The sequence below is a fragment of the Centropristis striata genome, chromosome 13 (genome assembly GCF_030273125.1).
Source record: "Centropristis striata isolate RG_2023a ecotype Rhode Island chromosome 13, C.striata_1.0, whole genome shotgun sequence".
Lineage (NCBI taxonomy): Eukaryota > Metazoa > Chordata > Actinopteri > Perciformes > Serranidae > Centropristis > Centropristis striata.
In genome coordinates, this window is record NC_081529.1 from 33,123,417 (window position 1) to 33,195,505 (window position 72,089).

The window sequence follows — 72,089 nt, forward strand, 5'->3', positions numbered from 1 at the left end:
AGGTTTGCCTCGCCTGCACACCAAAGACTTTGATATCAAAGTGCTGTCCCCCGCACTGCGATGAGTCAATTATCCCGAGATTGCGCCATTTTTCCCCCACGCTTAGGTGCATACTGTACATCCACACTACCGGCTCCCCCGAGGCTCCATCACTTTCAATGCTCACAGAGTTTCAGTGCTGCAGAAGAACAAGTTGTCCTCATTAAGCACATTTTCTGTTTTATCAGGCTTCGTTTTGCAACAAATGGGAACGTCATTATGTCTGAAGAACGGTCCGACAGTGCTTTAAAGCATTTGTCATCGTTCCTATCAGATTTTTCAACTTTTGTCAGGAGTTTTGTGAATTGATCCATATGTTTTGTACACACCTCAGTGGGACTGTGACCATAATTTACAAGACGACAAGACTTTATGAGGACTTGACTCCAGAGATTAAGACCATTAACTCATTAGGAACGTGTTTACTAAGGTAATAAATCAAATCGACAAGCAAATTATCAAAATGATTTGGTAACACTTTACAATAACCATCATTTATAAATGTTAAACGATAGTTTATTAATGTTTAATCATCATTTATAACCCATAAATAGGCCATTTATAATGGTAAATACATCATTTAACTAACTAAATCATTTATAAAGGACAAATGGATGGTATATTAATGTAAGTTTATAGTTACTTTACCATTAACAAACAATTACATTATAATTTATAGTTTATTAATAGCTTTAGTTGCACTCATAATAACATTTTACACCATATTCAGTATGTTAATGATTTTGAAATGATTCATATTCCTTTATAGCCTGGCTAACACCAGACTATTCTCAAATGAGGTCTAGTCTGGCAACGAACAATGGATTTCTCCATAGAGGAGGTGTGGTTTACGATCCTCCGGAGCCGTTTATTGGACGCTTAGAATGTCTATCAAAGCGTCTGTAGGTAGCTCTAAGCCAATCAGATCAGTTATACCAGATGACGTAGTAGAGCAACAGAGATGGATGTTTGTTGTGTGTGTGTCTGTGAGAGTGTTGCTGCTGCTGCTTTGCTTCTCCAGTTCTCGCTTTCTGCAAGATTATTTATTTTCACGCTTTATTCCCCCTCATGTCATTCAGCCACACACATCCACTGATTTTATGGGCAATAATCAAGCTGCTGCAGGCCTCTGGGGGCTCCGCTGTCCGCGGTAACGGGGCTATTAGCCCTTAGCGGCTATTAGCCGCTAACGGCGCTAATAGCCGCTAGTGACGCTAATAGCCCCGCTACCATAACGCCGGTGATCTCAGCGGAGCCGCCGAGAGACCTTTCGCCTTTCAACTTTCGCTCTAAACTATTTAAAACACCATCTACAGCTAAAGAGAGTTTCGCGTCTGCAGCAGCCATGTTGGATCCGGAAAACTACAAGCTTCCAAGTGCCGAGTAGTACGCGTCATCGTCTTGCCGTCCCTCCCCGCTCTGTGATTGGATCCCTAAAACAGGACTAAGATCTCCCTCTAGTTTCCAGACTGCCTGGAGGTTCGAAATTAAATTCGAGCGCGCAAGGCAGTCTGGGTATACCCAGGCTAATTCCTTTAAGAAATTGGTTGAAAACATTTAAAGATTTAAATATGTATAGCACTTTGTAAATGTTAATAATTGGTTTATAAACCATCTATAAACATAATTTAGTTGGTTATTTTAAGTGTTACCAATGATTTTAATAGCTTAAACATTTAGTATATATGACATTCCTCTGGGATTATTATAATTTTTCTTGTACTTTTTGGTTACTTTACATAGTTGCTATATTATAAAAAAAATATATAAAATAAAAAATAAGACCTATAAGAAGTTTTCATGTGATTTGACTTATTCATAGTAGTGTGAAATTAATTAATGCAAAAAAAATCGTCCATCCATCCATTCATTCTCGTCCGCATATCTAGGGCCGGGTCGCGGGGGCAGCAGGATAAGCAGGGCTGATAATCGTAATATTGTGATTATTTCTCAACGGCAATAATCATACCAAGAAAATCTGTAATCGTGACATCCCTAGTCAGAAGTAGGGTAATTTTCTCATAGACTTCTATACAATTCCTTTTGCAACTAGTGGAGTCGCCCCCTGCTGGCCATCAGAATTTTTTTTTTTTTTTTGTGATATGATATGATATTATAGTATGAATAAGAAGAAGAAAAAGAAGAAAAAGTAGACTTTCACACAAGGGAAATCAAGGATAGTTTTATCATCAAATATTTCAATATGAGCATTATACTCTATTTAATCAGCTCTGTGCCAGAGACAATGACAGTGACTACACCAACGTGCCACTGTATTTATTTTTCTGATACGTAAAAATGAAAAGAATGAAAAAAAATCCCTCTGGCCTCTCGCTCAATCAAATATCTGATATTCAATACTTTCATTTCATATCTCCCTGAAGCCCACACATCCACATAATACCTTCATCTCACACAGCACACTCTCGTTATTTATACAGTACCTGTCTGGGAAAGAATATTGGAGATCGGAGTAAATAAGGCACGCAGTGTGTGTGTGTCTGGAGGCAGGTAGCATATGAGCATTTACTTTAAAATGCCACTGTGGAGGACAGCTGCCAGGAAGTGAACTGAATCAGTAATGGCTTCCATAACAGGAAAGCCATCCGTGATACCTGCCATTTACACTGTGGAGGACAGGTGATCCTGATAGCCTCTCTGTCATTCTCCCCTTTTCCCCAGCACAGATGTGTTTTTAAATTGTCCTTTAACATCAAGGACCTGGTGGCTTGCCTGGAAATATTCAGTCCAGTGTTTGTCAGTTTAACCTCCTAACATTTACACCAACAAAAATCCATTCAGAGGGTTTTTTCTTTAAATAAATCATGAATGAGTCCATCAAACTTGGAAGAGCATTTTGAAGGGAAACACATCCTCCTTCAACCCAACTGTCAATACATTCTTTGAAATTTTAATGAAAAAAAAAACACATCCATGTTCTCCAGATGTTTTATTTACACCCTGTTATTTCCATCTCATTAGACCACTTTGGAGCGTGCGTCATTGCTACGTCACTGGCGGTTGTGCGCACATACTGGTGGATATGACAAACAAGCAATAAGAAAATAAAGGGAACAGAAGAGTTTCAGGTTGCTGTGCCGTTGAATGTCAAAACAGAAATAGTAAAAATAAAAAAAATGTCCTTCATTCTTACTTATTGATTGTCTTCGTCGTAGACTCCTTTTTAAGCTAGATGGCGACGTTTATGGTTGCAATCCATTAAACGGGCAGACTGGATCAATGAAATTCTCCGATTAGGGCTGGGCGATGTCCTTAAAAGATTATCACGATATTTTCGGGAATTTTTGCAATAACGATATTCTTGACAATATTACATCATTTTGAAAAATATATCGAAAATATGATTTTTTCCCCAGGTGCAGCAATATGCAGCCCACTGCTCCTTGCATGGTGTGTTCCCTTGTGTGTAAAAAGAATGAGTTAAATGCAGAGATTGAATTGTGGGATTAATGAAAGTAATTCAATCTTAAATCTCAACAGTTGCCAAATACAAAAAAATTACTCTTGACTCCCCCCGGGAGCAAATTTTGTAGATTTTTAAGTACAATGTGATCAATCTTGTCCACTTTGAGTGCAAAGCCAGGTTTGCAGGAGAGATAGAGCTGGGTGTCGTCTGCATAACAATGAAAATTGAGTCCGTGATTCCTGAAGATATTACCGAGCGGGCCAAGGACAGAGCCCTGAGGTACACCACACATGTTTTTTTTTCTACAGTAATGTTTTAACCACTGTGATTTTATTAATTAATATTAATTATTCCCAGCCCCAGTAGTAGCAGTAGTTTGAACGTAGTTTGAGTCCGTGATTCCTGAAGATATTACCGAGCGGGAGTAAGTAGATAATAAAAAGAAGGGGACCAAGGACAGAGCCCTGTGGTACACCACACATGTTTTTTTTTCTACAGTAATGTTTTAACTACTGTGATTTTATCAATTAATATTAATCCTTAGTAGCAGTAGTTTGAATGTAGTGCAAAATATTGTAAATTCTTCTCTTACTCAGCCCACCACAGAGCCGGCTGACTGCAATTTGGTTGTAACATTTTCAGAGGACAGACTCGTCTGTGTTCTGGCGCTGAGCTGCTGTTAAAGCCTCTCTGGGCTTCCGTGCAGAGAAAAGCTCTTCATTGTGTGTCGTCTCTGTCGCCTGTTGGAAAGCTTTGATTTCAATTGTTCCTCATTAGTGCTTCTATTCGGCAGCAAATTGTCGTCTCTATGAAATATTCAACAGTTCCAATGCGAGTTGAAACGGCCTCTTCTGGATCAACAGCGAGCAAGTTTTTTCTTTGGATCTAAACAAGTTTCGGGGCCATATTTCACTGTTTACTTTCAGAGTCTGCATTCAGAGTCTGTGTGTTGTTGTTTTGTTTGGGTGGTGATCTCATAAACCAAGCTGCTGTCTGAAGGATGCCAAAGTGAATGCAAACTTCAATTTGTAGTGGCTTCAGCGCAACAAGCCAGCATCCCATGGTGCTGTACGAGCTGATTGAGTCACAGATTTTCACCAAAATGACAAACGCCTCATGTCTGATCACAAATGATTTCAGATGCAGAAACTGTAGTGACTAATTAAGACAATAGGCTCTGTATAGTCTGAGGAAATAATGACGCACACTGCAAAAAAGGTTTGTCTAAAAACAAGATGAAAACATTAAATCTGAGGGAAATTATCTTGCTGCATGGACAGATAATTTTTTTTAATTTTTTTGTGTTTTTATCTTGTTTTTAGACGCCCCTTTTTTTGCAAATCATTTTCTTGTTTTAAAGCAACACAAACTCACTTTTTAATTCAAAGAAACAGCCAACATACAGCCAAGATATGCCAAATCTGATACAGACACAAAAAAAAGAAGATAAGTGTATTACACTGTATTTCATTATTAAAATAGGGCAATACATGGCCGAGAGAATTAATCCAAATGACATTTCCTTGATTTGAATTCCAAAAGCGGCTCTGTGTAAGCAGAATAATCTTGTATTGGCTAATATTAATGTTTTATTGGCTGCCGAGGCTTTGTTCTGACTATGAATGGACATTATCATGCCATATGAAAAGAATCACTGCAAAGCCCAGAATGAAGTTAGTACCATTGGTATTCAGCTTGTAAAGCTCATATTCTCTTTTAAATCTGCCTTTACATTCCCAGTCTCCTTCTTCCAGAAAGCCATTTTCATATTAATGAAAGGAAGCTGTACCGAATGGCTGGAGATTGTATATGCGCCATGTATCTGGGGGGGTGTACATGCAAATGGGCTTTTAAAATGAATCAGATTATAGTATGGAGTTATCATATTCCAGCCCAGGCGGTTATAGTAATTAAAGGTAGCATATGCACATGCACTCTTGGTAAGAAATTAGGCAGGAGAGAGGCTGCACTTCTGTAGGAGCATTTCAGTCTTCAAGCACACACTTATAGGAATATAGAAAGATAAATAGATAGATAGATAGATGGATTACTTTTTTCATCCCCGAAGGGAAATTTGGTTGTCATAGCAGTCCAGTATTTAAGTACAATAAAATACAATATAATAAAATACTGAGGTAGAATAAATAAAAACAACAATAGAAAAAAAACACAGAATAGAACAAGGACACTTAAGAAGTTAAAAAGAAGATAAGTTGGTAGGTAAGGTACAGTGGAAAGATGATGGTATGATGGTAATAAGGTTATTTTGACTAGACAGTATGAAACAATAGTAAAGTGTATATATATTATTATTATGATTATTATATGTTATATATATATATATATATATATATATATATATATATATAACATATAATAATAAGGCCAGTATAATAATAGTAGTATATCACAGTATAGAGTAATAATAGTAATTATTATATATATTAGTAATACGTAATAATAAAAATAATAACAAAACAATGTGTCATATATTTAGCCTGTGCATACATACATAGCATAATATGTAATATGTAAACATATGATATGATATAATATGATATATTGTACCGGCATTATTTATGCATATAAATACTTGACTATACAAGATATACATACAATAGATAATACTTCTAATAACAGTAATGGAAGCAACAGTATATGTATATAATAATAATAATATATAATAATAATATTATTATAATATATATATATATATACACACACACACACACACCCACACACAAGATATGATATAATATGATATATTGCACCGGCATTATATAAGCATATAAGTACTTGACTATACATGATATACATACAATAGATAATATACTAAGAGTAAAACAATATGTAAATAAGTAGAATGTGCAAAAGGACAAGAATATTGTATAAATATGATTCATAATATCAATACGATTAATACACATCTCACATATGACGTTAAATATATGTTCCAGTATATATATATATATATATATATACAGGTGCTCAGTGCAGAAAGTGACAGTAGATTTAGTGCAGTTCAGTAATAGAGGCTCTGATAGAGCTAGATCAGTTATAAAGTCTTATTGCAGTTAGAAGGAACAATTTTCTGTATCATTCCTTGGAGCAGCGGGGTTGAAAGAGTGATTGAGAGTGGTTGATAAGTGGAGAGGAAATAACCTGACCACCAGCCACTTTAACATAACCTTTACATCTGTATGATTCAAGATATTTGCTATTCAGCCACTTATTTTTACATCACCCTGCAAACCTCCGTCCTCAGCAGCGCATACTTTTGTCCTCGCTGTCTCGATATTACATGTTACATGCGTGTTATGCTGAATTTCTAAGAGGGAGGTGCTGAGTGCGAAATTATCACAATGCATAGAGTCACAACAGCCACATTTATGGGAAGTAAACTGTAAAATGTAAAATGAGTTTTCACTCATTGTGGAAAAAAGTTCTATATGGACGATAAGACGTTTTTCCTTAAAATGAATTTGCTGTTACAAATTAGTAGTATATAAAATGTGAGACATTGCAAAAATATCTTCTGCTGATATCAAGTCAAAAGCAAAAAAAAATAGAATATCATGAAAAATATTTTTGTCAATTATTTCAGAAAGTGAAACTCTTTGATGATTCTGGCTTACAATACAAATCATACACAAATATAGTATAAATAAAAACAATGAAAACATAACATACTAAAAACAATAAAACAATAAAATAGTAAAATAATAATAATAAAATAACAAGAAAATAATCAAAATAACAAGAAAAAAGTTGAAGTCAAGAGAAAAAAGTCAAAATGAAAAAAAAAGTTGAAATCATGAAAAAAAGGCAAAATAACATAATAATAATAATAAAATAACAAGAAAATAGTCGAAATAATGAGAAAATAGTTGAAGTCACCAGAAAATATTCAAAATGAGAGAAAAAAGTCGAAATCACGATAAAAAAGTTGAAATCATCAATAAAAGTAAAAAAGCCAAGGATTCTTGCCTAGCTGGTACTGAACGCCAAGGAGAATAAATAGATTAATGTAAATATTAGTCACTAGATTAAGATTAAGAGGCTTTATTGTCATAGTACGAAAATACAACAAAATTTGCATGGTAGCTTCCCAACGTTTCAGCAGCAATGACAGAAAATACATATAGAACACCTGTTGACTGTCTGCTGCTGTCTGGAGGCCTTGGAAGGTTGTCTCCATAGCAACTGCTATGTTTTCGCTTATGTCATACCAGCGAGCTGATTAGACACAGGACAAAGGCGGCTCTCAGGCTTACTTAGCAGATATGATGTACCTGATTTTCTCCAAGTGTAATACATTTCCGAGCTCTCTCAACCACATTTCAAATGTAGAAGCCCTTTCAGATTTCCAAGACTGTAGAATTATAAATAGATTTTTAATGTAAACATTAGCATGCATGGTAGCTTCCCAACGTTTCAGGAGCGATGACAGAAAAAACATACAGAAAGAAAATACATGTAGAATGTGTTTGTGATTTAGAGGGATACTGGTCCACTATTTGTTCCTCACTCATTTTTCCTTTTTTTGTTACCAAACACTAGAATACATTCTGCATGTATGCACTAGAGTCACAATTGTCTATTGTGTACTCGTCCACGGTCGAGTGCATCTCCTTTAGGCGTTGTAAATATAATAAGCACACAAAGAGACACTTTTCCAGCCCAATTCCCACAGCAGCTACAGAGAGCGCACTGACTCGGTCACATCACCGATCACATCCTACATTTGAAATGCAGCAAAAATACAAAAGCTGCACAGCTCACCAGTCTGTCCTCAGCACCTCCTGGCAATTAGGACTACAGGCCCGAGGGAACACATGACAAACGTGTGACTCCGAGCTGCTAATAGGGTTCTGCTGTCCACCAGCCCTTTACATAAAACACACTTTGAGTATCATCTGTCCTCTTTCTTTCTTTCTCTCTTTCTCTCTCACACAGACTGAGCCAATAAGTTGTTGATAAAATCAGTGACGACAATCTTTGAATTATCTTCTTTGGTACCAAGGTTATTATAGTAAACGAAATAACGAAAACTAGAATTGAAAGTTGAAAGTAGAGTATTTAAAAAAACAATAACTAACTGAAACTGTATTTTGTGGTTACAAAACTAACTAAAATTATAGTGAAAATGTCCTCAGTTTTCGTTTTTGTCAATTTTTTTCATTCATAATTCAGTGTATTTATTTGAACATGCAACACATGGTAAATATGTTTACTGAGACTGGGATGTCTACATTAGAACCAAAATTCAAAACACCCTGAACTGTAAGAGTTAATAACCTTATTGGGGCTGAGATGGATAAACCAAAGGAAATAAAGGCAAAATTGATTATGACCTCTTTGAATCACGCACCCAACACATAGCCCATTACAAAAAAAACCTAAAACTAACACTAAAACTAATAAAAAACAAAACTAAAACTAAGCATTTTCAAAAAATAAAAACTAAACTAAAACTAGAAAACCCACTCTAAAAACCAACTAAAACTAACTGAATTTGAAAACAAAAATTCACAACAAAATGAAAACTAAAACTAATGAAAAATCCAAAACTATTATATCCTTGCTTTGGTGCAGATTGCAGCAGAGGCTAACAATGTCTGACCTTTCAGTTGGAACTAATCATATGGGTGATATGTGAGAATGAGTCAATCAAAATGTGAGAAAGCTTTAAAATAGACGATGACTTGAATCCTGTACCGGGTCAATATCATCTTCTCGTTTTACTCTCCGATGTATTAGCTTCTTATTATCTCCATTTTCATTTGAGTACATCGAGGTCACAACAAGCATGTGGTCCAATAAAAGCCCTGTAAAAGACACAGGTTATATAAATGTGATCTCATTTGTCTGGAACAAAATGAATGCTAAAACAGCTCAAAGTACACTCATCTCCCTGAGCCGTGAATAATTTACAGTACATGCAACACTTCAGAATCTGTCAGGGTGATAGAGTCCCTAGCACAGCTGGATCCAAACCTCCACGGGCCCCTGGGTGTTTAATCTTAAATGGCCCCCAGCCCTCCCCACACCCTCCTCTATTGTAAATATAAAAACCAGAAAACAGAGTCTGTGGATATAATTTCATACAGATGTTCATAGTTTCAGGAAAATGTGTTCAAGAAGCAAGTTGGACAGTTTCTGTCCACATTCTGGAGGGCAGTTCAGGAGAAAATCATCAGTACATTTTATTCAAAGAAGCCATTAAAACCAGTTAATATTCTTTTAGGTATTATTCCATCAGAAATTGAGAAGGAAGGAGATAAATATCTGTATACAGTGATATGTATAGCTGCATTAAAACAGATCACACGAAATTGGTTGGACGTTAATTCACCATGCATCAACAGATGGAAAATAACAGTAGATGAGATTAAGGAAATGGAAAGAATCTACAAGTTAAGAAACAGAGAAGAAGAATTTAAAAGAAACTGGAGTAAATGGGTAATGGAAATAAATGGAGTGGAAAACTAGAACTGTGCGCGGAGAAACAATTAATTGAATAAGCAAACAATTAAACATGAATATCTTATTTTTCTTATTTATTTATTTATTTATTCTAAAATGCATCAATGTGGCAGGATGAATTGAATATGTGATGAAGCTGTTAATATTTGTTATTTCATAACCTGCAATAAAGTAATTAAAAATAACAAAAGAAGCAAGTTTGTTACGTTCCACAAGCTCTGTTGTGGTAAAAAAAAAAAAAAAAAAAAAAAAGAGACCTTGAGGAGCACCTTGAGGAACACCATAGAAAAATAGGTATCAACAACTTTTGGCATTTTGTAGATTTCTGCAAGAGCTGCAAGATATAAAAAATCTTTCCTGCCACATGCCATCACACTGGACAATAAAAAATAATAGTCTGGTTCATTACATACAGTTGCTGTATGCACTTCTTGTGTTTTTTATGCATCTTATTTGTTTCACGGCACCAACATTTTTATACTGCATATTCATATTTATTCTGCACTGGAATTCTACTCCTTAATACATACTCCTTCTTTAGACACTTTATTTTTTATTGTATTTTTTTAATTGTATTTTATTGCTTGAAGTATGCCTAGGTTGTTCTTTTTATTTAATTGTGTTGTTATTGTCTCTGTATAATGCTGCTGCTACACTGTAATTTCCCAGCTTGGGATAAATAAAGTCTATCTATCTATCTATCTATCTATCTATCTATCTATCTATCTATCTATCTATCTATCTATCTATCTATCTATCTATCTATCTATCTATCTATCTATCTATCTATCTATCTATCTATCTATCTATCTATCTATCTATCTATCTATGACTAAATGGCAAGCACTTGTTTTCCTTGAACTGCTATCACCATACCTAGGATAATTATACGTACTTCTGCCAAATACTCTAGTTTAGTCTCTAGTTTGTGGTTATAAAGTTTCATGAGGCTGTGATTATCCTCGAGGTCACAACCGGTAATTTTATACAGTGAGGTCAAGTTTCGAGAAATGCTCTCCCTGCTATAAAATGCTACTGTGAGGACTAAAATCATCACACTTGACACACAATTGGGCTCATTGAATCGACAATAGTCTCAGCTTTCCAGTGATTCACAATACATGCAATTCCAATACTGTCTAAGGACCTGAAGTATGCAAAAATATTCAATACAATAGGCCAAAATAACACATTTGCACCGCATGAGAAAAACTGATTAGCATAAAGCAGGTAGTCAATGAAAGAGGAGACTCATGGGTTACCAAAGGACCCATTTTCATTCAGATCTTGATGTCAGAGGTCAAGGGTCCTTTAGAAAATAGCCATGTCTGTTTTTCCTTGACATGACATGGTTACCAATGGATTCTGAGGTCTTCCAGTCTTATATTTGCCCAATATCTTCTCAGTAGCCTTGAGACTGAGACCACTACAGCCTCTGAAAGAATGGAGAAAGTGGTGGAACACAATGGGCTGAGGCTTGTGTTGACCACAGAACCTATTTCACACATCTTAATAAAAAACCCATTCAAATAATCCATTGACTTTGAGGCAAGGGAACTGAAAGTGCAAACATGCTAACTACTCTATACCTGCAAAACTAATGCCAATGTAGGTACCGGATGGGCTCCTTCGTCTGTTGATTACGTCACACAGTATGATTGGCTGTACACTTGAATGGGAGTACAATGTGATTGGCTGTACAACAGACAGCTGTGATTGGCTGTATGTCGGACAGCTGTGATTGGCTGTACGTCGGACAGTTGTGATTGGCTGTACGTCGGACAGCTGTGATTGGCTGTACGTCGGACAGCTGTGATTGGCTGTACGTCGGACAGCTGTGATTGGCTGTACGTCGGACAGCTGTGATTGGCTGTACGTCGGACAGCTGTGATTGGCTGTATGTCGTGGCAATCGTCTGTAGTCATAGCAACGCTTGCCTGTGGCGAAACCAATGTTCAAGTTTTGTGTATTCGTGTGCTAAGCAGCAATAAACTGCTTTTTATTTTGACTATATATATATATTTTATTTTGACTATATGTATATATATATATTATCTAAAAGTCTAATGGTCAAATGTTAGCATGCTAACATGATACACCCAGATGGTAACCATTATAGAAACTTAGCAACAAAATGCCCCATTGTGAGCATGATAGCATTAGCCTTTAGCTAAAACATCACTGTGCCCAAGTACTAAGCTAGCCTAAAATAAAGCCTAAAATGAAGCCAAAAATAAAAGGGATACCTAGCCTTGCAGTCTACAGCTAACATTTTTAGCTTGACTTTAGACAGTTAGTAGACATTATTGGTTAAAAGTTTTCAGGACTATAATACAAGGTCATACTCAAAGCTATTAACTCCCGATGAAGCGAGACACATTTGTTGGTAGTTGGGGGTCAGACTTGAAGTTGGTTTTTTTTCACAAACCATCAGTTTCTGTGTATCACAACATATAACTGCATTTGCCCTTTGAGCAGTACTTATTGCAAATGTCAGTAATGACAGCCATCAGAATGCAATGCAGAGCAGAGGCAGCAGGTTATTTATATACAGTAAGTCCCTAAGTGGTGTACTTGCGAGTTGATCTGGCGGAAACTGACTCGTTCTGACAGCCTCTTAATACGGCAGCACTCAGACATCAGGGAATGGACTGACCACCAAACAACAGGACCACGCTGCCAGCTACCAGAGCGCCCACTCCTTTTATCCTTTCCCCTCTTTCACTCTAATGTCATTCCTCCCAGGCTCTTATTTTCATTCCCGACATTGTGTTGTTGTTGTTCTACGTCTCCATCTTGTTCATAATTGTGTTTATTACTTATTGTAAGTCAAACATGTTCACAAAACATGTAATAAAGTGTACACTACAGGCCAAAAGTTTGGAAGCAAGATCAAATTTGTACAAAAAAAAAATCATTTCTATATTTTCCAACAAAATAAACATGATTATTATATAAAGAGTTTCTTATTAGAACACATTTTTACTATAATTATCAGCTCTTTGGTTTGTGTATCCTTCTTTCCTTAATGTATAAATCTGTACTCTTGTTTCTTTACACAGAGCTTCATTCTCACTTTTATCGATTGGCTTTCTCTTAATTTTCTTTTATTATTGTTGTATGATTACCTTGTTGTGATTGGTGATTTTAAATTTTTAAGTTTTTTTTTAAATGTAATTTCTTCTTTTTTGTTGTTGTCAGTAAATTGTATTTGATATGTTTTATTTCTGTTGTACAGCACCTTGTAACTTGTTTTTGAAAGGTGCTATATCAATAAAGTTATTATTATTATTATTCCTGTCATTTCTGTGGTAGTTTATCAGAGATATGAACACAGTTGAGATTTATTGGGATTTTTGTGTCCAATCTCCCAAAAGCCAAAGAGTAAAAAAAGTGAATAATGCATGCTCTGATTTGTTTTTTACTTTTACTTTTTGAAGTTGTGACTCTTCCAAATCTTCTCAACCCTAAAACTAAGCCATTCTTTTCTTTTCTTAACATTTATTCAGCAATGGTCTGCTAACATCAATGTATACCTAAAGGTAAATTGACGAAAATGTTTCAATTCAATAAAGTGTGTAATAAAGTATGATCATGCAGTAAACACATCAAAAAATCCAAATAATCCAGAAAATTTAAGTTGCTTCCAAACGTTTGGCCTGTAGTGTATTTTCCAGAGGTTGTACAATAATACTTAACCAAGACATAAAAAGGGTAAAGCAACACTTTTACATTGTCTCTCTCCTTCCCACTCAAAAAAATGATTCAAGCCCTTCTTCGATGTGACACATTAATGTATTGTTTGTCTAATGAAAATATATCAATTAAAATCAAATCAGAAGTAGTTTAAGAAGTGTAACCTAAAATGTATTAATTTACTCCCCAGTCCTTGACAGACTGGACAGATAAGAAATTGTCCAGCAGTATGTTCAGGGTAATGAAAGGAGGAGAGATGTTTTTGGGTCCTTCATTGAGTCAGCTTCAAGTCAGTAAATTTCTTTGGCTGCACTGGGAATTTCATGAACAAACTTCTTTTTGTTTATATAAATATGTTGGTTGTTCAAATGAATATGTTGGTTGACAAAAAATGACCACAAAAAGACACAAATGGCCCAAAAAAGAAACAAAATGACCAAAAAAAGACACAAAATGACCCAAAAAGAAACAAAATGACCAAAGAAATACACAAAATTATCAAAAAAAGACACAAAATGACCAAAATATGACATAAAATTAAGCAAAAAAGGACTCAAATTGACCACAAAATGACAAAAAATGACCACAAAAAGACACAAATTGACCAAAAAAGACAAAATGACCAAAAAAAGACATTAAATGACCAAAAAGACTAAAACACATTAACACATGAACAGTTTAAGAAGTGTAACCTAAAATGTATTAATTTACTCCCCTGTTCCCTTCAACCCAAAAAGAATGAGTTTCAGTTTTCGATTTCTATGTTTTTAGGTTGAACGAACACACTTCCTTTATTTTAGCTCTCCTTGACATAAATGAGTTGAGGTAACTCAATTTAAATACAATACATACATGTTTTTAATTTGAGTTCGACCAAATGTAAAAAAAAAAAAAAAGTGAGCTACATTAACTCAAATACATTATATTGCATCGATGCACTTGTTTTGAGTTTGGGCTACATATATTTGTTGGATGGAAATTCCTTTTTTTGAGTGTACTCACAGTTTCTGCAGATCACTCTTTCATTCAGACTCAGTGTAACGCAATGAAACCACACATCAATCCTAAAACTATGTGTCCCTGGAGGGAATGCCTCACCTTGTCTTTCAAGGCTACACCCGCTATGATTGACATGCCAACACCATTCTCCCTCCCCGCAGACAGTGAATGACACATTGAGTGCAGACAGACATCCATAAATAAAACCTGCCGATCATCACAACAAACTTTTATTGTGCGCTGTTTTTTTATATAGTAATTTTCAAATTTACGGTACAGATTTTATCACATTTCAGATCAGTTATCAACTTTTATTGGGCTTTATTGGTGGTTTGTATGCATGCCTTGTGTTAACATTTGATCAGGCCGGTGAGACAGAAGAGGCAGACAAACATAATGCAGACATTCATGAGGTACTTATCCACAGTGTATTACCCTCAGTATATGGCATTATGCACTTCCCCGGGTTGGACATGCAGGCAGGAGTATTGTAGTGTACTTCTGTGGGCGGGGCTTAACATATTTTAGCCACCATCAAAAAAAACAATTCGTGACAAGTGTATGTGACATTTAAAATATTTTACCTTGCTTTATCTTGTTGTCGGACAATCATGTCTCTGTTTATGTGTGGAAACAAAAAATATTCTATCTAATCCAAACATGGGGAATTAATACCACGAAGGTTGCGGGGGCGGGACCAAAACTCTGAACTAAATTCTGCTCAATATTAATTTAATCGCTTTATAAAATACAGTAAATGATCTGGTTTTGAGCTGCTACTGATAATAATACATGTTATGATAAGACTGTTAATGTGGAGTAAATCAAACATAGCAGTAAAAAGTAGTAAATCACTATATCACTTTTCCATTTATTTTAAACACAACTGTAAATGACTTTTAGCAAGGTTCCTATTGGTGTTTTTTATTATATAGCTTGTTTTTCATGTTTGTACATTTTCTATGTGTTTTACAATGTTGTGATGCTTTTATTTTGAAATGGTGCCATCCAGTGTGAAACGGGTGCTTTTATTTTGAAAGGTAGTGACAGGAAATAACAGGTGGAACGGTAAAATGAAAAACGAACGGTAAATAATAATGAATGCTTCGTAATTCATATAAAGTTGATATAAAGTATCTAAAAGGCTTCTATAGTGGCTGACTGACAGGACACAAGGTTTGTTAACGTTTATTTTCTTCTGTCATATATATTAGTGGCTATATTTGTTGTCTTAATTACAGTAAAAAGGCTTGTTAGCTCAAGTGCTAATCCTAGAGTAGCTAATGCTAATGCTAGATTGCTAAAAAAAAATCCTGTGGGAAACACTGGTTCTAAAGGCTTGACAGGCTGGACAGATAAGAAATTTCCCAGCAGTATGTTCAGGGTGATAAAGGAGGAGAGATGTTTTTGGGTCCTTCATTGAGTCAGCTTCAAGTCTTGAAGACTTTTTTGTTTTTGTAAATATGTTGGTTGTTGTTTACACCAGGAGTTCTCAACCTTTTTGAGTCGCGACCCCCAAAATGACACAAAATAATCAAAAAAAGACACAAAATGACCAAAAATGACATAAAATTAAGCAAAAAAGGACTCAAATTGACCACAAAATGACAAAAATGACCACAAAAAGACACACATCCCGGTGGCTCACACTGGTAGAGCGCGTACTGTTAAGGCTGAGTCCTTCCTGCGGCGGACCCGGTTTCGAATCCGGCCTGAGGTCCTTTTGCCGCATGTCCTCCCCTCTGTCTCCCCCTTTCTATCTATCACTTTCAATAAAGATTAAAAAATGCCCAAAAATCTTTAAAAAAAAAAAGACATATTGACCAAAAAAGAAACAAAATGACCAAAACAATACACAAAATGACCAAAAAAAGGAAACAAAATGACCAAAAAAGACACAAATTGACCACAAAATGATTAAAAAAAATACACAAAATGACCAGAAAAGACACAAAATGACCAAAAAAAGGACACAAAATGACCAAAAAAGACACAAAATGATAAAAAAAAATACACAAATTGACCAAAAAATACACAAAATTACCAAAAGACACAAAATGGCCAAAAAAAGACATTAAATGACCAAAAAATACACAAAATGGCCAAAAAAAGACATTAAATGACCAAAAAATACACAAAATTACCACAAAAAAAAGGACATTAAATGACCAAAAAGACTAAAACACATGAACACTTTAACACAGTGGAGACAGAGCTGACTTCCAAAATGATTTGGCGACCCCCAGAAATCATCTCGCGACCCTACAGTTAATTTAAAAATGTTTAAATAAACCATATTTGTGGTTAAGGCATGGAGTGGAAAAATAAGTCATTTAGTTAAAATCATTAGCTAACAGCTTCGTCGGCCCCAGTTCAAAAATCCCATTCACACCCCTGCATACAACCCCACTCCAATAAGCGCGGACTGTCCCTTTAATAGTGAACCTGTCTGCTGCTGCTCCTACCTCAGTGTATCTGTGGTAGGCCATGCGTGGAGCACCCCATTTCTTTTCTGCTGCAGCAGCCTCCAGATGAGCTGTCGCCTCCAATACTATCAGAAATAAATGTCAGAATCGATGGGATTGGTTCGCCGGGCAAACACCCACTCAAATTCAATTCCAAAGTACAGAGGGACCATAATTTCTAGGCCACTATCTCAGTCTGAAATGAGATGAGCAGGGAATCAATTTTGACTATTTCAACTGGCAAACATATCGGAGCATACATACGGACCCTTATTTCATGCACAATGTTGACGCTTCATGCGAGTGTAATTATACTGTCTCTGTATTTTTAATACATTCTACAGATGTTTACAAAAATTGCCTGGAGATTTTCAAATCGATGTTCATGCCACTCAGAATGTTGACAGGCGTCAAAGGGAACATTAACATACAATTGAATGGAATTTAACAATGTGGTACTGGAGAAAAAAATAATGTTTTCATTGTGTTCGATTTAACATCTGAATGGAAATGAATTGGCACTCTTTGGTGAAAGAGAATTACCCAGTGACAACTGAAGTAGATGTTAAGTGTTTGTGAAGGAGGAGGACAGAAAAAACGGGAGAGAGGTGAGACTCTCGACCTTTCTATCTCTTCACGTTGAAGCTGGAAACAACAACATGGGTGAATCTTAACCCTCTGGAGTCCATCTATTTATTGAAAATACACGTTTTATTTACAGTAATAACTTTTTTTTATATATGATATGTAGACAAGCTGAGAAAGCCAGTTGAAAGTTCAATCGTAGGAGCTTTCGCAGTGTGTCATTTGTTTTTTCTAGACCATTTTTAAATTGTGAATTTTCCTTCTACAATGAAAACTATTGCTATTTTTAATTTACATGCAAATAGACTGTTATGTAGTTTTATTTAATTTTTTTCTGCTGTTTTTGTGTGTATAAATGGTAAAAAAAGAAGAAAACAAAATGACAAAAAAAGACACAAAATGATCAAAAAAAGACACAACATGACCAAAAAAGAAAACAAAGTGACCAAAAAAGACACAAATTGACCACAAAATGATCGAAAAAGACACAAAATGACCACAAAACGACATAAAATGACCAAAAAATGACATTATTATTATTTTTTCCAGCTGTTTTTTTTTGTATAAATGGTATAAAAATAAAATGGTACATTTCATTTCCATAGACACCTGTGTCTTTTGTTTGTATTTTGGGTTCCTGGCAGCTTTATATTTTCTTAATTTAAATAAAATGAAAAATCTGACTGATAGCCAAGTTTGTGTGATAATGGCACTTTACCACGTTGTGTGTGGAAGTCCCTTTAATGACTTTTTTTGGTAATTTTGTGTCTTTTTTAAATAATTGTGTGTCTTTTCTTAATAATTTTGTGTATTTTTTAATAGTTTTTTGTCTTTTTTAATAATTTTGTGTCGTGGAAAAAGGAGCCATGCATGTGATGTAAGGACAGACTGAAAGATGCTAAACAGAGACCGAAATGAATGCATAGAAAGTTGACAAATTTGAACTAAAATCTCCTGGACTTGAGAGGTTTAAGCACCGCTCATTATGAATGATTAATATTGTCATCAACACAAGGTCATGAGGGGACTAATAAATAGCCTCCATTATACCTGCCTTCATGTATTTCCTTCCGTTGGAAAATAACCACATTTCTGAACGCTGTGAGTCAACTGTTGGTCATCATCAATGACTTCCTGTAAGTGGTTGGCTGCTCATTGGGTTTAGTTAACAGTGTAGGTTGAGAGTCAAAGGTTATGTTGGATTGCATTGAATCAAATACAATTACAGGTGATTATGTCTGCAGGCAGTTTACTGGTGACCCATGAAATGAGATTTAGCATTTGAACTGGTTAATGAGCTAAGCTAATGTGTTTGACCATTTAGCCTAACATGGTGGTGATGGAGATTTATCACTTACCCTTTCAGGGTTATCCATGCAGTGTTTCCACTATTATATTGAGGGTCCGCCCTGCATGACCCATGAGAAATCATTGATTTCATTCATACGTTTTGTTTTTTTATAAGAAACAAATATATGTTTTGTGAGAAATAAACTTGTAATTTAAGGTTGAAATAATGTCCCGTAATCATGCATAGTTTATGTATTGTGTTTCTGAATATTTTTTTATCAGAAAGTTTGTTTATCCTTTGAAAATGGCACATTATTTGCTTCAACCAGGCGGCAACCTCCGGGTCTGAGCAGGGAGGCAAACCAGGAAGTACTTTAAGCTGTCTTCCTTCTCTCCAGTATACAAGTGAATCTAGTCCAATTATATTCAAGAGAAGGCAGCTATTTCTAAGGGTGTATGTTTGATTTGGGTGGTAGTACATACCAGGCGGCAACCTCCTGGTCTGAGCAGGGAGGCAAACCAGGAAGTACCTTAAGCTGCATTCTACAGAAGATTCCAGCAGGCGGTGCTAAGTGTGGCTGCAAAAACATTTCTGTCCATTCATTTCAATGCAAAATGAGACCTCAGAATTTTTTTTAGGACAACGCTATGGTCTCAATCCAACATGGTCTCACAGGAATCCGTGGAATAGCCACGGAATCACTCAAATTTCTGTGAAACTGACACGGATTTCGCTACAATGTAAGTTAATGACAGTCATATCCCGTGGCTATTCCAACATACAAAGTGATTATGTATATTCACTGAGTGAATATTTAGAAAATAAAACATAGATTTCTTGCTAGAAATGTGATCAAAATCCATTTTTATGCAGAAACTAAGTCAAAATATAGATTTTTTTCACTAAAAATGAGAGAACTGTCCGCCATGTTTTTTGTTCTGACCACCGGAGCCTTGAAAGCCACGGGATATGACTGTCATTAACTTGCATTGTAGCGAAATCCGTGTCAGTTTCACAGAAATTTGAGTGATTCCGTGGCTATTCCACGGATTTTGAGTTAAGCTAATCTGTGTCTATTTCACGGATTCCTGTGAGACCAGGTTCTCTCAATTACTAGTAAAAAATCTTCTTCAAGACAATTTGATGTTAATAGTGTAAATAATGGCCCCATTTAGAAGAAAACGGAAGATAAAGAATCATATGATTTGGGGCATGGTTACCTTTGATTGACAGGTCACTAACAAGTGCACGGTCCTATATGTGGCCCCTGTCGAAATGTTGATGGAAAATTGTGGCCCCGTCCAGCATTTAAGTGGAAACACTGCTCTGTGTTGGTTAATATCTGAAATGGATGTTTTTCTTTAGCTGCCTTTAGCCACCAATCAGTGTTCATTGCCTCTTTTGAGGAAACATTTTGATGCTCTCAAAGTTCTCAATTAGTATACATTTAAAGTAAACCTGGTTAGAATTTCAAGGTAAAGGTTCAGTTTGCTTCTACATTGCTATATGTTTTTTAACTTGCCATAAATAGATAGAAAGGTTGTTTTTTTCACTTCCAGCAGCCTTGTATTTATGCAGCATTTACACATCTTCTGCACGTCTCCAAAAACGCCTCATCTAATGTTTCTTTAATTCCACTCCAAACCCTTCATAACTTATTCAGTATTTTTTGCTCTATTACTTTAAAAATATATATATGTAGCCTACTGTAGCTTTTTGGGTGTTTTGTATGTAGTCCCATGAAAACAAACACTCAGAGCTGCTGCACTCTCATCCTCTACACGTGTCACAAAGGAGCTTTTGTCAAAGGAAATTAGCCAGATGCAGAGATGGGACCAGATACCAAAATTAGGCTTTTAACCAAATGTCAATGGCTCCAGTTCTGTGGAGGGAGGTAGTTATCCTAAAATAGATGGTATTTATTGTGTGTTGATCAATACTTGGCGAACCAGCAGCCCATTAAGTGTTGTAAAAATAGCACAATGATGAACTAAAACCTATACGCAGCTTAAGATACGGCTCTGTATGAAGAATGTTTTTTTTTTTTAATATATGGAAACCTTTGAAACAGCTCCACAGATTTTCCCCAGATTTAAAGGAACACTTCAACCCAAAATCAAAAAGTTCAGATTTTTCCTCTTACCTGTAATGCCGTTTATCAATCTAGATTGTTTTTGTATTGTATTAGTCCAATTATATTGAAGAGGAAGTAGCTATTTCCAACGGTGTATGTTTGATTTGGATGCAGGCGGCAACCTCCTGGTCTGAGCAGGGAGGCAAACCAGGAAGTGCCTTAAGCTGCATTCTACCGAAAATTCCAGCAGGGGGCGCTAAGTGTAGCTGCAAAAACATGTCTGTCCATTCATTTCAATGCAAAATGAGAAAACTTCCCACTTGATTTATTACCTCAGAATTTTTTTTTGGTCTTTTTTGGTCTCAGTCGCTAGTAAAAAATCTTCTTCAAGACAATTTGATGTTAATAGTGTAAATAATGGCCCCATTTAGAAGAATATAGAAGATAAAGAATCGTATGATTTGGGGCGTGGCTACCTTTGATTGACAGGTCACTAACAAGGCGAGCCATCATCAGGAGAGAAGCAGAACAATGCGTATCCACGGCAACATGTCAATGAAGTTATATGTAACGTTATATAACGTCCTCCCCTAGAATATTTATGAATGATTTTTTTTGTGAATGTTACTGTGACTGTAGTACTTTGTTGATGACAAAAAGAGGAAAAGATCACATAATGCACATGATTTAGTTTGATAAATGTTGTGAACATTTTCTTTTTTTTTTCCTACCAGATGGAAAAGCACAATGAATTAAGTTTTACCCTATAAAGAAGATGTGAAATTCCTGCAGCGTGAACACATCTCCAAAAAGCACCACAGGTATGACACAACATGACTAAAAAAAGACACAAAATGACCAAAAGAAGACACAACATGACTAAAAACAGACACAAAAAGACACTAAATGAGAATACATGTGGGAGTGTCACAATGCAACATGGGACTTTTCCAGAACTTTGAAATCAGAGGCTTGAAAAATCAATTATTTAGTAGAAACTGTTGAAACTTCTGTTGAATTTACAGAAAATCTTCAGGTTTTAGGGGGTTATACAATGAAGCAGTGTGTGCCACTGAAAGTCGTGAAGGGTATAGCGCCGTGCATTTCATCTAGTGGTCATTAGACTTGCAAACAGTGTGCTTGTTTATCATAATAGCCAAGGATGCCCCGGTCAGACAAGCTTGTTTATTTCTCCTTGTCTTTGGCTGAGTGTCCTCACTTGATAAATATCCCATTAACTCTTCTGTTCCACTTAGCAGTCTGGCCGTGTGGGACTCCGGTTTGGCCACACACACACACACACACACACACAGTTTAACTTGCTCATGTTCATCTAAATGTTCATGTCAGCCCATACACACACAGGGCAGTCGCACACACAGATATCTGTCTGAGACTCTCTCTCTCTCTCACACACACACACACACACACATTCTTGTACTTCTATCTTTGTGAGGACCCTCATTAGAACAGTGAATTCCCTTGCAAGGTTGTAAGAGTTTTCGATTTTTCATTACTTTTAGTTTTAATTTTGTTGTGAATTTTTGTTTTCAAATTCAGTTAATTTTAATGAGTTTTTAGAGTGAGTTTGCTAGTTTTAGTTTAGTATTTATTTTTTTGAAATGCTTTAGTTTTAGTTTAGTTTTTATTAGTTTTAGTTTTTGTAATGGGGTATTTGTTGGGTGGGAGATTAAAAGAGGTCACAGTTAATTTTTCCTTTATTTCCTTTGCCTTATCCCTCTTCATTATGTAAAAAAGTGAAAAAAGCTGACCAAGACGAAAACGAAGGACATTTTCACGATGAGTTTAGTTAGTTTTGTAACCACACAACACAGTTTCAGTTAATTATCATTATCATGTGACCTTTAACCCTTAAAACAAAGTCTGAAATCTAAAAAAAGCCTTTAAAGAAGTGAGGACCGGCCGAAATGTCCTCACTTTGCAAAAATGTCCTCACTCTGTTGGTTAAAAACATGTTCCGGTCCCCACTATGTATGAAGTACAAGAACACACACCACACACACACACAGTTTAACTTGCTCATGTTCATCGAAATGTTCATGTCAGCCCATGCACACGCAGATATCTGTCTGAGTCTCTCTCTCTCACACACACACACACACAGCTGATATACTGTATATTTTGGCGTTCCTCAGGGCCTGCTTCGGCACCTACTTTGCAGGCTTATATATCAGCTCCCTGCAGGCAGATCTCCTCACACGTTGCCAAATCTTTCACTCCCCTTCACCACCACCAGCCACCCCCACCCCCCCTCTGAGGCTCTTTTGTTTGCTAAATAAGTATAGAGAATATAAAAGAAAGCACACAGTGTGCATTCCACCCAGTGTCTCAGTGGCCATTTATCTTTCATGCTGCCAGCGGTTTAGGAATAAGAGGAGAAATTAATTTAGTCTCCCTGTCACAAGAGTGCATCAAATTGGGCAGCAGCAGGCACAATCAGCTTATTTATTGTGTCTTTCTTGGCTCCATTGTGTTTTCAAGAAGATAGGGCGATCCCTGGAAGGAAAACAGGAGGATTAGAAACTTAATTCTCTCAGAGAACGTAGGTTGAACAAAATGAGATGCTTCATAAAGAATGATAATGAGGGAAAGAGCAACATATGTCACAGCTGGCTAATCATGTGGTAACTTAGTCATAGATTTACTTTTTGCAAATAAATGTCAGTTTTTGCATAAACTTACTGGATGCTTGGTTCGACTTGGGTGTTGGTGGAGATGAGTGATCGTCCCTGGCTCCCGAACTGTAAACTCTGCGGGCTAACAAACACAAACAAAGCTTCTGAGCACACAAACAGAAAATCAGCAGGAGCAGACTTGAGCATATTGTACTGCATATGTACACAATAACAGAAACGTATACTAAATATGTGCAGTGTGTCTGTGTGAGAGAAAACAACAGCTGCTCATCTATCAACCTGTGAGCAGCAGACATTACATGGGAGCAAGATTACCACTGTGCTGCAGAATTAAAGCACCTGGTGGGTTTTTCTTAGAAATGGCACTGAAAGGTGCAAAAATAGAGATGGTGACGGGCAAACATAGAGTCACTTAGCTGTTCAAATGTGCACCCTGAAAATGCCCAGGATGAAATTTTATGCTGTTGAGAGGTTGACTCACACACGAACAATATTCCATAAGAATGATTAGGCCCTATTGTAATTGGTCTGTCTATTATTAGGGACCGAGCACTGAAAGTGCGAAGACCCTATTGTAATTGGTTCGTTTATTATCATAACGGCAAATGAATTGCCTTTTTGAGGCCTTTGTCGTATTGAAAAACTCACCAAACTGGCACCAAAATTCAATCGTGTCGAAAATGTACGTATTTCATTGCTTTCGGAAATGGGCGTGGCAAAATCACCTACTAGCGCACCCTAGAATTCAGCTCCTCGCACAGGTTTGTCGTAGAGACGCAAACTTTGGTACATATATGTATCATGGGAAGACGCACCAAAAAGTCTCAAGAAGCCATACCCTAAAATGTACAGGAAGTCGGCCATCTTGGATCGAATATGGAATTTTCGCCATTTCCACTTCGCATATTTTAACGAACTCCTCCTACAGATTTAACCCAATTGACTTCAAACTTGGTCAGTGCCATCACAAGGCCTTTTTATTATTCTTTTTCTTCTCCCAAATGAATCGCCTTTTCGGGGGCTTTATCATATTGAAAAACTCATCATATTTGGAATATACATAAATCTCCGGTGAAATTTATGTATTCTAGTGGTCCTGGGAATGGGCGTGGCAAAATGACTCAACAACAGCGCCCCCTCGAAAGTCAAGAAAATGAAGCCCCTATTAGTTAAGGCTAGAGAACCCTTAACTTCTCTCCCTATAGCCGTGTTTCCTTTAGGGGGAGTTGCCACCGGGAATATCTCAGGTCATACCCTCTCAAAAGTTCGCTCACTCTACGTGTCTCCACTATAAAAAGGCCCCCAGAGGGATTTACCAGACTCCGGAAGTGACGGCTCCCGCAGCTCGTTAAGAAGATCCGAAAAGTTGCTAATTATAGCAACAAAGTTGCTAAGTTGGCAACACTGCTTCGCTGGCTTTTACAAATGGCGCGTGTTGTTGTGGCGTCGAGTACTACGTCACATCTTGCTTAGCGATCTATCCAATCAGTAACCAGGCTTTTTTCAGGGGAGAAAAAAGGCCTTGCTCTTCTACAGGGAAGAAAAAAGTCCTGACAAGACGACTCAAAACCCCGATACGTCTCCACACAGGTGCCACTGAGAGCTACTAATGAGTTGACCACCACAAAAATACAGCGCAGTTAATAAATGTTTTAATCATGTCAGGAAAATGGAACCTGCATAGTAAGCAATATCATAGTAATTATTCAATAAATCATACTTATATACTGTTTGTCCCATTAGTTCAATTGTTAAAATCCACTCTATGAAGCTATATAAGCACCTTACATTGAAACACTAGACACAGTTTGAATGTGAGCCAGAACTTAAATTTGATCGCCAGTTAATTATTTAGCTCACTGTGTGGTTAAATATGACCCTCAGATGATTCTGTCTCATTCAGAAGCTTTACACGTTTCTTTAAATCTCCCTGAACTGCGTCACACGCTTGTTCCAGATAACTGCTATCAGTGTGTTGCCATCAGGAAAATGACTATTTTACAGGCTTGGGGTTGAGCCCCGCTTGCTAAAAGGGTGCCACTTTAGAGGATCAGACTGGGTGTCACATATTTTCCCTTTCACCCTTCGTCAGTCTCTCTCGTTTTCTCATTGTAACACACAGGCAGACACCAATGTGCACAGTATGAAAAGCAGTTTTACAGCCATTTATGTCGTGAATATGGCTATTCCACGAAACATTTGCAGTTTGTGGCCTGCAGCGCTGCCTGCTGTTTCATAAACAGTAAATGGTCTGTCCTATTTAATCAGTAGTATGGTACTTTATTTCTCTCGAGGCGTTTTTCGGTGTGATATAAAAGCATGTAATGAAGTCTGATTGTACTGACTGTAGAGGCAAAAGGCGAGAGGTTGGCTGAGAATGCACGTGTGCTGAGAAAAATATCACTCTCAGGAAACATAATAGAGAAGTTTGAACTCTCGTTGCACAGCACATGATCATGACTTCTGACTTCAGAGCCCCTTTTGAACCGAGTCCAGAGAGTACGGCAGACAAACTCTTCAAGTCATATAAGGGACGAAATATTCAGTATTCTGAAGGCGTGCCATCGCAGTAGAGGTGTCGTGCCCTGCGTAGATGCACAATTCACACAGACACACACTGAGAACACCAGTGAAATAGAAATAGAAATGCACTGAATATCATACAGATCTCCCACTATGTTCATGCCTGCACTGCAGATAAGACCGATGAGAGGAAACACATACAGTATATGTAACGTTTAGGGGTTGTGGGTTATGAAAAGACGAACGTGACAGCAAGAAGGATGTGTTTCGGTGTTGTTTCCTCCCTTTTGCTCATCACGGAGACCGCTGTTGTGTGAAGCCCCTTGTGTGGCAATTCAGTCTGACAGATGCGGTCAGAATGCTTAATAATAGCATTGATCCTCTGTGGTCTGATTGCGTTTCCATCAGGCTGTCATTTGTGGGGCTACCAATCAGTAATGTGTCTTTTTGGGCGGAAATGCAGCAGATCATTAGAGTTCTCTGTGGGGGAGCCTGCTCTCAGGGTCTCTCTGCCACATTTTACGCCAATTAAAGCACATTTTATAAGATTTCTCTCCATGTAACTAAGGAAAGTCCAGCCCAGCTGTCTTTCTCTGCACCCACTCCCCAGGCTGCATGGGATATGTAGTCTTATTATTAGATTAGATTAGATTAGATTCAACTTTATTGTCATTGAACCTTCATCATCACCATCAACCTTGTGCTCAAAATGCTTCAATGGGTTGGTGGTCCCCCAACACTTGGTTGTTTGATCCTATCCTCTAATATGACCCACTGAAGCATTTCCTAAATCATCGCCCCTCTACCGGTGAACTAATATGTAAATATGATGCTTGTGGTTTGTAACCATAGACTGTATATAAATAATGGACGTAGTCACCGTGACGTCACCTGTTGGTTTGTGGCCCGTTGGAAGCATCAAGTTCAGCGTTACACTCGTCGCCATCTTGTTTCCGATACGGAAACAAGATACGGAGCAGACTGGAGCATTTACTGGGATGTTAGTTCGTTAGTTAGTTTGTTAGTTAGTAAAAAGACATTTTTACTGAACAAAACATTCAAATAAACTGTCATTAAGTGAAAATACAGTGAAAGGGTCAAAGTTATGAGACCAAACCGCTAAACGTCCTTTTTTATATCTATATAACATTATATATAACTTTATTGACACGTTGCCGTGGATACGCATTGTTCTGCTTCTCTCCTGGTGACGGCTCGCCTTGTTAGTGACCTGTCAATCAAAGGTAGCCCCGCCCCAAATCATACAATTCTTTATCTTCTATTTTCTTCTAAATGGGGTCAACTATTAACATCAAATTGTTTTGGAGAAGATTTTTTACTAGCGATTGAGACCATAGTGTGTAACATGTGGTTAACTTTGTATAACACTTTGCATTTTTTTCTACCTATTTTCTTATTGTCTCTTGTCCAATGAAATGCATCAGAATACATGTGGGAGTGTCGCATTGCAACATGGGACTTTTCCAAAATGACCAAAAAAGACACAAAATGACGAAAAAAAGACACAAAATGACTAAAAAAATGACCAAAAAAGACACAAAATGACTAAAAACATGTGGGAGTGTTGCAATGCAACATGGGACTTTTCCAGAACTGAAATCATGGCGAAAGACGACCATAGCAAGGGAGCTCAGATATAACAGCTATAAGCTCTCAAATACTTTTTGAATTTCATTTCTATCTGCTACAGAGGCTGAAAAATCTATTATTTAGTAGGCAGCGTTGACATTTCTGTTGAATTTATAGAAAAACTTCAGGTTTTAGGGGGTTATTTTAAAATCGCCCAAAGGTTTTACAGGCATTTTTTCCAGCCGTTTTAGGCCTAAATGGGTTAATACAGCCAATGCAGCACTGGCAACCACCATTTCTATGAACCCATTAGCTGTGTAAACAACAGACAACACAAACCAAAAACAACACCTCATAATGGGAAAAAAAATGGAAGAAAACATGGTCAAATGGACGTCCAGGCTTTACTGAAAATATATGCAATGGGAAAATACAACAGGATTTTCAGCAGGCTGACCATATTTCTGCTTTCATGTTAGAGGTGCGGATTCAAACAGAAGAAGAAATAACACCATAAAGGGATACAGTTCTCAGGGGAGCTCCCCAGTTCTTTCCAAGGAGTCTGTTTGGTCCAAAAGCAACTTATGAGTCATAATAAGCTGCTTTTACAAATGACCTGTGGGGTCGTTTATTTGGGGGGAAGGTAAAGCCTCATTTTCTAACATAAATGGGAAAGTATTGGCTTCTTTCACAGCAAAAAGAGCATATCATATAAATCCTTATAATATGAGATCCAAACTGAATCCATAAAATTACGAATCAATGTGTAAACACATCAAAGATGGTTTTATAGCCAACTTTAGTACAGTAAAGCAAAGTGATATTGATTAGCTGTTGGCTGACTGGCCTCTGCCCCAAAATTCATTTACCAGTCAGTTTTTCCTCTGCCCCAGAGACATCTCCGTGCTCCTTCCCTTTATCAGCTGGAGGTTGAGGTGACAAACATGCATGCTTAAAATACAGTCAGCCCGAGACCCAGTTTATTGCCTTCAGAGGAAACACACAGCCACACAACATGCACTATGTAAACTACTCCCCTCTGCACCCACACACTTGTCATGTCTCTAATTCAGTGCAGTCTTGGGAGCATACGAAATAAATTGGAGTCATTCTTCAACCTGCAGAGGCAAGGGAGTCAATACACTGCTAAATACATGGTGTTAGGAGTCCAGGACTGGTGCAGGGGGTTTGGCTGCAAGTCATTATTGGAGCCCCCCATGCACCACAGGTCTATTGGTATGTTGTACCGACATGGGGATTAGGTCTGAGAGGCTGTGAACACTGGGGAGATGTAGGCGACAAGACCACTCTGTCTGACTGTCCAACGGTAGATTCCACCAAGGTGCCTTCATTTCTGCATCCACTCAAAGTGTCACATTTCCAATAACACATGCTTCCCTCTTACGATATGTGACACTTTTATAGGGATGTTTGCAATTAAATAATTACTGTATGATGTATGTATGACACTGTACGACATTGTATGATGTAAATACCATAGACTGTATATAAATAATGGACGTAGTCACTGTGACGTCACCCATTGGTTTGTGGACTGCCCATTGGAAGCCTTGAGTTTAGCATGATACTCATCGCCATCTTGCGTCGCCATCTTGTTTCCGATACGCGGAGCAGACCATAATTGGACTGTGGCGGAGCGCGAGGGATCTGATCACTGACTACAGCCTCTCTACATCGGCAACCCGACTGAGAGAAGCCGCTGCTAATTCATGTTAGCATTAATTGGAGCATTAACTGGAATGTTAGTTTTGGCTAGCAAAAAAACAAAAACAAAATGTATCTTTCTTACCTCAGAAAACTGAGCAGCGACTCCTTGGAGCGTCTGTTAGTCCAACCAAACGCTGAACAAGACATTTAATGAACAAAACGTTCAAATAAACTGTCATTAACCCATTGAGGCCTGAAAAACCGCTGGGCGATTTTAAAATAAGCCTCTAATTTTCTGGAAATTCTGGAAAAATTCTGGAAAAAAAAGTGTGAACTCTTCTACTAAATAATAGATTTTTCAGCCTCTGTAGCAGATAGAAATGAAATTCAAAAAGTATTTGAGAGCTTATACAAAATACTACAAAACGACGTAAACGCTTTCCAGGCGTCAATGGGTTAAGTGAAAATACAGTGAAAGGGTCAAAGTTATGAGACCAAACCGCTAAACGTCCTTTTTTCTATCTATATAATGTTATATATAACTTTATTGACACGTTGCCATGGATACGCATTGCTCTGCTTCTCTCCTGATGACGGCTCGCCTTGTCATTGACCTGTAGCCCCGCCCCAAATCATACGATTCTTTATCTTCTATTTTCTTCTAAATGGGGCCATTATTAGAACTATTGACATCAAATTGTCTTGAAGATGATTTTTTACTAGTGATTGAGACCATAGTGTTGTCCTGAAAAAAATTTCTGAGGTAATATATCGAGAGAGAAGTTTTCAAATTTTGCACTGAAATGAATGGGCAGATTTTTTTTGCAGCCAAACTTAGCACCCCCTGCTGGAATTTCCGGTGAATTGCTGGCTTAATGCACTTCCTGGTTGGCCTCCATGCTCAGGCACGGAGATTGCCGCCTGGTAAATACTCTTGACATGATAACTTTTTTACTTTTGCTAATTTATGTTGGTAATCAGTCAAACTATGATGCAGTATGCCATGATTGGAATGAATATACTTGTCATTTTATGTGAATATATATTTTTAATTTCATTTATGTATGTTTTAAATGTGGACCCCACTAAAAGTAGCTCCACTTTAGGGTCGAGCTAATGGGGATCCTTCTAAATAAACAACCAAATAAACAAACTCACACTGAGATAGACGGGCGTTTGGAGGATCCATACACAAATAATTGTCAAAGATTTTTCAATATGTCCGTCACAGATTAGTTCTGCTCTGATGAAACATTGTTGGAAGCTGTACTAATAACATTTTAGAATTATTTAAGGTCCACTATTATGACAAATGACTAAATTGGGTGTGTTTTTTCTGTGTCCAATTTCCAATAGCAGGACTTGAAAGAAGACACATCGTGCCTATTTTCTGGTCAGTTTTGTATTTTTGGTTTCTACAAGATTATGTTTTCATGCTTTTATGTTAAAAAACACATTATAATATTCATACTGTCTTAATACACCTGAACCCATTGTAGTTCCTGTCTCTTTAAGCCCCTGTCCCCAAAAAAACCCCAAACTACTCTGACTGGTCATTATTTCTGTGTCTTTTGTATCTGCACTCTTGGTATCTATGCACCATCATTGCAGCCGGGGAATTACTGTAGCGGCTCTTTATTACTATCTATTGTTAACCTTATCACATAATTGCCTTAGTCATATTTGGTGAAAATCTCACCAAAAAAAAAGCTCTGCAGTGTGAAAGTCTTCTTTTTACTCGGGTAACATTTTTTTAATGAAACATGCCCATATATGGAGCAGAACAGGAAGCCATATATGGGGGCAGCGATTATGCCAATGATTAAATGCACTTTCTCACATCAGGTGGTATTTATCAGGCTGAACTACATACAAGACAGGTTTGGTTAAGAATACGAAAAATGTCCTGTTTCCAAATGAAGATCAACTGAGGACATTCAAGGTTGCAGCAGCAACGTGTTTCATCTTTATCCTATAATGACCTTGTTCAAGTGTAAAGAGAAATGTTGTTACAACCACAGGCTTCTGTTGGTAAGACTGGTAATCATATTCTCTCAAGTCATCAATCAGCAGCCGCATGATCAATCACATGTCAACTACACCTTAGCGGGTATCACGTTATTGGATCATCTATCACATATAATTGCGTGCTGTGTTTGTAGTCCATAAATTATCCACCAAAAGTCCTCCAAGATGTGACAGAAGAAGACAAAACCCTTCAGAGTGTTTTACCAAAAAGATGCGCATATCTCTCACTCTACATGTGGACAGTTGCGCACACAGCAATTTTCCTTTTATATGTTTTTATGTTTATGTATATCACTCTTGTGCCATATTTTACAGTGGCCCTGAGAGCTCCAGCTCACAGTGCTGCAACTTAAGAAAACACATGCAAATACACAAAACACAAGCAAATTGACAACACAAGTGCAGCATTTAGAAAACACGCTGCAAAGACCACAACACAATAAGAAAAAGTGCTGCAAATAGACCACAACACAACAGAAGTGTTTCCAGAGGACACTTAAAAGTGATGCACGTGTGGACACGCTTATATTAGATATTATCACATTATTTCAAGATAATTATAATTTCACATTACAACATGAAATTAGCACATTATTTCATAATAATGATATTTTCATGTTATAATGTGATATATAGCTTTAGCCCGCTAGCCCGTATCAATCACATTGCAGTTAAACAAATCAAATAAATGAATGATACACATTTTAGTTGGTCTCTCTCAACGGCACCGAGTTGGTCTTGCTAGCACGCTAACGCTAGTGCGATATCGATCGCCGGCTAACGTTAGCACGCTATTGATCACCGGCTAACGTTAGCACGCTATGATTAGCCGCTAACATTATAATGTGAAATTATAATTATCTTGAAATAACGTGATGATATCATAAGCTTGTCCAGACATGTGCATCACTTTTAAGTGTCCTCTGGAAACACTTCTGGCCTATTTGCAGCTCTTTTTCTTATTGTGTTACGTTAGCATGCTATGATCAGCCACTAGCATTATAACGTTAGGAAATTATCATTTTCTTGAAATAATTAGGGCCGGAACTCGATTAAAATAATATATCTAATTAATTAGAGGCTTTGTAATTAATTAATTAATTAATCACATTTTAATAGCAGATAAATATTTGACCTGAGAACAGTGAGAAGTAATTTTTTTCACATGGATTTTTAGTATACCATTGAATAATGACTGAATACATAAGCTTAAGCAACAAAAACATTGTTTATTTTTGTTCAAGTCCAACGGACCAGTGCAATTTTTGCCATTAAGTGTAGCAATAGCATATTAGAATATGAAATATAGTACATTTCATAAATTCAGGTAGCCTATAGGTAGGTAGACCTTCTGTAAACTAGAATACTTTGGTTTTTTAAGTAAAACACAATCCACGCTAGCTACCACACTAGCCGCTAGCTGCTATATGTTTAGCATTGAGGTGATACTTGAGGCTGGATGTGCTGCGGTGATATGTGAATTCCTTGTTGCATAGCAACACAACCATGCTCTTATGGACGCTTCCATCCGTTGGTTTTTAGTAACTAAATGTCCCATCATCCACGGGGCCAACCAAAGCGTCTCATCAGCTTCTTCCTTCATGTTCACTGTGGTTTGTTGTTGTCTCAACTCATCAACGCTAGTTGGTGCTCCAGTATAATCGGTCCTCCTGAAACTCATCCAGTGAGAAACGTTCCGCGGTGCAAAAATAAGGGCGATTAAAATGCGTCAAGTTTTTTTAACGCGTTAATTTTTGTGTAATTAATTAATCTTAGTTAACGCGTTAAAGTCCCGGCCCTAGAAATAATATATAAATGTAACAAGGGGGACATTATGTCCTAAACCTGCAGTGAGTCTGTCTCCAGTGCTGATGGAGGAGAGGGAAATGAATACACCCACAGTGAAACAAATGGCAGGAGTGGGATGGAGTGGAGGAGGGAGAGGTGTGGGTTAAATCAGTGTACACGGCCCCAGAGAGGAGAGGAGAGGAGAGGAGGAGGAGGAGGAGGAGAGTGGGAGGACTAATTGTCTTTGTAGAGTCTCATAAAGTGTAGGGTCATTAGTGTTAATCATGCCGTGCTGTCACCTAGGCAGCTGTGATTATCTGACTTCTATTGTTGCCGCTGCTATCATCCTCCTCACACTATAAGTGCTCTCTGTCTCTTTGTTCCCTTGTGTGACTGGACTTCTCGCCTTTTCACCTACGTCTGTCTGCCCGTCTTTGTTGTTTTTAGACTATCGAGAATATGCTTTCTCACAAACTCACTACTATTGTCAATTCGTCACCTCTCTCTCTCTCTCTCTCTCTCTTTGTGCATAATTGCGTTTTATCTCAAACATCAACAGAAGTGCAGGGGATTATTGTTATTTAATTAATTAATTTTAATTATGTATACTTTCATTATTATTATTATTATTGTGTATTATTGTTTTATTATTTATTTATTTATGTCCCCCATTTTTAATTTTTATTTATTAATATTATTGTATTTTATTTATTATAATTATTATTATTTATTGAATAATACATTTTTTTTATTTTTTATTATTTTTATTAACTCAAATATTTGTTTTCCTCCGAGATGACTGTTGGTTATGAGAGGGAGGGATGGGGTTTTATGACTGTATGTCTGTTGTTGTGTTCATTGTGTATTACTTTTTGAAAAAAAACTCAATAAATAAAGTTTTGAAAAAAATAAGCGCAGGGGATTTGTTAAACTGTGACATCTACATTCAATACATACAGTGCAATATTTATTCAGATTGAGGTTTTGATGTCTGTGCCAAACTGGCAACCATATCAACCTTTGTAACTGTCTCAGGGACAGTTTATTTTGTGCTTGTTGTTTGTTTAAGACATAAATTCATAATCATTCAAGTTCATAAATTCATTAAAAGGTGGTTAAAAATGCAAAAGATAAGATGTTAAGAAGGTTTAAAGCAGGGGTCTCAAAACTCAAATTACCTGGGGGCCGCTGGAGGCAGTATCAAACTGACCAAAAAAGACACAAAATGACCAAAAAAAGACACAAAATTACTAAAAAAGACATAAAATTAAAAAAAAAAGACACAAAATTATTTTAAAAAGACACAAAACGACCCAAAAAAGACACAAAATTATTTTAAAAAGACACAAAACGACCCAAAAAAGACACAAAATTACTAAAAAAAACACAAAATTATTTTAAAAAAGACACAAAACGACCCAAAAAAAGTAATTAAAGGGACCTTTCACACACAACACGGTGAAGTGGTATTCATTGAAAAATTAACATTAAACTTTCATATCAAGGTGGGGGCCACAAAATATCATCACGAGGGCCACAATTGGCCCGCGGGCCGCAAGTTTGGGACCCATGATTTAAAGGATAAAATGTTTGATTAAAAATTGTATTGCTTTTTCTGGGACTTTTATTGTGAAGTATAAAAGGATCACAGAGACAGTTTGCACTTGTTTGTTTAAGACATAAATTCATAATCATTCAAGTTCATAAAGTCATTAAAAGGTGATTAAAAAGGCAATAGATAAGATGTTAAAAAGGTTTCAAGGATAAAATGTTTAGTTAGAAAATGTATTGCCTTATCTTGGACTTTTATTGTGAAGTATAAAAGGGTCACAGTCTGATTTGAGGGCATTGGGGGAAATGTGAGGACGGGTCAGTTTATTATGGTTCAGTTGCATTATGGGTCAGAGCTGTAGAGAAGAGCACGCAACTCCAGAGTGACAACTCTACATGTGGTCCAAGTTGTGCACACAATTATCCTTTTATATGTTTCATGTTTGTGTGTATCGCTCTTAAGGTGCCCTATTTTACGGTTTATGGCCCTGAACTTCAGAAAACACATGCACGTACACAAAGCACAAGCAAATTGAGAAACATCGTCATCAATTTGACAACACAAGCGCAGCATTTAGAAACGCGCTGCAAAGACCACAACACAACAGAAGTGTTTCCAGAGGACACTTAAAAGTGATGCACACGTCTGAACATGCTTGATATTATCATGTTATTTCAATGATAATTTCACATTATAACATTATAACGTGCTATCACGTTATATCATGATAATGATATTTTCATGTTATAATGTGATATATAGCATTAGCCTGCTAGCCCGTATCAACCACTTTATTTGTTCAGGCTTTTAATTAATTGCTTTGGGACTGCTGTGGTTGTTTAATTGCTGTTGTTTTGGTCTTTAAAACTTGTATGTACATTTTTATTGTATTTTTATGTTATTTTATTTTATTATTTTTAACTTATTTATCCTCTGTCAATGTGAAGCACTTTGTGACTTCTGTCTGCTAAAGGTGCTATATAAATAAAGTTTACTTACTTACTTACTTACTTACTTACTTACTTACTTACTTGCAGTTAAACAAATCAAATAAATGAATGATACACGATTTACAGTAGTTGGTCTCTCTCAACGGCACCGAGTTGGTCTTGGTCTTGCTAGCCCGCTAACGCTAGCACTCTATCGATCACCAGCTAACGTTAGCACACTATCGATAGCATGCTATCAATCGGCGGCTAACGTTAGCACGCTATGATCAGACGGGAATTATCATTATCTTGAAATAACGTGATGATATCACAACCGTGTCCAGACGTGTGCATCACTTTTAAGTGTCCTCTGGAAACACTTCTGTTGTGTTCTGGCCTATTTGCAGCTCTGTGTTGTGGTCTTTGCAGCGCATTTTCTAAATGCTTGTGTTGTCAAATTGATGAAAATGTTTTCTCAATTTGCATGTGTTTTCTTAAGTTGCAGCACTGTGAGCTCTCAGGGCCACTGTGCAATTATGGACATTGGTAAGTATGTATTTGAAGTTAATTTATTGCAGCCCCTTCTGTTGTGGTTATGTGCTTCGGACATTACAACAAGAAACTTAACAGTGAGTGAGAGTTGCATGTGTTTTTCAAACTTTTATCTCTTTATTTATTGTAGTTTTCACAGTGTCAAGACAGAGACAAAAATAAACCTTCAAGACATCAATATGAACCGTGGCCATTCATTTCGTTGGACCGGTGTAGTTACATCCTTCTCTCTTTCTTTCTTTCTTTCTTTCTTGCTTCCTTTCTTACTTTCTCTCTGTCTTTCTCTGTTTCTTTCTTTCTTTCTTTCTTTCTTGCTTCCTTTCTATCTGTCTTTCTCCGTTTCTTTCTTTATTTCTTCCTCCTTTTCTTGCTTCCTTGCTTTCTTTCTTTCTTTCTTTCTTCATTTCTTTCTTTCTTTCTTTCTTTCTTTCTTTCTTTCTTTCTTTCTTCCTTCCTTCCTTTCTGTGTGACTGAACAACAACATATAAGCTGTTTCCATTAAAGTTGAAGCAAATCTTGAAGCAAAACAGCACATGGCATTAAGATGTCTAAATGACTCCTGCTGAATCTTGCTGCTTTTTTCAGCTCACTGAAACCTACTTGAATGCTTTTATGCTCCTCAAATCAAATTTAATGCAGTAATATTAATGTAGCAGAGAGCTTTAAAAACAACATTCCAACTACTACTTGGTTATATTTGAAGCTGTTCTCATACTGAATTTAAGATATTTCCTCTTTTCAGTCTGAGAACTTGTAAAATATTCAACAACAAAAAAAAACTACTGTAGAAAGCACACATATACACAAATTAGGCCTCTGCTGGGTCTTCCATCATGCTCCCTCTAGGGTTCGGTTCATAACCCAGTTTGGTGCAAATGCACAAGAATATGTTTCTTTTCATTTCTTTTGAGAAGACAGTAGTACAAGTTTTAAAGGCAGATAAATTCCTCTTGCACTGGCAAGTTTGTTAAACTATTTTCATTATGAAAACAAGAATAAATGCTTTATGTATTACATGTACTAGTGCAGTGCCCATAGGAAGTATATTCGTATAGTGTGAGATTGTATTTTGTAGCTAATGCTAATGCCTCTTGCTAGTGTAACCTTAAATAACACAGAATCGCTATCTTTCTGTCCTTATTATGCTTAGCTGTCAGTAAGTTTTGTTTTTGTTTTTACTCTTTTCAATGGATCAAACTGATGCGGAAGAAAGGGCTTAAATCATAGCTTAGGTTAGCATGCTAATCATGAGATAGCACCTTACGCAGTATGCTGCACTAAAAGTACATTAACATGAACCCAGTTAGCTGATATACTATATTGCATGTAAGTATATCATATTAAATTAATATGGGCATTATGCTAAGCAACATGAATGTCATCCCTGAATTACATAGTAATGCAACATAGGAAGTGAATAAAGCTAAATCTCCGCTTAGCATGCTAATCGTGAGATAGCACATTACGCAGTATGCTGCTAAAAGTACATTAACATGAACCCAGTTAGCTGATATACTATATTGCATGTAAGTATCTGATATCAAATGATTATGGGCATTACGCTAAGCAACATGAATGTCATCCCTGAATTACATAGTAATGCAACATAAGATGTCAATAAAGCTAAATCTCCGCTTAGCATGCTAATCGCACTACAACAACGTCTGCAACTCCATAAAACAGTTACTTTTCATAAGCTATCATAACTATTTGAATATTATTGGAAAATCGAACCTTGTAGCGCACTTTAAAACTCTAGACTCTACTAAAGTGTACACTGTAAAAAAGTTTGTAAAAATTACAGTAAAACACTTTAAAATTTAATCAGAAATAGGGCGTGAAATTAAAAATCATATAGACACTTTTAATAACCGTAAATCAAAAAATAGCACAAAACTTTTCCTTTTACTGTCATAAACTGTAGGAAACACACAATTTTGTTGTATAAAATTATAACATTTTCATGTAAAGTTAATGGAGAAATACTATGATGACACAATGACCCTAAAAATAACGGGAATATTCAGTCTAAATTACAGTTTTTGCTGATATTTACATTTAAATTTACAGTAGAAAACCCACTCACTGTATTTTTTACGGGGAAGTTCTGGCAACCAAATCTGCCAGTATTTCATCATAAATTAGACAGATTATTTTTTACAGTGTAGGCTAAATAGACTTAGAGATGAGATGAGTCAGGGTGTAAATCCAGAGTGAATTGTGTTACTGACCAGGTGTAGGCCTATCACACAATGGGGCGGAGCTCCACTAAAAGGGGGCGGAGCTCCCCTAAAAGGCGTCCGATCGGAAACAGTGCAATGCTGCAACACGTCCTACGTAAATAATGATATTTTGAAAAATGAAATTTAAAAATCTTCAAAATCGAGAATGCATACCTTCGTGCCATGAGCAAGACACATATGAAATCTGAGGTCAGTCTGACTAACAGTCAGAGAGATATGAACTAGACACACACACACACACACACACACACACACAGATGCTTCTTGCTTTTATAGATAGATGAACAATGAACAAACACTTTCCCAAAAGGCAACAGGTCACAGTAGGCTATAAAGAGTCTCTTATGCTTAAACTAAAAACACCAAAAAATTTAAAAGAAAGTATCTGCACTGAACTTAGGCTTGTGAAGATTGGTGCCACATTACGTGCCTCATTTTCTATTATAATACCATGTATTCTCTGCAGAATGCATTCATCAGACTGTTATTCCTGTACGGGATAATGGTTTGGTAGGAATACACAGGAAAACACTTACAGCCCTAGTTCCTTTATGTGTGACTTAAAAATAACAATACATTATGTGCTCCATGGCTGTTAAAAAATATTGCAAAAATTCAGTAACTTGTCACGTCTTTTCCTCTTCTTTTTTTTTTTCCCAACACAAACCACTGCACACACTAGAGCAGCTGGAGCCAAAAGCTCCCTCTCCTCCAGTTTGGAAGTTTTTACTAAGAGCAGGATGGGGGAAAAAATGCATGGTAGGAAAAAACTGCTAAAAGAATCTAGTTGTAGTCTATTTAAGAGTTAATTTCTTGTTTTAAGCGTACAACTTGCTTATTTCTCGATTTAATAATCTTAATTTGGGAAATCTTGTCAAGTGAAATTATATGTCCATGCAGCAAGATCATTTCCCTCAGATTTAGTGTTTTTATCTTGTTTTTAGACACACCTTTTTTTGCAGTGTGCCCCTAACAACTCAATTCACAACCAAGAAAACATCACTTTACCAGGGAAAATGGTGTTTATTTGCTTTTCGCTTCAATGAGGAAAAATCTTATTTCTTAAATAAATCGTGGCCCACTACCACAGAAGCCAAAGGGTTCACAAGGGCCAGCTGGATACCTCTGCAATCAAGCTCTCATTGCAACAGAGCCATGAAATCACTAAAGAGACACAAGTGACAAAACAAACACAGACCTCTGCCGGGCGCAGATGCCTTTGAGGCTGCATTTGTCCCTGTGTTGGTTTTGCGCCTGCACAAACATTCAGCCCATTGTTCAGTGGCTATACTGCACAGTAGCTGTGTTTCAACAGGACATGCTTGTATGCAACTGGAAACCACATTTGAATGTATGTTTGCAGAATCCAACTGTTGTTAACCCTCTGGAGTCTCCAAAAGCTCCAAAGCATTCAGACTTCTTCATCACATCCAGACTAGAAAACAAAGCAGCGTGGAGCCCTACTGTAAATTTACCTCTAAAGTTCTGGCTGTAAACTCCATGAGGCCAGTTTCAGTTTGATGATGATATACCAAGTAAAACTGGAGACAAGCTCAAATAGATTTAGTATAAAATAATAGAACTGGATGGAACCCTCTTATATGTTAGATTTGCAGCCTTTGTTCACATTTGCAACATTTACAATTTTTGATTGAGCATGATAGTGTTTTGAAAGTTACAAAAAAAGATTCAAAACAGCATTTTATGTTGGACTAAAGGATTAAAAAAGACACAAAATGACCAAAAAAGACACAAAATGACTAAAAAAGAAACAAAATGACAAAAAAAGACACGAAATGATAAAAAAACAGACACAAAATTACTAAAAAAAGACACAAAATTACTAAAAAGATACAAAATGACTAAAAAAAGACACAAAATGACTAAAAAAGAAACAAAATGACACAAAATGACTAAAAAAAGACACAAAATAACTAAAAAAACAACAACAGACACATGACCAAAAAATTCACAAAAAAGACATAAAAATGACACAAAATGACTTACAATGACATGAAAAGGATTAAAAAATGGACAAAATAGCCCTTTAAGACTCCATAGAGTTAAAAATCAATAGGCAAAGTGAGAGAATAAAAGGAACCACCCACGGTGTGTGTTTTTCTTGTATAATGTGTTGACTCCGCTGCTATTCAAATGTTTTTACTGTACATGTCGCTTCCCTCTGTTTGCAACCCGAATGTTTTCCACATGTTCTCTGCACTCGAGGCCTCTCTTCTCCCCGGAGTATAAACCTCATCCTCTGAGATATTTAAATCAGTGGCAGTTAGCAGCTCCTCATCCACAACTTGTGTTTCGCTTGTAGTCTTAGCTTTAAACCAAATCAAAGCACTCCCTTTTCATTTTCTCTTGACTGGCACATGAATTCATGAAGCAGATAAAGGCCAAAAGCCTCACTAGCTACGCCGCTTTGTTTGAGCGGTGGTGACATGTTTTGCAGCGTGTGTTTACCGATATTGCTTACATCTCCGCAGAGGTGCAGCTCCCATTGTGGGATGAATGCATTTGGTTATGAATGCACATGAATAAGGCGACGATGTTTCGAAGAGAATAACAGATGGTTAGAAATCTTTTTTTCTTCCTACAAGGTCAAAATGACTTTGCAAGCTCTCTTATTTGTTTGTCCTTGAATCCACTCAGAAATTATTTTTGTGTCGTGTTACACATTAAATATCACATTTTAAAGAAAGGTACTCAGATTGAAATGAATTCTTTCGAATAGCTGATATGCTGCAGTGAAACAAAACAGGAAATATTCCACTTATCAAGGCCCCAGGCACTCTCTGTATCTCTATGAAGGTTTCCACCAATCAAACAAAAAGGTAAAATTATGTGTTTTGTACAATTAATGAGCTGTGTTATGCAAAATTTTGTCCTGCGTGAAAACCAGGCGGCAACCTCCAAACCAGGCGGCAACCTCCGGGTCTGAGCAGGGAGGTAAACCAGGAAGTGCCTTAAGCTGCATTCTACCAAAAATTCCAGTCGGGGGCGCTGCAAAAACATTTCTGTCCATTCATTCTGATGGATCGGACAATTTGCAACCAGTTCTCAATTCCCATCCCTGTTAATCTATATTGGTTATTTGGACTTATTTCAGTCATTTTTTTTCATTCAATAAGCAGTCCAAAACCCCAAAATATTCTGTTTGCAAAAATATAAAACAAATGAATTTTTCACATTGGAAGAGTGCCAGCAAGACATTTTTTGCTTGAAAAAAAGAGAAAAAAAAACAACAACCAACAATTAACCGATTTTTAGAAAGTAGTGTCCGCCATGTTTTTTGTTCTGACCGCCAATAGGAAAAAATATCCATGGAATAGCCACGGGATATGACTGTCATTAACTTGCACTGCAGCGAAATCCGTGTCAGTTTCACGGAAATTTGAGCGATTCTGTGGCAATTCCACGGATTCCTGTGAGACCAGGTTGTGTAGAGATGGTTGTAAAAGGTAGAAAATCAATACTGTGCTTAAAACATCTCAAACTCCGTCTTCAGTTCCTCTTGGTTACAGAGAAAGACGTCCACCACACTCTGTCCCCAGAAGATGAACTCCTCTGCTTTAAAAGCCTCTCGTGAAGGAGACAACAACCTCCATGCGACCACCCACTCAGGAAGATTGCCAGAGGATAGTTTTGCAATCATGTCAGCATAGTGCAGCTTGGTTTTGATGTACCATAAAGACATTATTTCTATGGGCCTGATAGGGACTTAATTAGAAACATAATGAATCCGCTGCACATCAGACAAGCCTAATTAAGCCTGACTGAAATGCCGGGATAATTGGGTTTTCAGTTCAGGGCCCCAGAACATCGACCCAGACCCTCTTCCTGACCCGGGTCCCAAAGTCCCAAGGCTGCTTAGTCCGAGCCAGACGAGATGGACAGTCAGCATATTGTTCCAGGAAGCAGAGACATATCTAACCGTGTTGACTGTCTCGTTTGGTATTCGCCCCGTGGATTTGTTGTGAGCTTTGTGATCCATGGAAACTCCTCTGATGCCCTTTATAATCCCATTAAACCTATTGTCTCCGGCTTATGGCTCTCTCGCTGGAGGAGAGGAACAAAAGGAGGCGGCGGGCTGCCGGAGCGCAGCAGACGGTTGTGGTTCAGGTGTGTTTGCCGGAGGGAGGCGAAGGTTATCAATCACACTGCTCCACAACACTCAGACAAGCAGGGAAAACAACTCCTTTCACTTAATGGCTGTAACCTTGAATTAAAACTGTTTTCATTGTTTCATAGTCTAGTTAGGTTTCTACAGACTCTGGGGACAATTTCAGACACAAGTTTATTGCTTTTTTAATATCATTTTGTTTACACCTGTACAATCTGTGCTACTAGTACTGCTGCTGCAGGGCTCTAAGGAATATATTTGCACTACTTTAAATCTAAAAATGTCCAAAAATAGGTGTGATATATTGCTTAGATTGTCAAGTTACTGAATTCTCTACAGCTTTCTCTGCTGCTCTGTACGTAGCTCTTAGCATATTGTATCAGTTATACCAGATGATGTATGTAGAGCGACAGAAATTGATGATTTCTCTAGGGAATATGAATTTTTCTCGATGTAAGGAAAATTTTGCATTGAAATAAATGGGACGTCCGAAGAAAAATGAGCAAAAAAGAACAATAATTGGAGATTTTCAAACGTCTACTTCTCCGGCATAATTTCACCGAGAGACTCCATTCAAACTTTAAACAGGGAGAGAAAAAACTGTCAAAAAACAAATTTGAAAACTGCGCTCCAGGCCGCAAATTCCACTCTACAGAAATAATTTATACATAGAAACGTAGGAAAATTTGTCTTCTCACTCACAATCCTCTGGTAAAGCTGTCAGAGTTATAGTTTGGGCGTAGGACGCACAGATGATCCACCAACACCACCAACAGCCTCATTGGGTCCCATATTAAAACGCAGGAAGATTTCTGTAGAAAAGCATATTTAACAGTTTTTCAGATCACTCTTACAAAGCTATTTCATCATTTTTCTTCACAAAAAACATATGTAGACGTTCAGGAAGAACTCAGGATGCTCAAAGTGAAGTCGGATCAATGATAGGTATTATGGTTTTGCCAAAAATGCTTTCTGTTCGAGGCCAGAAATTCCAGTCTGTCCACCTCTGGCTACTGTCACTGTTCCGGAACATTCTAGCGGCAGTTAATTCTGTTGATTGCTCTGCTCTGATTGGTCGATTGGCCGCTCATCTATTGGTCGGTGATTGTGTTACGTCACTGAGACTTGAGATAATATCAAACACGTTTGATATGATCCAAACCCAAGACTAGGAAAAGACGATGGAGATGACGGGAGCGCCGTGACTCCAGTAAAACTCCTAGATTTACTTAAGACTTTCAGCTTTTAGTCTGGGACTGTGGAAATCTTTTGGTGTAAGCCCAGCATTACATACACTTGTGTACCTATGTACAGCCTATGGTCCTTGAGTGCTCTTGTGTTCTTTTGTGTAGAGCACGCAGTCACCCATTGTGCCAGAGATCAATATCAATATGGCTCTGGACTCGTGTTCCAAACAGGTTTCTAATGATAGGACCTTTTCTTTTATCAATGCTAGATCAATGGTACATAGTTGTGACAGAAAACTCATTGTTTGTAACACACAATGGGCATTGTGGTAGAATATATTATTCAATCACAGCGTCATTGATCCTCTGTGGATTTATGAAATGGGTTTTTCTTTATATCATCAGTTTCCTGTCCATGATCATTTGAGCAGCGCGAGTCATAAATTGCTATCCAGGATGGCTGGCTGAGGAACTGTGTGTCAGTGTTTACATGTGAACATTCATTCATATTTATGTACTGGGTTAGTACGAGTGCTAGAAACCCTTGAAAATGCTTGAATTTTAATGTTGAATTTCAAGGTTTGATAAGTGCTGGATTTTGGATTAAGTGCTTGAAATTCTTACTGTATTTCTCCTGCAATCTGACTATAGATAACCACATTTTAAATGGAAAAATATATATAAACTGAACAGCCTATATCCTCTGAAATGAAGATCGCTCCGCCTGCATCTCTTCTTGTTTATGAGATGTTTCTTGTTGCTCTACCCCAGGGGTCTCAAACTCAAATTACCTTGGGGCCGCTGGAGGCAGTATCAAAATTACCAAAAAAGACACAAAATTACTAAAAAACGACACAAAATTATTTTAAAAAGACACACAATTCCCCAAAAAGACACAATTATTTAAAAAAAATACACAAAATTATCAAAAGACACAAAATTACAAAGACACAAAATGACTGAAAAAACACTAAATTACTTTAAAAAGCCACAAAATGACAAAGGAAAGACACAAAATTACCCCAAAAATACACAAAATGACCAAAAAGACACAAAATGACCAAAAGAAGTTATTAGAGGGACCTTCCACACACAACACGGTAAAGTGCCATTCATATAAAACTCACAACCGTTGAAAGGTCCTGGAAAAGCTTGAAAATGGACCTGGAAAGTCCTTGAAAAGTGCTTGAATTTGACCACTGAAAAAGTGTACGAACCCTGTATGGAGAACTGAAAAAGAAGTAAAAAAAAAAAAAAAAAAAAGATCAGCCAACAGTAAAATATTTTATGCATAGTCTGTCGTGATGATTGACAGGCTGTGTCGCACTTGAAGGCAATAGATCACTCAAGAGTCCTGCTTTGCATTCAGTAAGAAGAGTCTCTGTGCCTTTAATTGTAAATCCTTCTTGCAAGGCACTTAGCTCTGTATATCTGTGTGTGTGTGTGTGTGTGTGTGTGTGTGTGTGTGTGTGTGTGTGCAGCTGGCGGGATTTTATTTTATCGTCCAGTGGAGCAGAAATATGGGAGCCAGTTGGAGAGCATTGCTGCTGGGAGACATTTAGAGAAGCTGTGCAGGTTCCTCTTGGGGAAAATAGTCAGTGGGAAGCAGGTGATTGCCTGGATAGCCCCGAACCGTACTTTGTTTGTCCCAGTCGAAAGATGCTTTCTTCCTCAGTGGCGGCGCTTGGTAAAGAGATGGATAAAAATAAACTAATTCTAGGTTGTGTGGTGTATTCTGCCCTACAAAGTCTAACTGCAGTTACTAGGCAAAAGGCAAAACTGAGAAAAACTGCTTTAAAGTTTTTTTAACGTGTTTTAACTGGCCAGCACAATGGGTTACAGGTAAAGTTAGTAATATGACACTTATTTCTACATGAATTGATGATGTCATTTTCATGCAAACAGGGGTCTCAAACTGAAATTATCTGGGGGCCGCTGGAAGCAGTATCAAAATGACCAAAAAAAGACACAAAATTACTAAAAGAAAAAGACACAAAATGACCAAAAAGACACAAAATTACTGAAAAAACACTAAATTACTTAAAGAAGACACAAAATTACCAAAAAAAGAAGCAAATTTACCAAAAAAGAGACACAAAATGACCAAAAAGACACAAAATGACTGAAAAAACACTAAATTACTTAAAAGACACAAAATGACAAAAAATACACAAAATGACCAAAAAATACACAGAATTACCAAAAACAAATGACACAGAATAACCCAAAAAAGTCACAAAATGACAGAAAGAAAACGAAATTACTGAAAAAAAGAAACAAAATGACCAAAAAAAAGACACAAAATTACAAAAAAAAGTAAGCAAAGTAGGGTAAGTAATTCTGTCTTTTTTGTCATTTTGTTTCTTTTTCAAGTAATTTAGTTTTTTTAATAATTTTGTGTCTTTTTTTTGGTCATTTTGATACTGCCTCCAGCGGCCCCCTGTAATTTGAGTTTGAGACCCCTGGTATAAATAATAATTTCTTTATCAAATAAACGTATAATTTATATTATTTTTATGTTTAAATGAGTTTATATATCCAAAGCAGACCGTGCTAATTGCAATTACTGCTTTGTTTTGAATTTAATTTTGTGTTTTTTTTTATATAATTATTTCTCAGAAATAAAGCAAAATTGAAATCTAAAACTTTGTCACAACATAAATCAGACATCAAGGAGTTCATTAACTCAATTATGACCAAAAATGTTGTTACTGCAGTTAGGCTTTGTAGGGCGGTTTAGTTAAGGGGCCACCAAAAGCACTGAGACAGACAGAATTAATGACATTAATGAAAATATTGTGATATTCTTGTTTGTGGACTGTAACACCTGCAAATGTAGTAATGCCTACAAACGTAATAAACCACAAACGTAATAAAAATCTGCAACTTTTAATGCAATAATCCCACAAACATAATACATTCTCTGCAAACGTAATAGCCACTGCCTAATACAAACGTAACACGAGATTTCCCACAAATGTAATAACTATTACATTTGCAGGATTGCAAGGATTTTAACCAGATTTTAACACTAACAGTAGGTATGTAGTGTGTGTCCCTGACTGCTTAATAGTCCAGAGACAGTGAGCGGGAGCAAACTGTTATTCTTCATCCTGTTGACAGAGGGCTCGACTCTTGTTTTTGGAGACAGTGTTTTGAGCTGTCAGTGTCAATATACACCATCCACTGGGGAACGCTGTCTGTCAGGGTGATGGAGTGGGATGTCATACAGAGTCACATTCTTGATAGGTGAAATTGATTGAATTACTCCAAACTGCTATCAATATTGATTACTGATTTCTTGACAAGCAAGTAGGCCTAGTTTCTGATTTGCACAGAGATATCCATTCAGAGAAAAAAAAGTGTTATTTCATAGTATTATGCCTTCACAACACACTGTGGGGATCGAATATTTAATCAAAAGTGTTTATGATATTGTAACCCTAAAAATATTTTTTCTCTCTTTCAATTGTCTTTTAATTGATGGCAAAGCATGTATAAGACAATCACTGTACAGGAGGAAAATTTTTGATTTTTTTGTACAACATCCACCCATGATACAACACAAACAACTGCCCAAACATCCAAATTTAGACATACATACACAGCCACTGACAAAAAAATTGTAAATGGACAGAGTTAAAAATTAAAAAAAAAAATAAAAATAAAAAGATTAACAACCAAAAAGATGAAATACATGGAAGAAAATAAATAAATAAATAAATAATAGCAAATAATAATAATAATAATTGTAAAAAATAAAAAAAAAGGGGGGTGGGGGGGTGCTAAGAAATTATTGTTGAGGGTTTCTCATAAAATACCAAGATTGTGCACCATATATATATATATCATATTCTTATATTGAGACAGAATCATCGAAATTACAAGAAAGGGAAATATTTCACTTTCTATCATTCACTTTCTGAAGTGATTGACAAAAAATATTTTTCATGATATTCAAATTTTTTGAGATGTACCTGTATGTCAACACAGTGGGAGCTGATTTTATTTTCAACAAATAAGGATGAGGCCGATAGCAATTTCTAGAATTCAACACTTAAATTGAGTCTGAATCCTGTAAAGACTCAGTGGAGATCAGCTCTCCTTGACCTCTGCTTTGCATTTAGATGACAATCTTGGATGAAAAGCCTGGTATAAAGGCCGGTGTGACAGTGTTAACCAAAAAGTTACTTGTGATGTTGACTCACTCTTCATGGTCGACGACCACTTCCCTGAAATCCAGTTTATCTCAAGATGAAAATCAAGGTCTCTCCTGTTGGCTGAAAGTAAAAAAAAATGTTATTTCAGCTGAGGGACATGTTGAATTACTGGCAAACATGATTTTCTATTTTTGAATAATCCCAGATTAGCTGTTTTAGTTTGCTGCCAAACTCATAATAACCTTATTAACACACCTGGTAGGCTCAAAAGATTATGGAAAATTAATAACAAACCAACATGTAAATGTCTTTATGTACTGACAGTACCAATGGCGTTAACTGCAGAGAGTTTATTAAGATTTTAATATTGTGATCAAATACTGATCCATTACAAGACATGGTGACTTAATTATTTTTTTAGATGAAATGCAATCTCAATTATTTATTTATGTGTCGGGGGTTTTTTTAAGCATGGAGCCGCAATAATAAAAGGCTTTCCTTCAACACAAACATTTAATCAGCAGGTGTTTCTCCTTGTACTGACATTTATTTTTAATGCTGGATTCAGATAATCCCGAGGATTATCTGCTCCTGGTGATGTAATGATGCTCTCAAAGCTCACAACAAAATAAATCTTACAGATGGAAACCTGTAAAAGCGTTGCGGGTTGTTTTAGGGGACTCTGCGGTTTGCATACTCAGTGTTATTGCTACATTTATTATGGCTCCACAGTGAGACCAAGGCCATGCATCATTCATGGCGAGATGTTGGTTTCGAGATTGCAAAATTTAGAGGAAAAAAACCCACGTTCAATAGCAGCACACTGGTTGTTTTTTGCTCTTTCCTGGAAAGAAAAAGAAAGTTAATTTCTACTGCAGCAGCCACATTGAGCTGTACAATCTCCAGTAGCACCAGGGTTATGTTTTTAGGTGAAAAGCATAGTGGTTTCTTTTCAGCATGTCACCAGCCCACATTGCCAATTTGTTACAACCTTTCACTCAGGCCAAGGAAATCTCACCTCAGAAAGCACAGGAGGTGTTTCTCATTTTTGCCGTGCAGGAACCTGCCATACCTGACGTGGATTGCATTTGACACGTAAAGAAAAGAATCACATCTTCTAGGTACTGACCGGAGTCATCCCCCGTCTGACACAGGCATTAAGCTCATCAAAAAACACACTGGCCCTTTGAAAGTTGGTCTACCAAGTTATGGTTTTTCACTAACGGCAAACTTCAGCCATGCCACTGTTGGCGGTATTATTGGATGTTGTAATGTGAGGGACTTCAGAAATCATGTACTGAAACACCATTCTGGTGTTCCGTGTTGGCTGAATGTGTAAATAGGCGCTGGATCTTTATGTGTTTGCAAAGATACAACTATGTTGTGTTTATGCTGTCCTGGAGTGGTTAAAAAACAAACAAAAAATCAAACATTAATCAGTTAATGTGGGTTTATTATCAGATACACTATAGGCCAAAAGTTTGGAAGCAACTTAAATTGTCTGTTCATAATGGCTTTCTTAAAAACCAGTATGGATTCTTTGGATTTTTGGATGTGTTAACTTTATTGAATTGAACCATTTTCCTCAATTGACCTTTAGGTAAACATTGATGTTAGCAGACCATTGCTGAATAAATGTTAAGAAAAGAAAAGAAGGGCTTAGTTTTAGGGTTGAGAAGATTTGGAGGAGTCACAACTTCAGTGCAAAAGTAAAAAAACAAATCACAGTTTGCATTATTCACTTTAGCTCTTTGGCTTTTGAGAGTTTGGATACAAAAATCCCAATAAATCTCAAATGTGTTCATATCTCTGACAAACTACCACAGAAATGACTAAAATTGAAGCAGCTGAGTAAAGAAACAAGCGTTCAGATTTATACATTAAGGAAAGAAGGATACACAAAGTCTAAGCAATAAAAACCCAAAGACCTGATAATTAGAGTAAAAATGTGTTCTAATAAGTGACTCTTTATATATTATTCACGTTTAATTTGTTGCAAAGTAAAGTAATGAAACTATGATTTTTTTTGTACAAATTTGATCTTGCTTCCAAACTTTTGGCCTGTAGTGTACATCGAAATATGTTATTCTGATTACCAATAACTATGAAGATTGGAGCATCAAAAGGTGCCACCATGATGTTACAGATTGGTTTTGAAGCCTCAGGTTTGCCACTTTGGCCATTGCCATCTTGGTTTTTTGGAGCCAGAAGTGACCATATTTGGACAAGAAGTTAGAGCTGCTCGCTTGATAAGAAACTTTTAAGCACATTTTTTAACTCAATACACACTGTGAAAGGGTAAAAATGTGGTAGCCACTTTTGATTGTCAGTCACAAGGTAGCCATGACCTAAAGTATACCCTGCTTTATTGTTTATTTTGCTCTAAATGGGGCCATAATCTACAAAATGAACATCAAACTGTATTGAAGAAGACTTAAAACTATCAATTGAGACCATAAAGTCAATAGAATGTTTACTGAGGTAGTAAACCCAGTGATAAGTAGGGTGATTTTCTCATAGACTTCTATACACTCTAACTTCTTTTGGTAACCAGTGGAATCGCCCCCTGCTGGCCATAAAATAGAATGCAGGTTTAACCCTTTGATTCACAACATGGGTCTAAAGTGACCCAACAGAGTTTTTATGTTCTATATCTTTGCAATAGATAATTTTCATCCTTCAGTATTCGAGGTTTTCCTCAATTATTTTTTTTTATCATCATACATCCTAATTTTATGTTTTCCTTTATTCATTTTTTTAATAAAATCCCTTTTTGTGTCACTACTCCTCTAATGCACAACATGGGTGGAAAATGACCCATATCCATTTTTAGCTAAGTAGCTTGCTACGCTACCTATTTAACTAACTTCTTGGCTAAGTAGTTTGCTAAGCTAACTACTTAGCTAACTTTTTTGGCTAAGTAGCTTGCTAAGCGAACTACTGAGCTAACTTATTGGCTAAATAGTTAGCTTAGCAAGCTACATAGCCAAGTAGTTAGCTATGTAATAATGCAAAAACTTTTTTCTTCATAAAGTATGAGAGGCAAAATGGAAATAATGATCTTATCAAAAACAAGATATTGAAAGAATACTTGGAATATTCAATCATAAAGTAAGTTGATATCAAAAGATAGAGCACAGAAACACACAGTAAGCATTAAATAACATGAAGGAAATGAATGTGGGTCATTTTTGACCCATGTTGTGTATTAGAAGGGGGGTCAATATGTTGTGCATCAAAGGGTTAAGGCACTTCATATTTTAACACTTCCTCTTTAAAAAACTCTCTACACAAACCATGTGCTAAAATAAAGTATTTAATTCTAAATTAAGTAATATGGTTACCACTGAAATACTGACTCAGTGACACTTTAACCAACAACTTCACATCAAATCCTTCAACAACATCCTTAAAACAAATGGTGACTCACTTTGTGGCAGGTGTGACAGTGACCGAGGAAACTGAGATTCATTAAGAAAACGCAGCTGCCTTTTACTCCAAAAATCTGGAAAACAAACCATGTGCCATTTCATTTTACACCTCATTTAGCAAGCTAAGCAGATAAACCATTATTGCCTGGTGGCAGAGGACTAGCAGGCCTCTGAATACAACACTGCTCGGATGGTGACAGAATTAGCACAGCTAAGTGTTTCACACTCCAAAGGTCAGGAGCTTGCGGTGATTGAATATTAGCTTGTGTAGCACAAATGAAATCAATTACCTTCATGGTGCTTCATGAAGGGAGATGAGAATACAGAGAGGGAAGAGAAAGACAAGTAAATCTGATGGAAAGAGACAGGCAGTGTGGAAGCTCAGTAGACCGACTGCTCCAATTTACAACCACAATCATTCACAGTCACTTTCGTCTGCTGGTCATTTTCTCTTGTTAGCAGTGCAATAGCACATTCACAACGAGACCGTGCTCTTACCTTACCTGGACCTCATTACACACAGAAACACCTCTCCCATAACAAGATTTTTTAACCTGAAAAGGTTGCATCGTGCTGCGGATCACATTGCCCTTTTGTTGTGTTAATAAGGCCGTCACGTGTCCTCTCCACTCACTCCAGCTTTCTCTGAGCAGACTATTCCTTCAGCCTTCAACCTTGATACCTCTCAAATCTGAGGTAAGTTTTTTTGCTTCTGTCAAAGTGTTGTGTAGCCGACACAAGGAGGCTCAGTCAGTACGACACTTGAAAAAAAACAAATTATTGCCTTAATCTGATTATAACTGGACAACTGAAGTGCATGTAAACGTGTTAGTCTGACTGATGTCGGAGTTCTCCAACTCAGATTAAGACACCCAGATAATGGGATTGGAATTGGATTTTTTGCCGGCATGTATGACAAGACAACGCATGTGTGCATTCTCTACATGCTCCACCCCCCATCCCCCTGTGCTGGCGTATGACCCTGGAACAAAAACATTCAAGAAAGCCGGTCGCATTAGCCGGTCACATTAGCTGGGTGTTAGCCGGTCACATTAGCTGGTCACATCAGCCGGTAGCTAATTACATTACCTGGTCACATTAGCCAATCACAGTAGCTGGCCACATTAGCTGGACACATTAGCCGGTCGTGTTAGCTGGTCTTAGTACTTTAGTAATAAATCTGAATGGGGTGAAATAACAGATCATGAAAGGGGAAAAAGTTTCTAGAATGACTTTTCTTTACATTATTATAAATGTAGAAAGATGTTTCTGGTCTTTTTGTTGTTCGGACCCACAATAACACAGATGAGATGTGCAACCCTAATCGATACCATAATGACCTTTGTGTGGTACATTCTAGAATAATATGGTAGTTATATCACACTTGATCCCATACAGCATATTGTTTTAAGGAATATATTTTGAATATGTAAATTACATTGTCAATGCATATCTGTTGATCTTTACCAATGGAGACTTGATAGTCTAAAAGCGGCAAAGCTTTCAGTGCAGAAAAAGTATTTTACATCCAATCACAACCTTAAAAATTAAAGTGTGTTGGAATAATTGATTTGGAGAATCATGACACCCCTATCAGATATGTGTGCCATTTGCGTTGCATGGTGACGTCATTTGGAATATATGCAGTAGCAATCGGGTGGTAAGGATGCTGATTAATGTCCAACCAACCAATCACAAGTAAATTAAATCAAACATGACATTACACCCGTATGATTAAACCAAACTTTAACATATGGGAACATGACAATAACTACCTAAAATGACAGAAACCATCTTTCAGAAAAGTGTATTTGATGTGTAATTAGATTTTTCACCATAGCCCATGTCCCATCCGCTAACATGGAGGGGGAGGGACTTATGACCTACCCTGCAGCCAGCCACCAGGGGGCGATGGAGAGGTTTTGGCTTCACTTTTGGGGAGCTGTCGTGTCGTCCATCTTTTTATACATTGTATGACATATCCAGCTTATGTTATAACATATTACAGTACCATCTAAATACAGTTCTGGTTACTGTGTTTATATCCACAGCAGCATAACTTTATTATTGCCAAGAATAAAAGAAAAAACTGCTTTAAATGGAGATGTAGATGTTCATTACGGGTGACATTTTCATCCACCAGCAACAGTTGGGCTTTTCACACTTCAGTGGAGATCCAAATGATCGTTTTTCTGCTCACACAATGAAACCAGAACATTAGAAATTGGTCAGAGCAAAACAAACAAAGTGTGATGTGACATGGTGCTCAGTTATAACGATTCCATGGTCTGTCAGTTACACCAGTAAAGCTCTTCCACCACATTACCGCCAGTCTCTTATATTACATTGTGTAGAACAGGAGAAACGCTGGCCTACATGAATATGTTGTCGATCATCAGTTTCTTAGCCTGATTTGTTGAATGCAGAACGGCAACCAACAATTATTTTCATCATCCATTAATCTTATGTTGGATTATTTGGCTAATTAAATGTCATATAATAGTGAAAATGAATCCATAGCCCAAGAACAAATGTCTTGTTTTGTCCAACTAACTGTCCTAAGATACATAGTTCACTCTCATACAACCATATTCTTATATTTGATAAGCTGAAACCTGAAAATGTTGGCATTGTTTCCCAATTTAACAATTAATTAAATTATGAAAAATACTGAATAGTAGTTAACTGACAAATCTTTGCAACTGAAATTAAAGTTAAAAGTTGACATGGGATGATTTTGAAAAAGATTGTTTGGTTGATGGTTGATTTACTGTGCTATGCCACAGAAATGCCATGCACAATACAACAATGTTATCAGAGGGAACATTTGGCTTCAACTAGATCAGGGGTCTCAAACTCGAATTACCTGGGGGCCGCTGGAGGCAGTATCAAAATGACCAAAAAAAGACACAAAATGACAAAAAAAAGACATAAAATGACCAAAAAAAAAGACACAAAATGACCAAAAAAAGACACAAAATTACCAAAAAAAGACACAAAATGACCAAAAAAAGACACAAAATAACAGAAAAAAACTAAATTACTTAAAAAAGACACAAAATGATCAAAAAAGACACAAATGACAGAAAGAAACTAAATTACTTGACACAATTACCAAAAACTGACCGAAAAAATACACAAAATTACCAAAAAAAACACATAAAATTACTAAAAAAGACACAAAATTAACAAAAAAAACCCACAAAATTACCAAAAAAGTAATTAAAGGGACCTTCCACACACAACACGGTAAAGTGCCTTTCATATAAAACTCACATTAAACTTTCATATCAAGGTGGGGGCCACAAAATATCGTCACGAGGGCCACAATTGGCTTGAGACCCATGATGTAGATGTATATAATGTTATGTTCCCCACCCGCCACAATGTTTAAACAAGGCTTATCTGTTACATGTGTCAAATATTAATCATGTGCAGTGCCCTCCTACACATCCTTCAAATCCGTGCAGACAATAATGAGTATTCATGAAATAACAGCTGAACAGCTTTTACCATTACATCATCCCCAACATTGTAGACAGAGTGGACTGTGATAGGATCTGTACTCAATGAAAAAATGCACTCGCTTGATTTTCTTACTTGATTAAGTTAATTAAGAAGCAGAGCCCATGGGCTATCGGTCTGACTACAATTTCACCTCTGGGGGCAACTGCCAGTATTTATATCTGGGGTTCCGGTGTAGCCGGTACATATCCATGTCTGGGCCAAGATTTTCTCTTCCATGCACCACTTACAGCATGATTAGTTACTTAAGACGCAATAATGGCCTATGACCACAAAAGCTAAAACCCCATCAGACAATAGTTGATGGGTTCTGAGCATAGACAATATATAATTAATGGAGGTAGTCACCGTGACGTCACCCATTGGTTTGTGGCCCGTTGGAAGCATCAAGTTCAACGTTACACTCGTCACCATCTTGTTTCCGATACAGGGTGCAGACCATATCTGGACTGAGAGGGATCTGATCACTGACTACAGCCTCTCTACACCTCAACTTGACTGACAGAAGTCAGTCGCACATTAGCCGGTCGCATTAGCAGGTTGCAGATTAGCCGGTCGCATTAGCCGGTCGCATTAGCTGGTCACATTAGCCGGTCACATTAGCCGGTTGCACATTAGCCGGTCACATTAGCCGGTTGCACATTAGCCGGTCGCATTAGCTGGTCACATTAGCCGGTTGCACATTTGCCGGTCACATTAGCCGGTTGCACATTAGCCGGTCGCATTAGCTGGTTGCACATTAGCTGGTTGCACATTAGCCGGTCGCACATTAGCCGGTCACATTAGCCAGTCGCATTAGCCGGTTGCACATTAGCCGGTCACATTAACCGGTTGCACATTAGCCGGTCGCATTAGCCAGTTGCACATTAGCCGGTCGCACTAGCCGGTCGCACATAGCTCGTCACATTAGCCGGTAACATTCGCCGGTCGCATTAGCTGGTCACATTAGCCGGTCGCCCGTCAGTAGCGACAGCACAAGTGTCGAACTGAGGTCAACCTGAAAGGGCGCCATATTAACCAGCTGAAACGACGCATATCGCCACCCAGCGTTGAGGAGGAGGACACATTTTCCATCAGTTATTTGATTTTCTCAGTTGCATGTAAACTGGGACGAGGTCAGAAGTCCTATTAGACATTGATTAAATTGTGCATGTAAACGCACTGAATCACATCAATTGCAATTAAACAAATAAAATGAAATTAATGATAAACGTTTTAGTTTTTCTGGTCATGATAATCCCGCCGCCAGCCCCTGACGTAAGCGGTTCATGGTAAGAGACCAGAAAAGAGTTGGTGGCTCTGGAACTACTTTTCCTGGCTGAGAGCTGGTTCTTTGGCAGTCAAAAAGTGTAGAACTGGTTCAAGATGAGGTACCAGCTCAGAACCAGCACTGGAAGTGTATTATGTTTAAGTTGCTGAGGTTTTTTTCCTCCCCTCACATTGTACTGTATTTCTTTCTCTTCATCTCTGTCTTCCTGTCCTGTTAACCTCTTTCATATTGTTTGTGTGTTTTTTATACGTTTTGGACGGGTTGACGGCAAATTTTGTTGTACTATCCTGTCCAATGACAATAAAGGCTTACTGATTCTGATTCTAATAGTGTATTAAACGAATGCTATTAAAATTAAAAGTATTGTAATGGACCACAGATGATTAAAGTGTAATTCATGCATTTCAAGTCAGGGGCCACACAAAATGTTTCTCAAGGCTACAATTGTACTTTGAGCAAATACGGTCTAAATGATAAAATGGAATTAAATGTGTTTTTCCAAGGAGGCTGTTACTTAGTGTCTATGTTGCTAATTTGAGATTTCAGGCAATTATGTGAACGTAAACATAGGGAAATACTTAATTAAAGCCAAGAAAATGTTGTTGTTTTTTTCACTTTTGGTGTTAAATTAATGACAGTTGCTGTGGCAATCCTTTTTCACTGAAACTAGCTGGCAAATTCTCAAAAGGTCACCTGATGTCAGCAGATGAAAGAACCAGCTCAGAGTGACCTTTCCTCCTCTGCAGCATTTGACAATAAAGTCACCAGTTACTTAAGATAGAGAAAATAAAGCGGAAGGTTTCTGATGTAGAGAAGAAGCTGCTACATGTAAATTAACTGTGGTGGTGGTGGTGGTGTGTGTGTGTGTGTGTGTGTGGATTACACACAAACACAAAAGCATGTTTCATGTCTGTGTCCTGGTGTTACAGTAGTTTGGTACAAACCACTATGTCCTCACAGGGTTGCACATTCAGACAGGGACCCATGTCAACACTTAGTTCCTCTGTTTTCTGATCCCTGGACATCAATGTGTATCTGTTTATCTGCTAAGAATATAATGCAGGGGTCACAAACTCAAATTACCTGGGGGCTGCTGGAGGCAGTATCAAAATGACCAAAAAAAGACACAAAATTAAAAAAAAAAAAAGACACAAAATGACCAAAAAAAGAAACAAAATGACCAAAAAAAGACCAAAAAATGATCAAAAAGACACTTAAGTACTAAAAAAAGACACAAAATGACCAAAAAAAGAAACAAAATGACCAAAAAAAGACCAAAAAATGATCAAAAAGACACTTAAGTACTAAAAAAAGACACAAAATGACCAAAAAAAGAAACAAAATGACCAAAAAAGACACAAAATTACAAAAGAAGACACAAAATGACCAAAAAATACACAGCGTTACCAAAAAAGACACAAAATTATTAAAAGACACAAAATGACCAAAAAAGACACAAAATTACAAAAAAGATACAAAATGACTGAAATAACACTAGATTACTTAAAAAGGGCACAAAATTATTTTAAAAAAGAGACAAAATGACCAAAAAAGACACAAAATTATTTTAAAAAAGAGACAAAATGACCAAAAAAGAAACAAAAAAACCATAAAAAGACACAGAATTACCAAAAATGACACACAAAATTATTTTGAAAAAAGACACAAAATGACCAAAAAAATACACAACATTACTAAAAAAAAGACTCAAATTAATTTAAAAAGACACAAAATTACTAAAAAAAAGGAACAAAATTATCAAAAAAAAAGACAGAATTACCAAAAAAGACACAAAATTATTATTTTTAAAAAGACACAAAATTATTTAAAAAAGACACACAATTATTATTTTTTTAAAAGACACAAAATTACCCAAAAAAATAAATAAAGGGACCTTCCACACACAACACGGTAAAGTGCCATTCATATAAAACTCACATTAAACTTTCATATCAAGGTGGGGGCCACAAAATATCGTCACGAGGGCCGCAATTGGCCCGCGGGCCACAAGTTTGACACCCATGGTATAATGTACATAGCAGACACACATTTTGAAGACAGGATTAATTAATGTCACTTCCACCCATTTATAAATGCTTAATTAGACTCTTACTAATTACGTGTCAGATTTAACATCAAGGGTTTGTATAATATATGACTACATCCTCAGCTGCAGTTGCGTGAGCTTCTACTGAGCCTGACGTGTTGTTTTGAAGTCTAAAGGGCTACATTCAGATAGGGACCCCTCCCAGCGAGTGTTTAGGCTGTCAGAGGAGCCGCCATGCTGAGCTGCGTCACCACGGAGATGCTGAGGTGGCCAAATATAGCCGTCTCCGCAGGAGCTCCATGCTTTTGCAGCTTCTCATCAAGCTCTTCCAAATCCAAGGAAGTGCACTACATTTTAATTGCCTTATGAAACCTTTCATGGCTATGGCATGAACACTTGATGAGGTTATTAACCCTTTAGAGTCTGGGGCTATTTTATGTAATTCTGCCTGTATATAAACCACTTAAAAATCTTTACCATGACGTGTTGCTATCATTGTTTTCAGCACAGCTTCACCTATATGAGCTGATTATTGTTTTCAGTTTGACTTACTCGATCAACATTTTGAACACAAAAATACTAAAAACACATGAAAACACACAACAAACACATTAAAGTACAAAAAAATTACAAAAAAACATGCAAAAAATACAAAAAGCACACATAAAAACACAAAAAAATACAAAAAACACGCACAAAACACATTAAAACACACTCAAAACACAAAAAATGACAAAAAAACAAAAAAATGACAAAAAAATACAAATAACAAAAGCACTAAAAATACAAAAAACACACATTAAAAAACATAAAAAATAAACACAAAAAATACAAAAACACACATTAAAACACAAAAAATTACGAAAAACACATAAAATACAAAAACACAAAAAATACAAAAAGCACACATAAAAACACACTCAAAACACAAAAGATTACAAAAAACTAAAAATTTACAAAACACAAAAAAATACAAAAAAACACATTAAAAAACATAAAAATAAACACAAAAAATGACAAAAAACACAAAAAATTACAAAAAACACAAAACACATTAAAACACACAAAACACACTCAAAACACAAAAAAATTACAAAAACACAGAATTTACAAAAACCGAGATCATTCCGAGTTCCAAGTGCAATCGAACGCAGCATAAGCAGAGCCCCGCCTCCAACACTGTATGTGGTGAGAGCTGTGTGGAGGCAATCCTGACTGAAACATGTTGTGAATGTCATGTACAGCACCTTTAAATGGCCATGGTAACAGATTGCTTCTATGTAAAGAACATGTCTTTAAATAGATCAATACCTGTATAATAAATGACTAATATTCTCCTCTGAGCCTTGTTCAGGTGTAGTGGCGGCCTCTTCTCTCCCACGCTTGTGACGGAGCTCTCTTTACCTGCAGGGGAAGGAGAAGTGGCAAGTGTGGATAGTCTGACAGATCTGATTTGTCAAGCCATTAGCCTGGCTATGTGCTACGGTGGCTCCGCCAAGCAACGCTACTCAATGAAATAAATACGCATTAGCCGGCGTCTGCATCAGCCTGCAACGTTTCTCTCATCGTTCAGCGCGTTCTTGAAGCGTGTGCAAATTGCTCTCTGTCAAAAAGGCACGGGGGGAAAGCTCAGCTCAGAAACAGGGGAGAAGGATGAAGTTTAGGGGGGAAGAAGAAGCGCAAAACACTTGAGCTGTGATAAAAGCATTAGTGTCTTCAATAGGGTGGAAAAAATGTGAGCATGCATGGAAGGTGTGAAGCTGCATGGATGAGAGAGCAGCAGACACAGGCTGGATCAGTCACAGAGAAGTGTCAGACAGGCAACAAATGAACCACAACTCAATCTTATTTTGGCGGGCTCCTACAAAATCCATATATAAAACAATATATATAGCAATACATATCAAATTTAAGCAATTCTCTACTGACAAAAGTGTTTCATTCTGAGAGAGTGGCCTCAGTGAGACTTGCTGACACGAGTTACTGTAGCGTGGGCTGTGTGAACTTTGAGCTCCGTGTTCATTCAAACAGAAAAATGGCATAAATATAGAGCGTGGTGTCTGTTCTCCATGTGGCCGGTGACTGTGGAACCACGATTTTGGTTTGGACGCAGAGCAGCGACACATGTCAAGGGGCTTTGTCCTGCTGGGTGGAGGGAACCGCTGTGACAGAATCTGCATGATAATGTTGACACTTCAAGAACATAAAAACACACAAAAAATACAAAAACACATTAAAACACAAAAAAATGCAAAAACACAAAAAATACTAGAACACACACATTAAAACACAAAAAATTACAAAAAACACATTAAAACACACATAGACACACACTCAAAACACCAAAAATTACAAAAAAAACACATTAAAACACACATAGACACAGACTCAAACACAAAAAATTACAAAAAAACAAAAAATTTACAAAAACACAAAAATATAATAATAATGTTGACACTTCACCTGGAATTTGCCTTCTGTTGCACTATTGTTTTTGTTTTGTTTTATTTTTAGATATACATATAATGAGGCTGTGACCTGTTGTATGTATGTGTGTTGGAATGTATTTGGGTTTTTTTATGTATTATATACACCTAGACTGCAAACAAATTTCCCAAGTTGGGACAAACTATACTTGACTTGAATGTTTGTTAGAATGTAGAGCAGTGATTCCTGCGAAGTCCTCTTGATTTTTTGCACATTCAGACAGGGACCCATGTCAACACTTAGTTCCTCTGTTTTCTGATCCCTGGACATCAATGTGTATCTGTTTATCTGCTAAGTATATAATGCAGGGGTCACAAACTCAAAATCCCTGGGGGCCGCTGGAGGCAGTATCAAAATGACCAAAAAAAGTCACAAAATTACAAAAAAAAAGACACAAAACGACAAAAAAAACCCCACAAAATTACAAAAAAATACACAGCGGTACCAAAAAAGACACAAAATTATTTTAAAAAAGACACAAAATGACCAAAAAATACACAGCATTACCAAAAAAGACAAAAATGATTTTAAAAAGACACAAATTTATTTAAAAAAGACACAAAATGACCAAAAAATAAACAAAATGACCAACAAAAAAGACACAGAATTACCAAAAGACACAAAATTACAAAAAAGACACAAAATGACAGATAAAAACTAAATTACTTAAAGAAGAAACAAAATGACCAAAACTGACACAGAATTAGCAAAAAAAGACACAAAATTACAAAAAAAGATGCAAAATTATTTCAAAAAGACAGAAAATAATTTAAAAAGACACAAAATTACAAAAATCCTAGTCCTTCTCTGTAAAGTCGAGCCGTTTACGCACGTTCTTCTGGGCTTTTTAGTAGTTTAGACATTTTAAATCCTGCTTCAAATGAACATTCAGCTGTTCATTGTTTGTTTACATCCGAGTACTTCCAATATGGCCGACATCCAGGTAACTGGCTACAATGCGCTGTGTAAAACACTCTAAAAAGTGCCGGTCAGAGCTGCTCTGATTTTCTTTTTTTTAATAAAAGCCTCCTTCAAATAATAGCCTGCCCCTATTATTAGCCGGGTCCCAAACTGATATTTTATTAATAGAAGGCCCGGCTACTATTTGAGGAAATACATGTAGGTTTCTAAAAGTGTATTATTTTATGAATCTGTATATTTTTGTGCCCCTGACTTTAATTCCTCACGTCCGCCTGTACGCCTGCATGTTTTTCGGACATACCTCTTGCACGAGCGGGTGTATGTTTAGACTTTTACGGGCCCTAATGAGAGCCTTGAGGACCTGGGGTTGTGTGGGCCGGTTGGTGCTGTTTGTGACGTGCAGTCACAAGTCTGCGTTGACTTGATGTGTGTTTGAGGTCCAGGCTGTGGAATTCAGACGAGTGGGTGTGTGTGGTGAGAAACGTGGATTTCCCCACTGTGGTTATGGCCTAACTTGGTTGCTCAGAAACCGCTGTGACTGTTGTTGGACGCTGGCCACTGTGAAGGGAAAGAAACAGAAACAGTACATGAGCAAGTCACTGTTTCCTTTTATTTCCTGTGTAGGTTGCATGGAAGGAGAGATGCAATCATCAGAACCCATTACACTCCCTTTACACCCTTTATTAGGCGAAGAACTATTATTAGAAAAAAAATCTGCAAGAAACAGTTGTACAAACAGAGATATTCTTCAGTGATTTGTACCAGGAGAACTACCAGGAGAAGACGGCATATTAGGCCCAAATATGAATAAAATGAAATTCAAAACATGTGGCAGATTTAAGAGATTTAACCCCTTAACGCCTGCTGTTGCAAATATGCAACAAACAGTTTGACTCCGTCAACCAGCCGAGATAGCGTCTGCATTCCCCCAATGCCGGTTGAATACCTGCTGTTGCAGGTTTATATAAATAAACGAGGGTGAATAAATAAAACATTGTTTTTTCACTGTTATATTACTGTGTTATTGTTATCCTATTATTGACCATTATGCCTGCTGTAGCAAATTTGCAACATACCAAATTGACCATTATGCCTGTTGTCATAAATTTGCAACATACTAAAATTTCTATTTATTTTTTGTGCAAAAGTGAAATTAATAATCTCAACATTATTTACCATCTACTTAAAGGCAAAAACACACATAAAACATTTTTTTATATACAGCTATATAAATTCAGGCGTTAAGGGGTTAAAGTGGCAAATCTGCGCGAAAAAGTCGCAGATTTACGAGAAAAAAAGTTTTAAAAAAGGCAACTTTTTTTTTTGCAGCTTCGCCATTTTAAATCTCATAAATCTGCACATTTTTTGCTCGTAGATTTGCCACTTTAATCTCGTAAATTTATTTCTCAAAATATAACACCCCTCCCCCCGGGTCCGTATGTTTTTTTACACATTCCATAGTCCACATTCTGACTTGACTATGACGGCAAATTAGGTCCAAATATGAATAAAAATAAAAATCCAAAATAGTGGCAAATTTACTAGATTAAAGTGGCAAATCTACAAGAAAAAAAGTCGCAGATTTACGAGAAAAAAGTGAAAAAAAGCTACTTTTTTTTGCAGATTCGGCACTTTAAATCTCATAAATCTGCGCATTTTTCTCATAGATTTGCCACTTTAACCCTTTATCAGGCAAAGAACTATATTTGGTAACTTCAGGTAATATTTCGAGAAAAAAAATTGCAAATTTACTAGATTAAAGTGGCAAATCTACAAGAAAAAAAGTTGCAGATTTAAGAGATTTAAAGTGGCAAATCTGCGCGAAAAAAGTCGCAGATTTACGAGAAAAAAGTGGATGTAATATCCTCCAATATTCTCTAGGGTTGAAATTTGGAATTTGCAAGTACACTGTAAAAAAAAATCTGTTTAACGTACGGTAAAATACCGGCAGCTGTGGTTGCCAGAACATCACCGTAAAAATACAGTGAGCGTATGTAAATGTAAATATCAGCAAAAACTCTAATTTATACAGAATAATCCCATTACTTTTAGGATAATTGTGTCATTATGGTATTTCTCCATTAACTTTACATGGAAATTTTATATTTTTACAGCAAAACTGTGTGTTTTCTACAATTTATGGCGGTAGAATTTAAAGTTTTATACTATTCTTTGATTTACAGTAATTAAAACTATCTACTACGGTGATGTACAATGTTTAATTTTACGACCTATTTCTGATGCAATTTGACAGTTTTTTACTGTAATTTCCACAAACATTTTTTACAGTGTATTTCAACTAGTGCCCTATTAAGGGTTAAACGCAACATTATTCCCACATTATATTTGAGGAATAATTTGTCATGTGTAAGAAATCATTTTAAAGAAGAGAAGTGTGTGGTTGTGTGTCAGCTTATGAAATCGAGAGCAAGGCAACGTTTTGAAGTTTCGGGGTTACAAAGTCGCTTTCACTCAATGACAGTAAAACGGTGAGATGGTGATGTACCAGCTGACTGATAGCTGGCATTTCCAGCCCACTCTCAGGAACTCTACCCGGTCGGTAGTCCCAGCCGCCCCGGGCCCGTGGAACACTGAGGCCTAAATGTCACAGCGCCTTCTTCTCCACAGAGGTGAGACAGCAGGGCATCCTAAGTGCTGCTGTACCCACTCAATATCCAACATTTAATGCTTTTAGAGGAGAGAGGGGACACTGAAATTATATGAATTAAAGCATTTCAAATATGCAACTTTTGAAAGTGACATATTGCATAAAAGCATTGTACCTAAACACATGATGAGCACAGCTTACTTATGTTTCTTTATCTGTATTCCTCATTTACCCTTTTTCATGCTAAAAAAAATGCACGAACTTAGCTTAGTACTGTTTTTCACACAGGCTTTCCCCCATGAACTTTTAAGGCTTTGTAGCCCCCAGTTCCCATACACTGCAAAAAAAGAAAAGTTGGGTGAACTCAAAATTTCAAGGTAACAAACTTTGATAAAATTTTAAGTTGGACAAATAAACTAAATATTCTAAGTTTTGTTTTTGAGTTTGCTCAACTCTGAATTCAGATTTTTATCAACTCAACTGTAAGTTGTACTAATTTATAATTTTACATTGTAATAACTTTTAATCCTTACTGCTAACTTCTGCAGTGTGCTGAATTGGCACGATTGTAACGCCGCTATGAAATGTCAGCTAATGTTTCGACCACGATTTTGAGTTAGCATTGATATGCTAATGGCTACTCTCGTAGCTGTAACAAGCAGCGCCGCTAGCATCAGTTAGCCGCTAGCATCAGTTAGCCGCTCAGTTACCCTTGTTGTGAACCCCAACTTAAAGATATAAGTAACAACAACTCACCAACTTGTTTTTGAGCAGAGTAGACAACTGGCTTCCTTTGTTGTGCTAACTTACATTATTGCCCTAAATGTCAATAATTTATATTTCCAAGTTTTACCAACTTAAATCACTGTTTTAGGCCAAAAAATACAAGCTGCCTTTTTTGCAGTGTATGTTCCCTGGGTCCTAAGTTCCCTGTTTTTCCCAAAAAGGGTCCTATGTTCCCCTGTAGCAATACATGCCGGGGAGCATGGGACCCTTTTTCTGAAAAAGGGTCCTATGTTTCCCACAATCTATTAATCTTTAGAGTAGACTCTCAGCATGTACATTTGCACAGTAGCTACTACTGGTTACTTTGCAGTTCATTTTTTGGCTTTTTTTGGCTATTTTTTGTAATTTTGTGTCTTATTTTGTAAATTTTTGTCTTTTTCTAATAATTTTGTGTATTTTTTGGGTCGTTTTGTGTCTTTTATGGTCATTGTGTGTCTTTTTTAAGTAATTTAGTTTTTTTCTGTAATTTTGTGTCTTTTTTTTTTAGTTATTTTGTGCCTTTTTTTTTGGTCACTTTGATACTGCCTCCAGTGGCCCCCAGGTAATTTGAGTTTGAGACCCCTGCCTTAACACATGGACAAGAGGAGATAGGCATCAAACCCTCCTGAGCTACAGGTTTTAGATTGTATATCAACAAAATGAAGCATTAATTGTTGTACCCCATGCACATGTGGAGAGAGCAAAATTGTTAACTTTAATTATTTTGAAAGTACTTTGAAGCTGAGGATATTTTGGAGGTAGTTAGTTTGAGAAAAACAGGATGAACATGCTCCCAAGTGGCTCACATTTAGCTATGGGACGTCTGGGGAAAAGTCACTGCAGGTTTACTTTGCAAAGCCAAATCAAAGCAATGTTGCTATAATAATTGGATTGTAAACACATTTTTAAAAGCTACTGAAAACATATGTAAGAACAAATCCTCTACCTGTGGCACTTTGAAGCTCCTCATGCATATTTTAGAAGTGTGTTATCTGTAATTGGCTGTGTGTAGCTACTAGAAAAGATCATGCAATCAATAGATAACAAAAGCAGCGTTTTCCACAGAACCACATGTATTATTAACTCTATGGAGTCCACGAAAGCGCCAGAGCAAGACTTCTTCACCACATCCAGACTAGAAAACAAAGCAGCGTGGAGCCCTACTGTAAATTTACCTCTAAAGTTCTGGCTGTAAACTCCATGAGGCCAGTTTCAGTTTGATGATGATATACCAAGTAAAACTGGAGACAAGCTCAAATAGATTTAGTATCAAATGATAGAACTGGATGGAACCCTCTTATATGGTAGATTTGACACCTTTGTTCACATTTGCAACATTTCAAATTCTTTATTGAGCATGATAGTGTTTTGAAATTTAAAAAAAAGATTGAAAAACACATTTTATGTTGGACTAAAGAACTAAAAAAGATACAAAATGACAAAAAAAAAGACACAAAATGACTTAAAAAGACACAAAATTACAAAAAAAGACACAAAATGACTAAAAAAAGACACAAAATGACTTAAGACACAAAAAGACACAAAATTACAAAAAAAGGACACAAAATTACAAAAAAAGGACACAAAATTACAAAAAAGGACACAAAATTACAAAAAAAAAGACACAAAAATAACTGAAAAAGAGCAAAATAAATCACAAAATAAATCACTAAAAAATGACTAAAAAATGACACAAAATGACTAAAAAAAGACACAAAATGACTAAAAAAGAAACAAAAGACACAAAATGACAAAAAAAAGACACAAAATGACCAAAAAAAGACACAAAATGACAAAAAAAAAAATGCACAAAATGACAAAAAAAACACAAAATGACCAAAAAAAATACACAAAATAACTAAAAAAAGATACAAAATAACTAAAATATACACAAAATGACCAAAATTGTTGCGCTAAACACACAAGACACAAATAAAACAGGATCACACACAATCACAAGATCACATTTATGTTGGTTTTTCTTTGTTTCTTTTTGGTTCAAAATGTTGATCCAGTAAGTCAGAATAAAAAATCAGTTATTAAAAGGTCATATAGGTGAGGTTGTGCATTTAAACATTTTATACAGGCAGGATGAAAATGATTAAAAAATGGACAAAACAGCCCGATAAGACTCCGTTGAGTTAACAGTCTTTCATGAAGGTCTGCTGACACAGTGAACTCCAGAAGCCCTTTAGATAGAAGACAAGCCATTCTCATGTACAGTATGAGGTGTGTGTGTGTGTGTGTGTGTGTGTGTGCACAGTGAGAGGGCCGTGAAGATGTTTCTCATCATTCCCACTCCCACAGTGCCTGAGAAATTGATTTGGATAGTATCACAGGTGTATTTGCGAGAGATACTCGGATGTAGAGAATAAAGGTTCGGCAATGATGGGAATCTCTGGGAGCACAGACAGTGAAGACCACAGAATAGATCGAGGAAATTATGGGGTTAACGGAGATGGATCTCAGTGTGGGGGAGTGGAAAAGGAGAGACAGAGTAAATAGAAAGCAGCCCAGAGAGAAGAGAAGTGGTGGAAGAGAGCAGATGGTGGGCTAATACTGCTCTGCTCTCATTACTTCTCCTTCCCAGACATTATTGTTTGGGAAATGGATATTACAGCAGACATAATAGCCTTTATCCTCAATTTTCCCCTGTATAATTCCCCTGGTTCTGCTCCTTCCAAGGCAGATGAAATGCTTACCGGATGAGGAGGGAGTCAGCAGCGCTGTAGAGAAGAAGAGAGCCACTCCACTGGCATGGACAGTTTATTTCACCAGCCTTGGTGCAATGCATACCAAATCAATAGAGGAGTCTAAAAATCCATGAGGGGTAAAACGCTTCCAATAAGCTCCCATCTGCTCCTTTTCTTTACCAGGCTGCTCGCTGCCATAAATATAAATCCTACAGTGCTCCAGAAGTCATCAGTCACAGGAGGGTTTTTCTATAGAACTTTATCTGAGCTGCATCTTTAAGCCCAGTAGTTCTCAACCTTTTTGAGTCGTGACCCCCAATTTAACATGCATGTTGTCCGCGACCCCCACTCACTGAACACAATCTCACACGCACAGTTCAGATCACCCAAAAAAGTAAACAAAATTACCAAAAAAAGGAAACCAAATTACCAAAAAAGACACAAATTGACCACAAAATGATCAAAAAAGACAGAAAATGACCAAAAAAGACACAAAATGACGAAAAAAAGAAACAAAATTACCAAAAAGACAGAAAATGACTAAAAAAAGACAGAAAATAACCAAAAAAAGGAAACAAAATCACTAAAAAAGACACAAATTGACCACAAAATGATCAAAAAAAGACACAAAAGGACACAATATGACAAAAAAGGACATTAAGTTACCAAAAAGACTAAAACGCATCAACAAATGAACACTTTAACACAGTTGAGACAGAGCTGACTTCCAAAATTATTTGGCGACCCCCAGAAATCATCTTGCGACCCCAATTGGGGTCCCGACCCCAAGGTTGAGAATAGCTGTTTAAGCCATCTGTATGACCACCCATTTAACCCTTTAATGCACAACATGGGTCTATAGTGACCCAACTGAGTTTTAATGTTCTATATCTTTGCAATAAATTATTTTCATCATTCAGTATTCCAGGTTTTCCTCAATCAGTTTGTTCTTGATCATCATACATCCTAATTTTATGTTTTCCTTTATTCATTTTTTAATAAAATCCCTTTTTGTGTCACTACTCTTCTAATGCACAACATGGGTCAAAAATGACCCGTATCCATTTTTTAGCTAAGTAGCTTGTTAAGCTAACTACTTAGCTAACTTCTTGGCTAAGTATTTAGCTAAGTAGCTTGCTAAGCTAACTACTTAGCCAACTTCTTGGCTAAGTATTTAGCTAAGTAGCTTGCTAAGCTAACTACTTAGCTAACTTCTTGGCTAAGTATTTAGCTAAGTAGCTTGCTAAGCTAACTTCTTGGCGAAGTATTTAGCTAAGTAGCTTGCTAAACTAACTACTAAGCTAGCTTCTTGGCTAAGTATTTAGCTAAGTAGCTTGTTAAGCTAACTACTAAGCTAACTTCTTGGCTAAGTATTTAGCAAAGTAGCTTGCTAAGCTAACTACTAAGCTAACTTCTTGGCTAAGTATTTAGCTAAGTAGCTTGCTTCTAGGTTTTCCTCAATCAACTTGTTTTTGATCATCATACATCCTCATTTTTTGTTTCCATTTCTGAATTTTTGAATAAAAACCCTTTTTGTATCACTATGCTTCGAATGCACAACATGGGTCAAAAATGTCATTATGGGGTATTGTGTTTATAATTTTAAGGGAAAATGAATTTAATCAATTTTGGAATAAGGCTGAAACATAACAAAAGGTGGAAAAAGTGAACGGTTAATACCTTCCAGATCCACTGTATGTGACAAAATGTGTGTGAGACGTGAGTGTTTGGCGTCTCTTACTGCTAAAGTAACTATTTGAAACCAATAACTATTATTATATTATTAGGTCATTTAATTTTAAATCAAATTTGGATGAATGAGTCATTTTTGACCCATGTGTGTAAAATTAATATAATAAAACAAAACCTATTTTTCTTCATAAAGTATGAAAGGAAAAATGGATATAATGATCATTCATTGTAATAAAAAAAAGGTATTTCAAGAATACTTGGACTATTCAATCATAAAAATAAGTTGATATCAAAATATAGAGCACAGAAACACACAGCAGCATTAAATAACATGAAGGGAATGAATGAGGGTCACTTTTGACCCATGTTGTGCATCAAAGGGTTAAAAAAAAACAATAAATCCAACAATGGACATTCTGTGACATTTTGAATTCTGTGCATGACTTTTTTTTGTAATTTTGTGTCTTTTTTTGGTCATTTTGTGTCTTTTTTTTGGTCATTTTGTGTCTTTTTTAGTAATTTTGTGTCCTTTTTTTGGTCTTTTTTTTTCTTTTTAAGTATTTTAGTTTTTTTCTGTCATTTTGTCTTTTTGGTCATTATATGTATTTTTAAGCAATTCAGTGTTTTTTTCAGTCTTTTTGTGTGTATTTTTTGTAATTTTGTGTCTTTTTTGTAATTTTGTGTCTTTTTGGGGAATTCTGTGTCTTTTTTTGGTAATTTTGTGTCTTTTTAAATAATTTTGTGTATTTTTTAAATAATTTTGTGTCTTTTTTTGGTCATTATGTATCTTTTGGGGTAATTTTGTGTCTTTTTAAATAATTTTGGTAATTCTGTGTCTTTTGTGCATCAAAGGGTTAAAAACAATAAATCCAACAATGGACACTTTGTGACATTTTGAATTCTGTGCATGGCTCTGCAAAGACAACCAGACCTCCTCTCTCACTAAACACTCCAATGAATATGTATAATACAAGCGCAATGAGTTTTTGCGGGAGGATGATAGGCATGGTAAGCTCTTTCATCAGCAGATTGGTACGACCAGAACAGTGCTGCAGGCCTAATTGGAATAATTTAACTGCTGACTTTGAAGTGTAAAATACGTGTGCTGGAGAAGGGGTTCCTGAAAGGTCAGTGCTGGAGGCTGCACAAGTCGCTGCTTTGAGTCATAAAATGGCACGTAGAGAGATGATATCATTATCTGCCTTTCTCTTTGATTACCAATGCAGGTTTTGGCAAAGTCATGTGCATTTCGATTATTGATATTCACATGAAACTATTGAGAAGCCTCTTCACCATGTAAGATATCAGATGTTCTGCTATTCTGTCCACTGCTTTGCTCTTGCAACACCTTCTTATTGATATGTAAATATAACTGTATTTATGTGGTATTATGGAGATAAAATCAAGACTTCAACTAACGACTAAGAACTAAAACTTGTGCATGCAAAATATGATTGTGTGCATGCTCAGATGTGCAAATGTGTTCTGAGGAATGTAAATGTATGCCCAAGGCACCAGTTCATTTTCATCTTCACTGTGCCCATTTGCAGCTGCTGTGTTGTTGTGGACGCTCACTGGATCGTCTTTGAGAAACTTACATTAACATTAACATGATGGTGTGCAGAGACCAAAGCAACTTGGTGCGTCGCCTGCTAGGTGGATGGATTTAAGGTGCTAAATTTGAAGGTTGTAAATGGTAAAAGTGAGGGAAAACGAAAACAGTAGCTGTGTCCCAAAGTCAAGGAAGGATCCTCAAACGGCTGGATTTGAAGGCAACCTGGTCTCACAGGAATCCGTGAAATAGCCACGGATTCGCTTAACTCAAAATCCGTGGAATAGCCACGGAATCACTCAAATTTCAGTGAAACTGACACGGATTTAAACCACTAAAAAATCTTTACCATGACGTGTTGGTATCATTGTTTTCAGCACAAGCTCACCTATATGACCCGGTTATTGTTTTCATTTTGACTTACTGGATCAACATTTTGAACACAAAAAACACACAAAAAAATTACACAAAAAACACATAAATGACACATAAAAATTACAATAAACACACATATAAACACACTCAAAACACACAAAATCACATAAAAAATTACAAAAAACACATAAGTTACAAAAAACACACATAAAAACACACAAAAACACATAAAAAATTACAAAAAAACACAAAAAAAATTACAAAAACACACATTAAAAACACACTCAAAACACATCAAAAATTACAAAAAACACTCATAAAAGCATACTCAAAACACACAAAACCACATAAAATACAAAAAACACATAGAAAAAGAAAAAAAAAACACACATAAAAACCCACTCAAAACACATAAAAAATTACAAAAAACATAAAAAAAATTACAAAAAACACACTGAAAACACTTAAAAAAATACAAAAAACACCACCAAAATCACAAAAAAAACCCCACATAAAAACCCACTCAAACGGTAAACACAAAAGTTTGCATTAAAGATGCTGAATGCTCACTGCAAAATTTGAAAAATCTCTGCAAAAAAAGTAAAATCATGTTTTTACACTTGGTCAAGGTGTTTTTTTTACCTTTGCTGAAAAG